Below are 71,734 nucleotides of genomic sequence, written 5' to 3' on the forward strand. Positions count from 1 at the left end.
AACTGGCTCTCATGAGGACCGCCACAGGAATGGAAGACCCAGAGTTACCTCTCCTGCAGAGGATAAGTTCATTAGAGTTACCAGCCTCAGAAATTGCAGCCCAAATAAATGCTTCACAGAGTTCAAGTAACAGACACATCTCAACATCAACTGTTCAGAGGAGACTGCGTGAATAAGGCCTTCATGGTCGAATTGCTGCAAAGAAACCACTACTAAAGGACACCAATAAAAATAAGAGACTTGCTTGTGCCAAGAAACATGAGCAATGGACATTAGACCAGTGGAAATTTGTGCTTTGGTCTGGAGTCCAAATTTGAGATTTTTGTTTCCATGGTCTCCGCATGTGTATTTCCAACCGTGAAGCATGGGGGAGGAGGTGTTATGGTGTGGGGGTGATTTGCTGGTGACACTGTCAGTGATTTATTTAGAATTCAAGGCACACTTAACCAACATGGCTACCACAGCATTCTGCAGCGATACACAATCCCATCTGGTTTGCGCTTAGTGGGACTATCATTTGTGTCTTCCGCATTTAACCCAACCCCTCTGAATAAGAGAGGTGCGTGGGGCTGCCTTAATCGACATCCACGTCTTCGGTGCCCAGGGAACAGTTAACTGCCTTGCTTAGGGGTAGAACGACAGATTTTTACCTTTGCTATTATTCTAATGAGCTCCTCCCCCAAACGGTCAAATTTGGTTGACCGGACCAAATCTCTACCAATCATAGACGTCTTATGTTTCACGTTTAGTATATTCGCTAGCTAGCAAAACATACTGTTGCTAGCAAGCTAAGGACACTGCACTGACTTGGCAGCTGTTTCATGGAAACTAGCTAATCCATTGTGATTGAATTATGTCAATACTAGCTACAGTTGTTCACTAGCTTGGAGGAAGTGTTTAGTGTTGTGTGCATTGCGCTTGTACACCATCCCATAGCCTACATTGCATATGAAGTGTGACTGGCTCATCCATGGATGTACAGAGAAAATGCCCGATTTGTTTCCACTTTTTTTTGTTTGCTCCCCCAGATAGGGGTTTGTGCATTCTGATTGGCTCATAGTCAAGTTGTTGGCCAGTGACAAACATCGCAATTCTACAAGAAGAATCATCACTACCAGGGTCAGCACGCAGCAAGTACCGCTTTTGTTCTAGCAAGAGAAAGAACAGCCTCCCACTGTGATAAGTACCTACTGCAGTGAGATTCTCTGTGTGTTTCATGCTTTACAGAGGGTCAAGGATCATACCCCCAAGGCATGCTAATCTCCCATGTTATTGGTAATGGTGAGACATTAGCATGTCTTGAGGGTGTGATCTTTGACCCTCTGTAACTTTCTCACTCATCATTATTCACGATTAATTCAGGATTATCTGTATTCATAGTAGCATCCACATTTAATGTAGAGGTGTTTAGAAACATTATATTCTTATCATAAAAGTGACTACAAAATGGCAATACATTATTTATCATTAATTTCTATTGGGCAAAAAATAATATGAAACATAACGTAACGTATTACATAACGTATTACAAGCTTAATATAGTCATTTTGTGCTAGGAATATGGGACCAAATACTAAACTTTTGGCTACTTTATTTATACACTTTTTTAGGGGTGTTAATATTTTTGACCACTAACTTTTTGAGATATATATATATATATTTTTTTTTAACAATCTCTTTCTCTGAGCAAATATTAGTATAAAATAATATAATTTTCCACGTTTTTTGAGCATACAATATAGAATTATGTATTTTATAAAGTCATTGCCCAGTGGGCAATGACTGTATATTACGTTGAACCAATGTGGAATAGACCTTTATCAAGGTTGTCAATAATTTCTTAATAATTTTGGGCTTTAAGTGACAAATCCGAACTGCCCACTTTTGCAAATCCGTGTGAATGTGGTGTCTTTTCCTATGATGTGACACAAATTATTTTCATCCTACATTTCGTTTCAGGGCTGGGTTTTATTTTAATGTTACCACCCACCAGCATGTCATTGTTTATAAATCCAAAAACGCTGCACAGTTATTCCTCTTTGCGACTGAGATGAGCCAAACAGCCTTGTGTCCACTTGGCTGCCTGAGCCACGGAGCAAATTAAAATAGTGTGTGCAAATTTATTTTTGCACCTCCACTTTTTTTTTTACCAGAACATTATCATAATCCATTGGATCATTTGTAAATGTTCACTTATTTAGCTAGTCAGTATAAAATATTCTCCCCTAAATCAATGTTTATGACAAATCCAGCTCCAGACCCAGCCATAGAGCCAGCTGGCTAATCTTTTGAATACAGTGTAGTTAAAAAAGCAACAGATAACATTAGCTAGATAATGTTAAGGTTAGAAAGATGGATAGGTAGCTAGATAGATAAGGTTAGAATGCTAGCTACACTGACAGCTGTCAGTTCCCTATTTGTTGGTGTTTATCAACTCCACATGGAAATTCACACACACAATTTGTATAAGTAGCCTTTGTCATTCTTCAGATGTGGAACTTAAACGTGCATTCTTCTCAAGGACAGAAAATCACATCAAAATAGTGGCGGTAACTTCCTGGGGGGGGGGGGGTTGTTCAAGACTTTTTCTAGTAGATGTTTTTTAAGACCCTTTTCTAACTGTGACCAGAAATCAAAGCCTTTGCTTTTTCCACATTTTTAGGATGGAAAATGGTTGAAAAACATATCTATGCCTTAATTTCCCCAAAATATAGACTCTTATATTTCATTTGACACCATTTGATATGCTCCTATGAACTTCACATGTTGGTGCTCATGGCTCCTTTTACATGGAAATGACCTTCACCATTACATATGATACATATGTCCAGCTGATGCAGCTTCTGGCTACTGTACCTGTGTCAGTGGGTCAGTGTTGCTATGGTGCTGCACATGGAGAATAAGGCCTTGCCCTCACCCAGCATCTCCAGTTTCCCTCTAATGGAACAGAGATGGGTAGATCGAGGGTGATTGAGAGATGGAGAGTGGAACAAGTGAAATGAGAGAGGGGGAGCTTACTTTACCTGTGCGAGGTCTTTGTTCCCTTGTAGAGTATTTGTGTGGGGTATTTGTGTCACTGTGTCTCTTGCCCTCTGGCACTCACACAGCAGTAGCTTCATGACTTCCTTTTGAATTTGTTTGCATCTGGTTTAGATTTATTTAAGCAACTGAATTGTATTTCTCCCAGATGGTTGGTTGGGATCCCCCCACCATGCTCTACAGCACTCTTTTACCCCACATGGTTTTAATGTGGATCACATAAGGACTTCTCTGCTTGCTATGCACCCAAATGGACACCAGTGTTTCTCTGCTAAGTGCGCAGGACAAGCAGCAAGCTCTTCATGTCCGCCACAGGTATGTGTGTTCTCTCCTCTCGTTTTGGGCATGTAACTATGCTGCCCTTTTTGGAATGTTGAAGACTTGCTGCTGAGTGCTTATCAATTAAAGGGATCTTATATAAATAAGAAATATTATAACAAATTATACCATAGTCTAATTCAAGAAAAAACTATTTTCCCAGGGCAGTAGGGAAGGAGTATACTAAAAATCATATCTGGCGTATTATCGAAAATGTATTGTGTTTAGTGTATTTTGGTTAATTCAGTGTTCAGTCTGTGTTCCCTGTGGTGACAATGACGGGGGTGTTCTCAGTCTCAGTAAACCTACCTCCCAGTGGGAGGCCAGTGATATGGAGTTGAGAGGCCTGTTGGAGTAGGCAAAAGAGGCCTGGGTTGTAAGCAGTGTCTCGTTCCTGTCAATATTTTATAGCAGAATGAAACAATAATGAGAATCCTCAAGCGATTGACTCGCTTTCAAATGTCTATACAGTTTGGCTTCTGTCCTCCACAGTGCACACTGTGTGAACCCAACCACACATTGGTGGGAACTCTCCATTTTGGAGCGTGTTTCTGAACTGAAGAATATTTTAAAATGTATACTATTGTCATTTCACAGACTGGTTTTCCTGGAATATAGGCCTAGTCTGAGAACCTCACTTACCCTGTCAGTCGAATACGTTGACATGTGTTGACAAACAGCCTTTGAGGTTTTTGGTAGAAAGCCATAGGATTGAATCCAATCCAGGGAATTCTATGTTTAAACTCCCATATCATATAGATTGCATAGCAACGTCTCTCTTGCTTGTAAAAATAGCCTGCCTCATTTCATGGGAGTAAAGATCCAGGTCAACAGACAAATAATCTCATGTCATTGCCATGTCCTTGACCAAAACCTTAATTCAATATAGCCTAACTCAGAGGCTTGACCTAACCAGTGCCTGGTCAGTTGGGGTTGTGGAGCTTTGATGCTGATCTGTTCTTGTGAAAGCTAATTTGTGGACATAGTGGTTGACCATAGCATACACCCAAGCCAAGGGCACCTTGGGCCAGGACAGTCATTAATGAGTTAATGCACTAAATACACACAAGTGGATTTCTACAGATTGGCTTTATTTACCTGATTGAAGGATAAGGAGAGGGCTACAAGAGTGCATTGTGGGGAATGGAGTTTTTACCCTGTTCGATATGCTGCTGTAGTATCTGACTTCATGATATCTGTGACTTAAGCCTTGTTCACACTGCAGGCCTCAATACTCAAATCAGTTTTGTTTTTCAAATATTTTTTGGACTAATGACCGTCCAAACAGCAAGTTACAAATGACTAAATCGGATTTATGTGTGTTCAGACAGCAGTCGTTTGCTGACAAGGCTACGCTGGTTGTCATAGTAACGGGGTGTGTGTGTGCAGTGGTGTAGACTGATTGGTGGTGCTTGTGCTTCCTATCATTCAGAAGTTATGTAGCAAGCTAAGGTGACAATGCCTGCTATGGACATTTCTCAGTTGCTTTGATGTTCACAATCATAGGGTAAGAACACTTTTAAAGCCTTAAAGAATAAGATAATCCAAATTTCAAAATGAGTCCTAGCTAGCTGTTTTGCTTTCTAGCACATTCACTAATTTGTTTGTAAACAATTAACAAGCTAATTAGCTACCACATGTTCTTTTCAAACTGTCAACAGAGTAGCTAGCAAGCAACAAGATATACCAACTAATAATCTAAAAAACACTTGAGGGCAAATAAATCCGATTTTGACCTTCAGACACATGGCCAGGAATCAGATTTGTATCTGACTTCAAACCACCTACAAAGGTGGTTTGAAATGTGACTTGAAATATCCGATTCCATGTGCTTTTTGTCTGTTCAGAATGCAGGAAAAAGAACAGATTTGAATTGGATACGCAAATAAATAGGATTTGAGTCACTTCAAAGTGCCAATGTGAACACGGCTAAAGAGTCCGACCTCACTGAATCTCATGTACGGGTTCACTGCATCTCATCTCGTCTCTTTTTATTAAGATCTGTTTCAAGACAATAACATCTTTCAATAAGTGTCCAGTATTATGGCTAACTGCTTTATTGTGACACCAGTAAAAAGGAGTGAGTTTGACAGAGTGCATTAGTTGTCCCCAGAGCCACTTAGTAGCCCCTGTAATTACCTCTGAACATGCTGGCTAATGAGATGTGACACACACCAGCCGGTGGCCCAGATGAGGAGGGAGACTGAACCAGAAATGCAGCCGTCGGCTTAGCCCAGCTTACTGTAGTCACTACAATTCCTGAACCCATTCCTGTACGTGAAAACCTAACGTTACCCGGAGACTGAAGCCCTGACTGAACTGTCAACAAAAGATTTGACGCTCTGGACATCCAACTGGGAGGGGTCAGGAATCTCTGGACAGAAGGCAGTTGTAGCCCAAAGTTGTGCTGTTACGTCAGGTCAGAGAGACTGTTTTAGAGACTGTGTCGTTGGCGGAGAGTCTTACTAGGGAGAGGAGGTTTTTTGGCTGTGTCTGGGCTGGCTAACAGGTCACCGTCCTCGGTATGTGTCAGCACGCGAAACGACAGCAGCTGAGTTGTCTCACCCTGAAGGAGCAGGTCTCAATCATAACCAGTGACAGAGTGATCGAGAAGCTTGAGATGTCCATCCTGTCAAGGGTCCGAGAGTGGGTGAGGATGAAAAGAGGCAGCAGGTACAGTACTGTATGTTGTTTTAAGGTACAGTACTGTATGTTGTTTACAGGTACAGTACTGTATGTTGTTTACAGGTACAGTACTGTATGTTGTTTACAGCACTGAGGTCTATTGAAGACTGCTCTTGACTGGCCCAAAACTTAGGCATTATATTCTAATATAACTCTAATCACTGTAACGATTTGTCTTGAGATGGACATTGGTTTGTGGTGAAGTGCTATTTTTCAGCTAATGTTCACTAAAGTTTGAATCAGATGCTGGGAAGTGTTTGATTGGTATGAGGAGAGCAGGTGGTTATTGTATTTCAGGTATTGGATTGAGTTGACAATGTTCTTACCACTCCAGACCCCATGCATACAGCAGGCTGTATGTAATATGCTGTGCCATATGGAGGTGGGAGTCATGCTTGGACTAAGCCATGATGTAGGTTAATAATGATGTGATGTCATAATAATCCCATAGTTTCCACCACCTCAGCACTATATTCTCCTGGTAGATAATCTCGTCCCCAGGCTAATAGCCCAAGAGTCTGGTGAACGACATTACTATCCTGGAGAGAGCATATGGAATCACTTGTTATTGTTTTTCTGTCTTTATCTGTAGTGGCATGAAAGGAAGCCTGAAGCCTTTCCTTTTAAGAAAGCAACAGAACTTCCTGGAGGAGTAACCAACCACAGCTGTTTTAGAAGCCAGTGGTGGCAGGGTGTGGACTGTGGAGTTCTACAGTATAGATGCAGATCCTAACCACAAACACATATGGGTGTGCTGTGGAGCCGAACTGCATTGGTGGAGAGAAGTTTGGTTCTGTATACCAACATGACAAGGTATTTCTACAGTCCATGTCATTGGTCTGGTGTAGGGCTGTGATGGTCATGGAATTTTGGATGACAGTAATTGGACAGCCAAATGACCACTTCACCGTAATAACTGTTTGAATAGGCAAAAAATTTGTGTGACTACACATTTTCTCCTCCCATCTGCTACTAACTGCATGTGCTGCCATAGAAATTGAATATATAGAACAGGCATCCCCAGTCATTTCAATGATGGCATGATGGGTGGACTGCTGTAAAATGTGTAAAATATGTGCTATGATTTGTTGATTCAACTCAACTGACATTACAAACAATACATTCCATTGCATGAGCCACATCAGTAACATAATTTTAATGAACATTCTACATTAACATGGAAATTATTGCATCACAATACCAGACAGCCATTGCGAGTGTACCCATGAGTTTACCAGTCAAATTACCAGGGTTAGAGGTTCCAAGCCCTTTCTTTTGATTATATTTATGTGTGCTGCTGCATTGTGGGGTGCGTTTTCTAGGCAACCGAAGACCCAGTTGCTTGTTTCTGCAAGGCGCAACAAAGCAAAGATGATTTAGTATGAAGATTTTTAGAAACTGCTTCTCCAACGGAAGTCCCCGATCACAGCTTTAGGCGATGTCATGGCGACGTTGGCTAGCTAAACTTGCGCTCAGAAACACGTCATTGGGACTAACAGTTGTCACGACGAACTGCGCATGTGCATGCCATCAAACGAAAGTCACTCCTTCGGTAAAGTTGTCTTTGGCTAAAAGAAAAACGTGTCAGTTTGTCATTTTCATAAAGTTGGAGTAATAACATGTTTAGCTACTTAAGACATTGGCTCGAATCTAGGTTGTGCCTTTAGAAATCGAGAAAATGAACAACTAGGGAATCATTTTTAGCTTATCTCATTGACTTCCCAAACCCTGGTCGAGTCTGCCAAGTCTGCTTTGCAGGAGTCCCCGGAAGTATCACGATGTTGGGCCTCTGGGTTTAGAAACTCTGAACAAATTTTCATAACATTTTTAAGAGTCCATGTTATGGCCGAAACTGACTCAATCGCATAAATTCGTGGCGGTCCCATCTTTAGTCAGCTGTTGTTGTTTTATTTACGGCTATGGCGGTTATTTTATTTTCATGATGGTCTTCATCCATACACGGTAATTGTGCCAGTTTGAGTGCCAGTCTGTTTGTGCTATCATGCCAACTCTTGTCATGCCATGTTTGGCTTGACAATGATAGCAGTTGTCATGTGTGCAAACAGATCTGAATGGGGCAGTACTCTGACCGTAACTGATCCTTTTGCTTTTTTCTATCTCATGGTATGTGTATATTTGTTGTCAAGTGGTGGTTGTTGTTGTTGGCTTTTAATGTTGTTTTATCCTGAATTTCCTCTGATATTAGTTTATGTTCCTAGACAGTCTGATCACGCACACACACATAGAGACTATGGGCTATAATGTGTTCTTCTCCTTCTAGGATGGAGACGTCTTGTCTGGAGTTGGCCTTGGAGGGGGAGAGGCAGTGTAAGGTGGGGAATTACCGTGCCGGGGTCTCCTTCTTTGAGTCGGCAATCCAGGTTGGCACAGAGGACCTCCAGATCCTCAGCGCCATCTACAGCCAGCTGGGCAACGCATACTTCCACCTGCAGGAGTACAGCAAGGCTCTAGAATACCACCGCCACGACCTCAACCTCACCAGGTACACAATACCGCCTCAACCTCACCAGGTACACAGCACCGCCACGACCTGACCAGGTACACAGCACCGCCACGACCTCACCAGGTACACAGCACCGCCTCGACCTCAATCTCACCAGGTACACTGCACCGCCACGACCTCAACCTCACCAGGTACACTGCACCGCCACGACCTCAACCTCACCAGGTATACAGCATCACCACGACCTCAACCTCACCAGGTACACAGCATCGCCACGACCTCAACCTCACCAGGTACACAGCATCGCCACGACCTCAACCTCACCAGGTACACAGCACCGCCACGACCTCAACCTCACCAGGTACACAGCACCACCACGACCTCAACCTCACCAGGTACACACACTTAGCAGGACCTCACACTGACCAGGTACACAGCACCACCATGACATCACAACACAGCTACAACCTCACTCTGACCAGGTGCACACTACTGCCATGACCTCACTCTGACCAGGTACACAGCACCGCCATGACCTCACTCTGACCAGGTACACACTACTGCCATGACCTCACTCTGACCAGGTGCACACTACCGCCATGACCTCACTCTGACCAGGTGCACACTACCGCCATGACCTCACTCTGACCAGGTACACAGCACTAGAGGTCGACCGATTATGCTTTTTCAACGCCGATACCGATTATTGGAGGACCAAATTACATTTGTAATAATGACAATTACAACAATACTGAATTAACACTTATTTTAACTTAATATATTACATCAATAAAATCAATTTAGCCTCAAATAAATAATGAAACATGTTCAATTTGGTTTAAAAAATGCAAAAACAAAGTGTTGGAGATGAAAGTAAAAGTGCAATATGTGCCATGTAAAAAAGCTAACGTTTAAGTTCCTTGCTCAGAACATGAGAACATATGAAAGCTGGTGGTTCCTTTTAACATGAGTCTTCAATATTCCCAGGTAAGAAGTTTTAGGTTGTAGTTATTATAGGAATTATAGGACTATTTCTCTCTATACCATTTGTATTTCATATACCTTTGACTAGTGGATGTTCTTATAGGCACTTTAGTATTGCCAGTGTAACAGTATAGCTTCCGTCCCTCTCCTCGCCCCTACCTGGGCTCGAACCAGAAACACATCGACAACAGCCACCCTCGAAGCATCGTTACCCATCGCTACACTCTGCAAGGGGAACAACTACTCCAAGTCTCAGAGCGAGTGACGTCACCGATTGAAACGCTATTAGCGCGCACCCCGCTAACTAGCTAGCCATTTCACATCGGTTACACTATGTACAATTCTGGCAAATTAATTACGGTCTTTGTTAGGAATAAATGGACTTCACACAGTTCGCAACGAGCCAGGCGGCCCAAACTGCTGCATATACCCTGACTGCTTGCACGGAACGCAAGAGAAGTGACACAATTTTCCTAATTATAAGAAATTCCTGTTAGCAGGCAATATTAACTAAATATGCAGGTTTAGAAATGTATACATGTGTATTGATTTTAAAGAAAGGCATTGATGTTTATGGTTAGGTGCAACGACAGTGCTAAATCATCACCCGTTTGGCGAAGTAGGCTGTGATTCGATGAGAAATTAACAGGCACTGCATCGATTATATGCAACGCAGGACACGCTAGATAAACTAGTAATATCATCAACCATGTGTAGTTAACTAGTGATTATGTGAAGATGTATTGTATTTTATAAGTTTAATGGTAGCTAGCAACTTACCTTGGCTTCTTGCTGCCCTCGCGTAACAGGTAGTCAGCCTGCCACGCAGGCTCCTCGTGGAGTGCAATGTAAGGCAGGTGGTTAGAGCGTTGGACTAGTAACCGGAAGGTTGCAAAAACGAATCCCCGAGCTGACAAGGTAAAAATCTGTCGTTCTGCCCCTGAACAAGGCAGTTAACCCACCATTCCTAGGCCGTCATTGAAAATAAGAATGTGTTCTTAACTGACTTGCCTAGTTAAATAAAGGTGTAAAAGAATATTTTTAAAATCGGCCAAATCGGTGTCCAAAAATAACGATTTCCGATTGTTATGAAAACTTGAAATCGACCCTAATTATTCGGCCATTCCGATTAATCGGTCGACCTCTACACAACACCGCCATGACCCTTAGAACCTAAGGTCTGCCCTAAGCCACTGCCTTTATTCAAGTGAAGACGTCATAAGACTAGGCAAGTATGACAACGAGAAGCTATGCTGCCCTTGAAAACTGTTCCAAGGCGAGGTTTGTTAAGCTCTTAAAGGTAAACGTCTGAAGAAATGAGAGCTGGGAGCTGGGGAAGTGGCATGGTACTGTAAATCGTTGACATGTCTAAGATTCTGTGTGGGGATGTGATTTCTCTCCAGAACCATTGGAGATGAACTTGGAGAAGCAAAAGCCAGTGGTAACCTTGGGAACACTTTGAAGGTTTTGGGAAGGTTTGATGAAGCAGTGGTCTGTTGCCAAAGACACTATGACATTACCAGAGGGATGTACGATAAGGTGAGTACAAGTAATATACTGTAATTGTAATGAGTAGTAGTCATCAACCCTGGTCCTGGAAAGCTAGAAGGTGTGCTGATCGTGGATCCAGCCCAACACTAAGACATCTGATTCAAACATTCAACCAAAACATCAAGACCTTGGTTAACTGAGATTTAGTGCTAGACTGGAACGAAAGCGTGAATACCCAGGACTCTCCAGGACTCGGGCTGGTGACCACTGGTGGTGGCCATAACAGGCAGCTTGGTCTCCCATAGCTGAATAGTTGGAGAACTAGAATAACTGAGGCATAGTTATGTGCTGATGTCTAGAATAGTTTGACGCCCGACCCCTGTGTTTGTGTGCTGGGTAATGTATTTTAAGTGTATAATTACAACGTTGGTTATATTGGTCTGTTCCTGTGTGGTGGTGCCTGTGTGTGCATGTAGGTTGGGCAGGCCCGAGCACTGTATAATTTTGGCAACGTTTACCATGCCAAGGGGAAAAGCATCTGCTGGACTGGAGCAGAGCCAGGAGAAATCCCTGAGGAGGCCAAGGTCGCTCTGAACAAAGCCACAGAGTTTTACGAGTGAGTTAATCTCGTTTCTAAAATTTAAAATGTGTCAATAGATAAATGTGACTTTTGTTAGAATTAAAAACGTAACACACTATCTATGATGGTGTCTGCTGAAAAATAAGTCAGACATTTTACATTAAATGACAGTCTGTGAATAAATAGACTTTTGTAAATGTGTTACCTTTTTATATATTTTGTGTGTGTTTCTGTTTACCATAGATTCAACCTTTCCATTGTGAAGGACTTGGGGGATCGGGCAGCACAGGGGCGGACCTATGGTAACCTAGGTAACACACACTATCTGCTCGGAAACTTCCAGCGAGCTGTGGTGGCCCATGGACAGGTACATACCCTAACTTAGTGGCAGCATAGAACCTGACTTGCATCCATAAACAGTCAAGGTAATAGATTATAACAGGATGCGTCCCAAATGGCGCCCTATTTACACTATATAGGCAATAGGGGGCCATTTGTGGCAAAGGGATGGACATCCCTGTGTAGATAATGTTGTATTGCATGATCTCTCCGTTATTATGTAGAGGGATTGAGAACCTGTAACCAATGACCAATCTGCTTCTTTAACTTATTGTTGTAGCGTCTCCTCATCGCTAAGGAGTTTGGGGACAGGGCGGCTGAGAGGAGGGCCTACTATAACCTAGGCAACGCTTACATCTTCCTGGACCAGTTTGAAGTGGCGGCTGAACATTACAAGTGAGTAGTAGATTACTAAACTCAGCGGCCCAGTGCTTTTTCAGACACGCCTGTCTAGTGCTCTCTAGTTGGTCCAGACTTGTTTGACAGATGTTCGCTAACTCTGGTGCAACTTTGGTGGAACGCATCCCTTCTTACTTCTGAGATGTTTGTTTTTGTTGTACATTGTCCCTGTCCAAATTAACTTGATAAACTTAATAAATAAACATGAGTGAGGGCAAGCAATCAGAAGAGAAGGAGTTCTAGTGAGGTGAAAATGATAAGGAAATATAGTGTTTTGGCAGTCTCTGCCCACAGTTACACAAGCAAGACTAGTTTTTGGTGGTGACCCCTTACTCACCCTCTGACCCTTGACCTGTCTGTGCCTCTGCCCTCCCCCTCTACCCAGGAAGACTCTGCAGCTGGCCATGGTGCTGAAGGATAAGGCTGTGGAGGCTCAGGCCTGTTATAGCCTGGGGAACACCTACACACTGCAGCAGGACTACCAGAGAGCCATCGACTACCACCTCAAACACCTTATCATCGCACAGGAGCTCAAGGACAGGTACACTATATATACAAAAGTATGTGGACACCCTTTCAAATTAGTGGTTTCGGCTATTTCAGCCACACCTGTTGCTGACAGGTGTATAAAATTGAGCATACAGCCATGCAATCTCCATAGACAGACAAACATTGGCAGTAGAATGGCCTTACTGAAGAGCTCTGTGACTTTCAACATGGCACCGTCATAGGGTGCCACCTTTCTAACAAGTCAGCTAGAGCTGCCCCGGTCAACTGTAAGTGCTGTTATTGTGAAGTGGAAATGTCTAGGAGCAACAACGGCTCAGCCGTGAAGTGGTAGTCCACACAAGTTCACAGAACGGGCCTGCTGAGTGCTGAAGAGCGTAAAAATCGTCTGTTCTGTTGCAACACTCACTACCGAGTTGCAAACTACCTCTGGAAGCAACGTCAGCACAAGAACTGTTCGTCTGGAGCTTCATGAAAGGGGTTTCTATGGCCGAGCAGCCGCACACAAGCCTAAGATCACCATGCACAATGCCAAATGTCGGCTGGAGTGGGGTAAAGCTCGCCGCCACGTTTGGTCATGTAGTGTCACACACACACACACACACACACACACACACACACACACACACACACACACACACACACACACACACACACACACACACAGAGTAATGCAAAAACATTCTAACCTGGAAAGTAAACATGTGCATTGAATTTATTTTTAAAGATAATGGTGAATATGTATCAGAGAGTTTAATTGAATTTGCTGTTGTGTGTGTGTGGATGGAGGGTTGGCCTGAATGGGGGTCCTGACTAGCTATTGATCCACAGGGCTAAAATGATACATCACAGTAATCAATGGAGGCCCACAGAGACACCCAGCTCCAGCATCAGATTACTGACACAAGTGATGACATCAGGAAAACAGCCCATGAAAAGGGATTCTACAGTCTATGGAATCAGCATGTGCATTCAATATGAGCTTGATTGTTACTTACTTACTTACTTACTTTATCATCTTTACCCTGGACACACATGCTTTGTTGAACATGCTCAATGTGATCACAGTAGTGAAGTGTTCTCTAAATTCATTGGGGCTCCTCTCTCTGTTTGTGCAGGGTTGGGGAGGGCAGAGCGTGCTGGAGTTTAGGAAATGCCCACACAGCCTTGGGGAATCATCAGAAGGCCATTCACTTTGCTGAGAAGCATCTGGAGATATCCAAAGAGGTGTCTATTTACTGCTACTGGTCAACTGTGTACTCCTCCCAATCTAATGCATGTTATCAGTACCTGTTATCTAGTCACAGCTCTTTCTGCTGCGCATCGGAGGAACTACATGGAAATAACCTGCTCATTATTATCCAATAAATCACAACTCTGCGAATTCCCTATGGATAAAATAACTGAGGGGAGGGGCGATGACAACAAAACCTCAACTCTATATGGGCACATTATTCCCTTGCTATGTTTAAGTTATGTTCTTATGTAGCTAGTTCTCCCTTTTCTCTTCTCATCCTGTATCTGGTCCAGACTGGAGACAAAAATGGTGAGGCAACAGCCAGGATGAATATGGCAGACCTGAAGTTAGTGCTGGGTCTGGGTCAGAACCCAAGCTCAAGCCTCAACACCAACAACAGCTCTGTTCTGACTGAGAACCACAGGAAGCAGGATACCTTACCAGGTAAGTCCCTACAGGCCTACCTACCTGTAACATTATTATTATTATAAACTATATTTATTGAGTTTAGTTTAAATAAAAATGGTCCTCTGTGGCTTAGTTGGTAGAGCATGGCGCTTGCAACATCGATTGTGGGTTTGATTCCTACTTTGGATAAAACCGTATGCTAAATGGCATTTATTATTATTAAAAATAACCATTATTCCATTTATACTCATTATTCTGAACCCTACACAAATCTGTAGTTCGGAGTCAGTCCAGGTGCAAGCCTGGCAAAGTGACACGAATGCCTGTTGATCCATATTGGAGAAATACCCACCTCTGATGTTTGTTTCAGGTGTGAAGTCAGAAGGAAGGAGTAACAGTATGGAGAACTTGGAGCATATAGGACTGGGCCCTGAGAAAACAACTGTAGAAGTGTGTACAAAAATATGTACAGTACACATGCATATTAACACTCACATAGGCTTAGGAGCAGAAATGTCTCTCATCAGTCATGTTACAATTGTATTGATTTATGTAAATGTTGATTTTATTGATTGGTTATATAGCAGCAGTGACATCTCAACTAAACTGCCAAGACACCACCTATCACCCCCTGCCCTCTGTGTTGTTTCATGTACCGTCTGCCATTACCACAGAACTGGGACGAAGATGTATTTAGGCCTTCTAACCCTAAATCCAGCATGGCCAAGGCCTCCTCCAAACTGTTCTTCATCAACCGGTTCAGAGGGAAGAAACACAAGAAACACAGCTCTCCTACCAGAGATGGGGTCCTCCAGGACACCAGCAACAAGCCCACGGCCCGAGAGATGGACACACATACGTCTGGAGGCAAGGTAGCTTTAACCATAGAGATATGTCTATACATAGAAATAATAGAATTGGTCTGGCTATTATTTTAAATTCTATTCCTATGGCTTCAACAGCCTACTGTGGTTTCACTACAGTAGATCCATAATGTGGTATATCCAGTCTATTGTTACATGCTCGCCTTAGTAATAGTCTTTCTGATGTTTGTCGTGACAGTCTTTTCTGGTTGTTTTAATGGGTGTTTTGTTGATCTTTTCTCCTGTAGATCGGATGTTCTGACACTCTGGGTGACGATGGCTTCTTCGACCTCCTCAGTCGTTTCCAGGGCAGCAGAATGGACGACCAAAGGTGCTCCTTATTGGACGGCGAGAGCCGTCTCTCCGATCCCTTCTCTCCCTGTACTACCCCGCCCGTAGCCATGAGGAAATGTGAGTTACCCCGGCCCCCCTCTGCATGCCACACCCACCAATGTTGCACTTGGTGACCTAAGTGTCATCCAATGCCTATCCATGCCTGTTCCTTATTCTCTTGTTTGGGGATAGGAGCTCATGCGCTGGTTATTTTACTCTGTTAGATTTTTGTGATTATGATAAATAAAACAGGTTTGGGAAAAAGGTTGCTTTGGAGAAGTGGATTTCAGGCTAAACTGAAACTACTTCCTTCCACTCATTCTATCCTCACCTCCCTTCCCTCTTCCACCTCTTGTAGCTACTTCCGCATGCGAGGCCAACCCGGAGCCTGGGCATTTCCTGGATCTGCAGGACAGCTCCCAGTGCAGTCAACTGGACGAGCAGAGAGCCAGCGTGGGCAACAGCCTCCCCGGTCTACGTCTCAGCACCTCCGATCAGTCCATCAGGCCCCACCCCATGCTCAGTCGCCTGATGACCAGTGCTGCCTCAGGCTGACGACGTCTTCTTTGACATGCTAGTCAAGTGCCAGGTAATCAAGACATAGCCTATTTTAGTTGGTTCTCTGACAATGAAGTTAGTATAAGCCTATATTTGCTTACATAATGAATTAGCACCTATTGTAAAGATGAATGGTAACTCATGTACCAAAGTTATTGAAAAAGACTACTGATACTGCTGATTTGAGATCACAATCCGGTCTGTCCCGATGTGCTTGTGTAGGGTTCAAGACTGAATGACCAGCGGTGTGAAGAACCCTCTCCCTCCACTAGAGGTCCTACTGTCCCAGCTGAGGACTTCTTTAGCCTTATCCTGCGCTCCCAGGCTAACCGGATGGACGAGCAGCGGGTCCCACCACCACCCCTAACTGACCAGCTTTAGTCTACTTCTACCTCTCCTCAGCTTCTCTCAGCCCAGAAACCAGCACACCGATGCATTCCTCTACCAAAGCCCTAACTGAAAATGGATCTACCCCCCAAACTACTCTAGAAATCATGGAGTCCTAATGTACAGACTTATTATTCTGGCAGAGATTTTACATACTTTTTTTGTTATGTTGACTGGGCTTCTTTCAGCCTTTCTCTGTGTGTGAATGACCCAGACAGTGCAATAAACTGACAATTTAACAGATTTTTCATAGTTAAACTTGTTTTGTATCATATATATATATAAGCTTATGTTGATGGAAGAGTTAAAAAATTGTACAGGCCCGCAATGTTTTCTACTTCCGGTGTATGCACACCTTGAGGAAATAAAGCCTCATTTTAACAAAAAATAAGTTGCATTTCCGTGTCCACTCCAATTCAACCCTTGCTCGTGATTAGATGCCAACTGCCCTTTGGGAATCCAACTAAAATGTTGCAATCTACTGGGCTTGGGAAAAATACATTTAGGGAATAGCAACTTTTTTGTGCTATTCATTTTATTAATGTTGCCATCCCATGTCTTTGAACAATTCATGTTTTGATATTTACAGTACATTCAAATAATCAACATTCATCAGTGCATATCATTGTGGTCATCAACTTTAGTACATTAACAGGCAACTTACACAGTGACAATTTATAACAGGTCTAACCTCATCCCCAGACTCAATTGCTACTGCATTAAGTTAGCTGGTGAATAAGATTAAAACAGGTCTAGAAGTACAGGACAATGTTTTGCTGGGCTAAACTGTACAGTAAAGTGCTGGTCATGGTTATGTGTAAGGTTTCTTACTAATCTCTGACTGATAAAAGGTCCACTATGGCTCAGAGTCTATTGATTCAGAGCTCAGCCTTTCTCGTGAGTCCTTGCATCTGGGGGGAAAACAAAACAATTGACAGGTTAGTTGAAAGTTACATTTGTTAATCTTTGGACTGAAAGAACATGTCACTTCACATAACCTGTATTGGTTCCTTTAAGGGTGAAGTCAATTATATTTCAAGTAAACTGATTTGGAAATTCAATTTACTTCCTGAATTGAAATGTAATTGACCCCCCAACCCTGGTTCTGCTGTGGTCCAGAATTCAAGACTCAGAACATAATATTTTAGAGGTAACCTCTGACAGCCTGTTATCAACCCTTAGTAAACTTTAGTAAAAAATTGGACCAGATACAATGCTATTTTACAGTAAACAAATTGACAGACTTTCAGCACACGTATAGGGAAGGACATTCAACAAGCAAAGCACTTACACAAATGATTGGCTGAGAGAAATTCATTAAAAAGATTGTGGGGACTGTTTTGTTAGATTTCAGTGCGGCTTTTGACATTGTTGATCATTGTCTGCTGCTGAAAAAAACGTATGGCTTTACACCCCTTGCTATATTGTGGATAAAGAGTTACCTGTAACAGAAAACAGAGGGTGTAATGGAAGCCTCTCCAACATAATCCAGGTAGAATCAGGAATTCCGCAGGGCAGCTGTCTAGGCCCATTATTTTTTTCAATCTTTACTACTGACATTCCACTGGCTTTGAGTAAAGCTAATGTGCCTATGTGGATGACTCAACAATATACACGTCAGAAACACTTAAAGAGCTGCAGTTAGTTTCAGAATGGGTGGAAATGAATAAGTTAGTCCTAAATATTTCAACAACTAAACGCATTGTATTTGGGACAAATCATTCATTAAACCCTAAACCTCAACTAAATCTTGTAATGAATAATTGTTGGAATTGAGCAAGTTGAGGTGACTAAACTGTTTGGAGTAACTGGATTGTAAACTGTCATGGTCAAAATATATTTTGACCATGACAGGCCATCATTGTAAATAAGAATTTATTCTTAACTGACCTGCCTAGTTAAACATTTTTTTTTTGTTAAACAGTAGCTAAAATGGGGAGAAGTCTGTCCATAATAAAGCACTGTTCTGCCTTCTTAACAACACTAGCAGGTTCTACAGGCCCTAGTTTTGTTGCACCTGGACGACTGGTCAGTCGTGTGGTTAGGTGCCACAAAGAGGGACTTACAATTGGCTCAGAACAGGGCAGCACGGCTGGCCCTTAAAAGTATACGGGGAGCTAAAAATGATATGCATGTCAATCTCTCATGGCTCAAAGTGGCGAGATCGACTTCATCACTACTTGTTTTTGTAAGAACTGTTGTCAAGCTGAATGCACCGAGCTGTCTGTTTCAACAACTAGCACACCCAAGTCCAGAACAGACTATGGGAGGCGCACAGTACTACATAGAGCCATGACTACATGGAACTCTATTCCACATCAGGTAACTGATGCAATCAGTATGTAAAAAATAAACAAAATAGATAAAAATATACCTTATGGAACAGCAGGGACTGTGAAGAGACAAACAAAGGTACAGACACGCATACAAGCGCTAGCACACGCACTCTACACACGTACATTGTAATATTGTTGTATGGTAGTATTATACATTTTGTATAGTAGATATGTAGTTGTGTAATAATGTTATCTGATGTAGTGTTTTATATGTAATGTAGTGCCGTTGATGTGCTTGGACCCTAGGACGAGTAGCTGCTGCCTTGGTAGCAACTAATGAGGATCCCTAATAAATACAAAATGCCACTAAGTCTGTCCTCACCTGGGGAAGCAGCAGGTGAAGGAGCCAGACTCCCCCTCTACCCGGTAGCGTCCTGAGGTGGGCAGATCTTTACACTCAGACATGAAACAATGCAGCTCCGACACTGGGCTCCCTTCCTGCTGCTGTTGCTGCAAAACAAAACGATAGGATTGTTCTGGTGAGGAAATGTTTTTACTCTGAATAGTATTGTAACAAAAAGCAAGTGAAATGTTATAATAACAGAAGTGCATATTTGACCATCAGATCTAAATATTAGGCATGGAAATCTGTTAAGGTAAGGGTTTAGTTTAGACATATGGTTAGCAAATCACCATCCAGAACTATTCAATATCTGCCGGCTGTACACTGCCTATAATGAAACTTAACCTTGATGGTGTCATAGGTATCAGTGATAAGGGTGATGAAGAGGCTGAGGATCATGTAGATGAAGAGCGAGACAAAGGTGTAGAGGTAGACTCTGCTGAACAGCCACACCAAGTAACTCTTCTGCTTCATGTACTTGAAGGTGGGATACATGTCATCTCCGTTGATCAGCGAGAACAGGCACTCTGATACTGTGTTCAGGGTCCGGAACTAACAGAACAAAACAGACAAGGTTATGGTAAAAACACCTTTAAAAAAAAATCCAGTTAAAGCCTCCTTTTGCTGTTAAAAACCCCTGGCACTTGTGTGGTTGAGTGATAACACTGCCAACAGGTTGTGGGTTCAACCCTCGTTTGATCTCCTACCTTCTCATGGTAGGGCCCGAGCACGATCCAGCCACAGAAACAGTACCCCAGGTAAATGATTCCGGCACAACCGATGAACCGAACCACATTTGGGAAAGCTGCTCTCAGGGTCAGGATGAGAATCTAGGAATAACCAATCACAATCCACAGATCAATGGAATTCACCCAGTATTCCACTTTAAAAAAACATAATGTCTTGTGTGAAGCATCAAGTGTTGAATTCAACACGAGTGTCCTACATTGTACTTCTTGAAGTATCCCATGTAGCGTATGACTCCGATCCAAACAAACATTGTGCCTGTTCCAAGAAAGATGCTGCAGACATCATAACTGGTGAGAATCTGAGAGAAAAGCATACAAATTAGACTAATAATATTTGTGTAATGTGTGAAGGCTAATGCGAATAACATGTCACACTCACCTTTGTCTGGATTTCTATTTTAAGAATGGAACCGATGATGGTGAGTGTATCACTGGCGATGATGAGGATATACCAGCCGTTCAGAAACTCCAGCCTATCGGACCATGGAACCTTCCCTTGACGGACTAGGCAGAAGTCTGTGTACTCCTGGAAAAATGAGACGGATACAGACAGCTTTACAGAAACCAGCCATTACACACAAAAACCCCTCACCTCACTCACCATTCACTGTTGACAATACTGCCCTGCAAAAGTGCAGTGCCTACGTAATTAGACAGACGGCAATTTCTGGTACTTCATGACATATTCTGATCGACTGGCTTGTTCTTGTGTCAAGGAACTAAATACCACATTAATCAGATAGTATACCTGGCCATAACAGATTAAAGCTTTTTTTACCAAATTCGTAGTTACTGCACTTTGCCTTTGTAGGGCAGAATAGTAGACTTACAAACTGTAGCCGTATCCCGTTGAGCACAGAGCGTGTGCAGAGGGCCAGAGAGGTGATGCACGTTACAATGATGAGACAGTCAAACAGCAGTGGGTAATAGATGTTCTTGGGAGCTGGGGAGAGAAAACTAAACTAGAACAACACTGCCAATGATTGGTTGAAAACAATTACTGCAGAACTCTGATTTATAAAACACACCCTTTCTTTCAAATACAGATGGCTCTAAAATGAAAGAGGAAAGGCTAATGATTATACACTGAACATACAGGCCCCGGTAACTTTCCAGTCTCTACATTCATTTATATCAACGTCATTGTCCAGGTCGACTTTTATTCTGCCACTGTGGGCTTGGTTGTTGAAGGTGATCTGTTAACCAGAGAAAGACACATGGTTTTTAAATCCGGAAGGAAAGGGTATGAGAGTTAATCTTTAACTGGCCAAGCCCTAGCTAGCATTCCAATCACACCTAATACTTTTCTCAAGTTTCAAATAATTAACTACCAACTTTGAAGAAAACAGTGGAACTCGAATGGATAAAAATTGATAAAAATGGGAACAAACTTCTAAATGCAGAGAACATTCCGTCATACTGGGAATATGTCTATAATCTACCTAGCCAATAAGTGAGGTGAGGTAGAGAAACAGCCTGGAGTCAGATGACATACCGTGACATCAAAGTCATAGCAGTTTGGCAGCTCTCTGTTTCTGACTGTTTGTAGGTTTATGGCCTTCAGAGTGAACTTGATCTTCACATTCAACAATCTGCAAGTCACAAAGATAAATACAGTATCCTAATCACTGACAAGTACAACAACCTACATTTAGGACAAAAACACGAGGGATCCAGTTATGAATATTATGTAATGTGTTTGTTTAAAGAGCCGTCACCCCACACCCATCTACTATAAGCAAAAAAACCTATGTTTTTGTTAAAAGTATACAGTGGATACAGTTCTATTACTTATGAGTATGCATTGTAAAATTCTAAGTTTAATATCACGGCCTGATACCTTTTGAAATGCACAACGAAATTCAACAGATCATCCTTGGTTGTGCTTCCCATGGGGAACACTGGAACAATCTCAAGGCATTCTGTTGTGGGGTAAATAACCAAAAGGTGACTTTTAAAAACATTTCAGCAATAAATAAAAAAAATCTGAATTTAAAAAGATTTATCAAAACCTCCTCAGTCCAAATCATAACGTTCTGTTCAGACCATTCTGATAAAGTGATTAAAGCATGTCGAACATCTTAGACTTTCCTGGCTACCAAAACTCCTTGCTCTGGCCAAATGATACACCCATGGCCGTTAGTTTCTTCTCCGCATTGAGTCTGGATTGGAATGCCTCTCCAACGATTTCAAGAATGGAAATCCATTCTAGACCGTCTGATTGGTCCCAGAACACACGTGTGTAAAGCAGCGCTTTGAAAATGTGTCATTGGCTTTGATACTCTGATTGGTTAGAGATGATCCAATTGATGATTACTTTGTACAACACCGCTCATTTTGATGTCACCACAAACAACTTCAATAATGGCAGTCTCAGACTGACGTATGTAGCGAACAATAGAGCAGTGGAAGAATTCAGTTTGAGTCGTCAGGCAACTCTTACACACCACTGAAAGCTAAACTGCAAATTACATATAGTATACAGCGACCATTAGCCTACCAGTTTCAATCTGTGCGTCTATATCAAAGGTCTCATTGGCTGGTGAAATGCTTCCGTTCCTGTAGAACTCTTGGCACAGAGACAGAGGGGAATAGGTGTCCCCCTTCTTCTCATAGGCATGGTTACCAACGGTGATATTTCGCAGACGGGAATACTACAATTAGGACATAAAACAATGACAACTGTAACATTAAAAAGTAAGCAATCACATACTGTATTTACTCAAAAGATGTTTGACAAGGGATGACATGAATACTGCACAATTTTAACACTTGCCCCCCAATCCCCCCTTCCTTGATACATGTGTAAATACTGGACTATAAATTGTGCCTTCCTGTATTATACTTATGCGAAAAATGTTTATTCTATACTACTGAGCCATTTACTTTATGTTCATATTCAAATGTTGTATTTCTTATTGTTGTTGCATTGTGGAGAAGGAACCTGCAAGTAAGCATTTCGTTGGACGGTGTATACCATGTGTATCCTGTACATACGAATAGTACAACTTGAAAATGTTGGTGAACTATCAAGCTATGACAGAACAGAAGTTGGAGGCTAAACACAAATAAAAATAGACAGACATTGGGTAGGTATTTCATTGGAATCATGCTCCATAAACACTACCTTTACACAGCAATAAGCCATAAAAAATGAAAGGAGCTAGGTACTGTACAAAGTCCTCTAAGAGGACAGAACTATACAAGCTACTTTACCTATAAAACTCAACCAATGATTGACCGTAATGTGACAAAACAAAGGAGTAAACCATTGTGCTGCTTGACAATCACATGCCATTATGTCACTGTCAACTGTTCCTGAGGATGCAAAATATTGTTATCTAGGTGGTGGGACTAGGGGGAATACACCTGGTAAACAGTATTTTGAGTTTTCGGGACACAGAGTCTCACAGGATGATGAGGGAATGGTCAGAACTAGCTTCTGATTTCCAGCCAACAAAAACCGGTTAACATCTCACAGGTTTGACCTACTGTCCTCAATTAGAAACAAAAAGCAATACAGAGGAGATATCCCTGTATATCATTAATTTCCAATCACAGTTTATGTTTGATAGAATGTGATAGCAGCTGTTGACTGTCCTTACCTTATCGACTATGTAAGAGATGTGTTCATACACCTCATCCTGCCTGTACACAGCATAAGAGTCCCCACGGCCATCCACGTAATCTTTGAGGAAGAGATGCTTGAATGTCATGAGGTTCTCCTCTTTGAAGGTTACCACCATCTGATTGCTCAGTCCAAAAGACACCAACTGGGAAGAGAAGTTATTAATGACACACAGAGGATGCATTCCAACAAAATGCCATATATAGTGGCTTCCATCACTATGTATGAAAAAGTTGGTGACCACTGTCAATGAGTACTGGGATATGGCATACATCTGGTATAGTTGGGATGGTTTAAAACTATGACACTGCTTATTCGTGTGATCAGGATATGGCTGTGTCTGTCTCTATTTATTTATTTATTTCTATGTTGGGTCTTTTTAGGTTTGGATATGGAATAGTTCAGAACTAAACAACTAAAAAGTACCCCGTCTCTGTTGACTGTTCGCTCATTGGTCAGTACCTGGATGGTAATGATGGCGATCTTGATGATCTGGAGCATCAGTTTCCATGGTTTCCGTCCACGGGCTTTGTATTTCTCACAGGGGTTCATGAAGAAGTACTTGATCTTCCTCCTGAGGTTGTCCGCTGTCTCCTTGTCCTGATGCTGCTGTTCGTCTGCCCAGGCAGCATGCCCATTTGGCTCGTACACAGAGCTGTACAAACCACCTGAGTGCTCCATCTCTAAAGGAAATAGAAACAATACGTGTTTAATCATAGAAATATAATCTATTCCCATTCTAGTTCTTCTATTTCTGTGTTCAACAGTGTTCACTTTTACACAATTGATAGCCTAACTCTAGACTATTCACAAATCCTTTCCAAACATGCTGTGGGATAAGAACCTGCTCACCAGGCAAATGGTTTACTTTATCTTGATAAATAGCCTAACTTAAATGGTGTGCAGTGTATCCGTTCCTCATTCTTGGTGACACTGACACCTGTAATTGTGTTGGACTAGTTTGCACACCCAGGTGAGCAAATAGAACAAGGACACCTTGCAGAAATGATGTGGCACTGGCAAGATGGGCATTTTACGAATAGGCATTCAGTTTGTTCAACACGGTATGTGCGTTGCCTTTACTGGTAGCATATCATCATGACATTGTTTCGCTCTCTGTACATTCGTTCTGCGTTTGTCATCATTCATTCATTCGGAAAGTAAGTTAGCGGAAGACAATGAGAGAATGGATCAGGTTCGCTCGCTTTCTTACCTGAGCTTTGACCCGAGCAGTGCTGAATAACAAACCGCATCTCACATTCTGACACATGATCACTTTCCACCATTTCGCTCAACAACACAAAAACAGCACACTAAGCATGCAGCATAGTGGGGGACAAGCTAAAAAGTATGCTACCCAACGTGCCCAACTGGACCCGTCCCGAGCACACTTGACTGGGATCAATCATTTGAGAAATGGTCCTGATAGGCTCCTTACCATCTACTTTTGGTTGCTGGCTAATTGGCTGTTATTGATGTCAGTTGATGAATGGTCAGTCACATTTGCGATCCAAAATGTATCCAAAAATGAGTCCCCAGTCCACTTGAGATGGGATACAGTAGTAACCAGTATATCCGATGATTAGACAGTTTATTTCATCAGACAATTATCTCAACATTATCCAATTTTAATTGTATATTCAAGTATTGCTGTAGCCTGGATAAATATGATTAATATTTTCCATGTGAAGAATAATATCCTGAGCTGTCCCGTCCTGACAATAATAGTCCATAAAAAAATCATAATGAGTCATGTCCCAATTGTCAATATAATCACGAGTCCCAGAATTAAAAGTGCGAGTGAGCAACAGGTGTCTTTTGCGGGTAGTGTGGTAAAATAGGCGTGGCCAAGTGGGAGGCTTCATTTCACGTGGCCGCTACTGGCTGTTCAACCTGTCCATCAGCTATTTTGCTCAAGTAACTACTAGCAACCAAACTGATGCAGGAAACTTGTTCTTGAAGCTGAACAGCGAAAGTTGGGGATTTATTTTGGTTGCTGAGAATGAGGGAAACCCGAAATTAATGTACGGTAAACATAAGGGAGGCCTTTGTGCATATTTGAACATGTATATTAACATCTAGCTAGCTACATAGCTAACAAGATTAACAGCAACATTTAGCAGTCAGACGAATACAGGGCTGGCTATCTCGAATAATGTTGTAGCTAATGTTAGCCAGCTAGAATTAGCTGTAGCTGGCGTTAGCTAACTAGCCAGCCAGAGACCCAACCAGTTAGCTAATTCCACCAACTCGTTTACACACTTTATAATTCCTATCCTATCATCATTGTTTTTTTCTAAACACAGTTTAGTTTCGCCTTGTGTCTTCACTGTCTCTAACAATAGAAGAGTAGCGAGTATTTGCCACCGGATGTCGCCACAGCACATGTTTTGGCTATCCGGCTCTGTAAACTGGCCTAAAAATCACAGTGAACAAGCCTCACTCCATTTCCATAGATGTTTATTTTTAGATTAGACACATCTAATTTATAGACAAAAGAGAGTAGGTGTAGACGGCTGTTTGATACACCACAGTAACTCTCAATATCTTAATGCTCCACAGCAAATATCTCTGTGATTAGGCTTAACTGCAGAGATGTCCACAAAGAGACCCAAGAGCACAGCCACTACCAGTAAGGGGAAAGGTATGTATGATCCCTTCAGTACATCTGACTTTTTTGTATCATACTTCACCTGTCATGTTTATTTTCCTAATTTTAATGATACTAATGCAAATATAAATGAAAAGTAAAATAAAAGTACATCAAGTATGACAATTCACATTTTCTGCTGTTTTGAATCAATGTAGACAAAAAGGCTGATGAGTCGTCTGCAGGAAGTGTTGCAGGGTCTGGTAAGATTTATTTGATGCATTATATAACTATTTAATCAAAAATGTTCCTGAATATTCCTGGCTCTTTTGCTGTATATCAAACTTATGATACTGCAATGGCTATAACTTAGATATAGAACATTAAGTGTAAACTACCCCAGCATGAGTTCAGTGAATTCCCTGGGTTTTTGGCTGCTCCAGAAATGTAGACCGCTGACACTGTTCCTCTGCTGATTTCCATGAAATTCCATAAACCATTAGCAACCTGAACTCTGCTTTCTGAATAGGCCGGCAATGAGTCCCTAACAAGGTTTGGGAGTAACTGATTACATGTAATCGGTTACATGTAATCTTTTTTTTTTTTTTTTTTTTAACTGTAACTGTAATCAGTTATGTTACCAGCAAAAATATTGTAATCAGATTACATTAAAATACATTATGACTGTTTTCTCAATGACATTTAATTCAACATTGAAAAATGCTGCAAGTTTAAGTTTGTTCCAACTGAGCAAGTCTGACCACAAGTCAGAAACCACTATGTTGACACCAAAAGTATTTGATGGACCCGTTTCGTTTTCTAACGCCTCTTAATGGGTAAGTAATCTAAACGTAACTTTAAGTGATCAGATTCCGTTACTGAGTAAAATTTTGGACAGGTAACAAGTAACTGTTAAGGATTACATTAGAAATTAACCTACCCAATCCTGGTCCCTAACACAAAGGGTCATGTGAAAACTATTTTCCTTAATTACTGCAGCCTCTGCCATAGTAGAATATGACTATAGCCTTACAACTTAGTCCTAAGGCACTAATTCCCCTCTTGTGAACAATCAGGTCTGTCTGATTAACACCTGCATGATCTACATCTGGCCTCTCATCAGATTACCATCGTAGCAGAAAGAATGTGTTCTTTCAACACTAATGTGTTCCTGTTCCACAACAAACAAGACAGAAAACAACATCTTTCGGCAAACTACCCTCCTGATTGAATGACAAGCCTGTATTTGATTGCTTCCATCTGTGTAAGAGGGGCTGGTTCTCTACGGTGCATGTTCACTCAGACAGGGACAGAAGATGCCAGAGGAAGCCTAAGGCCTGAGCCTATTTGACTCTTTAAAACGGTGATGTAATGAGCATGATATATTAATCAGCACTGTCTCTTTGTGGGAGGAAACCTGTATACCCTATGCATGCTTTTCATGTGAGCGTGGGTGTACTGTTGCAAACTCTGTGGACATACACATAACCGTTGGTATATTTCTCTACAACTCAATCTCATACCTTCATTGTCAGAGGGAGAGCTGCTTTCATGTGTTTCAGTGCCACCCCTGCAAACATGCTTTTGGTCTTCCATCTCAATTTTAAGTCTTATCAAATGCCGGCCAGACCAGCAGAAGGAAAGGGTAACTTTTTACTTTAAATTAGGTCATCGGCTATCATGTAAAGGGAACATGATAGTAGCATTATGCACTTGGGAGGGTCATCTCAGTTGATGCAGTATGAAACAGCCCTATTGAATGTAATGTGTTGGAGAATAGTTGGAGCTATATGCTTGGTCTATCTTCTGTCATTTAAAGAGATGTCTTAGACAAACTCCAATACATGTAGTGGATTTAAAATGTGTGGTGTTGGTGGTAACAATATGATTCACAAACACTTTATATGGATTTTACCTTCAAAGGGGGATGGCACCTGTTTTTCATACGTTACATTTAACCTCTCATCATCACTCAAGCATAACATATTTTCCATAAGTACCACATGGCATGTTTAACACATCACCCACTGCAAATGAATGGTGTGAGTTTCCACTACAATAATTTGGCATGGGTGCTGGTGGTCTGAATACAAAGGGAAGACACACCTAGTTGGGAAGTGGTTACTTAAGTTGTACTTCAGCATTCTCTGGGTCTCCTCAGCCTCAACCCTGTGGAAAGGCTTTGATGCAGGCCACAGGTGAGATGAGAGCTATAATTATGCAAAGCCCTGTTTACTATAGCATGCAATGCACTGTAAGCCTGTGTTTATGTCCAAGATAAGTTTATTTTAGTAAGTATACAAGAGAAGCTTCCTAGCCTGTTAACCAAAAGGCTTCAAAGTGGATACTGTCGTGCTCTGGTGTTATACACATGGCGTTACTGGAATCATGTTGTTGTTCTGATTGTTTGTAGGCTGGTGATGATGTTTGTTTTATCATACCTTTTTACAATCAGATAAAACACAATTAAGAACAGTGCTGTACGTTTTTGTATTTGATATTTTCTTGTTATTGCAACTGGGAATTGGAGGTACTCTATTGGGTAGGCCACAGCACAGCAAAATGTATTGCAACAGAAAACAGAAGTATGTGTTCTTATTGGACAAATTCCCTGAACAGTCTGAACCTTGTCCCCCTCACATCAAGGTCATCCTAATGACATCTTGCCCTTGACGTTGACCTCGGCTACCCAGGAGCTGTTTGGGTGTCGCTGTGACGAGGACGTCACGGGGGACAACCCCTACAAGATCCTGAGGAAAGAGGACATCGTGCAGGACATGAGGATGAGGGCAGCTGTGTCTGATTTCAGCCCCGTGAAGCAGCTGGTGCTGGTAGGCTAATCTCTATGTCGTTGTTATTGTTGTCATCCAGAGGAAGCATACAGGCAATCCCGTGTGGCTCAGTTGGTAGAGCGTGGCGCTTGCAATGCCAGGGTTGTGCGTTTGATTCCAACGGGGGACCAGTATGAAAATATATGAACTCACTACTGTAAGTCGCTCTGGATAAGAGTGTCTGCTAAATTACTAAAATGTCATATCCTCCCAACCAATATGATGGTTGATTCACAGGCCTCATGTTTAGGTTGAGTGGTCTGGGGGAAAAACACTGCCTCAGTTCCTAGCCTGGTCCCATATCTGTTTATGCTGTCTTTAACCATAACAAAACGGTCACATCGCCTCTGTTTTGGTAAAAAAGCTGACGGATGGGCCTGGAGAAATGTAACCACTCTTAGATTAATAGATGCAAGGACTGACCCTCCATAATATCAAAATTATTGTTTTATCCATGCTATTACATTTACAATGTTTACAAACATTGGGGGAAAACAAGCTTATATTTTGGTTTCTCATGGAGTGTGACAGTTGAACTAAGCTCATGAGGCATTTCTAAGTTATATTCTTCAAGAATCAGTGGATTGGCATTTTTCCTATTTTGTTGCCTTTACAACCTGTAATAATTTTTTTTTGGGGGGGGTTGTAACATTTGATTTACACAACATGGCTACCACTTTGAAGATGCAAAATATATATTTTTTGTTAAACAAACAAGAAATAAGACAAAAAAACTGAAAACTGGAGCGTGTATAACTATTCACCCCCCCAAAGTCAATACTTTGTAGAGCCACCTTTTGCAGCAATTACAGCTGCAAGTCTCTTGGTGTATGTCTCTATAAGCTTGGCACATCTAGTCACTGGGATTTTTGCCCATTCTTCAAGGCAAAACTGCTCCAACTCCTTCAAGTTGAATGGGTTCCGCTGGTGTACAGCAATCTTTAAGTCATACCACAGATTCTCAATTAGATTGAGGTCTGGGCTTTGACTAGGCCATTCCAAGACATTTAAATGTTTCCCCTTAAACCACTCGAGTGTTGCTTTAGCAGTATGCTTAGGGTCATTGTCCTGCTGGAAGGTGAACCTCTGTCCCAGTCTCAAATCTCGAGAAGACTGAAACAGGTTTCCCGCAAGAATTTCCCTGTAATTAGCTCCATCCATCATTCCTTCAATTCTGACCAGTTTCCCAGTCCCTGCCGATGAAATACATCCCCACAGCATGATGCTGCCACCACCATGCTTCACTGTGGGGATGGTGTTCTCGGGTGATGAGAGATGTTGGGTTTGCGCCAGACATAGCATTTTCCTTGATGGCAAAAAGGTACATTTTAGTGTCATCTGACCAGTGTACCTTCTTCCATATGTTTGGGGAGTCTCCAACATGCCTTTTGGCGAACATCAAACGTGCTTGCTTATTTTTTTCTTTAAGCAATGGCTTTTTTTCTGGACACTCTTCTGTAAAGCCCAGCTCTGTGGAGTGTTCGGCTAAAAGTGGTTCTATGGACAGGTACTCCAATCTCCGCTGTGGAGCTTTGCAGCTCCTTCAGGGTTATCTTTGGTCTCTTTGTTGCCTCTCTAATTAATGCCCTCTTTGCCTGGTCCATGAGGTTTGGTGGGCGGCCCTCTCTTGTCAGGTTTGTTGTGGTGCCATATTCTTTCCATTTTTTAGTAATGGATTTAATGGTGCTCCGTGGGATGTTCAAAGTTTCTGATAATTTTTTATAACCATACCTTGATCTGTACTTCTCCACAACTTTGTCCCTGACCTGTTTGGAGAGCTCCTTGATCTTCATGGTGCCGCTTGCTTGGTGGTGCCGCTTGCTTGGTGGTGCCGCTTGCTTGGTGGTGCCGCTTGCTTAGTGGTGTTGCAGACTCTGGGGCCTTTCTGATCAGGTGTATATATACTGAGATCATGTGACACTTAGATTGCATACAGGTGGACTTTATTTAACTAATTATGTGACTTCTGAAGGTAATTGGTTGCACTAGATCTTATTTAGGGGCTTCATAGCAAAGGGGGTGAATACATATGCACGCACCACGTTTCTGTAGTATTTTTTTTGATTTTGTTTTTAACAAGTAATTCTTTTCATTTCACTTCACCAATTTGGACTATTTTGTGTATGTCCATTACATGAAATTCAAATAAAAATCAATTTAAATTACAGGTTGTAATGCAACAAAATTGGAAAAACGCCAAGGGGGATGAATACAATTGCAAGGCACTGTATATATTTATATAATTTATAAGTCCAAAAATAGACTACAGACTACAGATTGCCCCTTTAAGTCTCTCAAAAGTGTGCAAGTTTGAGCATATTTTTTTCCCTCGCAAACATCCTTTCTGAGTTTAAGTAATCATCAAGTATTTCAAAATAATCTGTAATCTGATTACAATATTTTAGCTGGTAACATAAGGGATTACAGTTACCGTTTTTTTGCAATGCCTTTACATGAAACGGATTACATGTCATCCGTTACTCCCCAACCCTGATCATCAAATATCACTCCGCTGTGTGGGGTAGTGCTGTTTCCATGGTGACGTGTGGGTGGTTGTTTGTCCTCTCTAAGACCTTGAGACAACAATTCAGGTTCTCACTGACGAAGACCCCCCAGCCCTTATAAATGATCTACTGGTTCATGTTTCACTCACAATGGCACTCATTTTAAAGGTTAAGAGTAAAAAAATCTGGTTTTGAAAATATATCACTGTTTTAGTCAAATTGTACTTACATGTTATGCCAACCTGCTAGTCTCTGTGTGTGCAGTGCACTGTGCTCTCAATGCCCTCTCTCTTATGTGATACAACAGGACTACCCTGAAGATGAGCTCCTCCTGGTCTACGACAGAGACTTCATCTACGGATCCAGCTTCTACCTGGTTCTAACAGCAGATGCCAAGGATAGGCACCTAAAGGTGAGTCCATTTACCACCATTATTCTGCTCTTCAGAAGAAGAAAAAAACATTTTAAAAACAGTACTATGTGACATACTAGGAGAAAAACGCCCTTTACTACTGTATATGAATGATAAAGTGATTATAAAATAAGTAAAGAAAGTAATGATTCAAATTCAAAACATCTAAAGAAGAATATCATTCATGTCTTCAATATAATCCCTATTACTCATTACAGTGTTCTCTGTATGTCTGGCCCATGTAGCCTGTAGTGGCTTTGGGAGTTGAGGTAGCTTTGGAGCGGGAGCCGTCGGAGGTGTTTGCAGCTCAGAAAACCTCTGAACCCCAGCCCTGGATCTCTCTGGGCAGCGAACAGGAGATAGAGGAAGAGTCTGTCACTGACTCCAGACCCAGGGTAAAACACCGGAACAACATTTAGGGCCCTAAAAATATAATTAAAATATCAAAACAGAAAATAGAATTGTCACTAAATGATTGTTCTGAATGAATTAGATAATGATCTAATAGCTAAGTTCTCTCTCCACTCATTCTTCTTTCTCCTCCTCCGTCTCAGTTGAAGTATAGGATCTCCAGGGTGCGGAGGGAGTTTGGGGCACCGATCTTCTTCTCTGACCGTAATGCCATGGAGACCAAGGATGGCTTCCTTGAATGTACCCCCTACCAGGACAAGAACTTCAGCCTCAAGCAGATGGAGAGACACACTGGGGTGCAGACTATCCCCAACCTCAAGAGCTCCAGCACCCAAACACAATGGTAGGTCATGTTGTAACTAGAGCCAGGTAGAACAGGGGAAGAAAATAGACCATGGTACAGTCCTGTAGCTACTAGTCCACATTGGCAGTACCTAACAATGTCAGATGTGTTGTAATGATTCATCACTTTTTTTATGAATCATTACAATGAATCATCAAATGCTTTATCATTTTAGAATGACTATACCCTGTACTGAAATATGATCTGAATTAAACATTGAAGCAAAAGTTTGCCTACTTTATCCATTATTGTTCTATTCCATAGGACATATCCAAGGAGTATGTGCACGCAGTACGAACCCAGAGAGTTCAGCAAGGAGGAGAAAGAGAACTGCCTCCAATCTGAGAATCTGAAGAATTTTGTCAACTCGGTGGCCTCCAGGTAAGGGATCATTTAAATGATGGATACGATCGAGTGTCTGGGACTCAAGGGGAGCGTTTTAATGCATGGAATGACTGAAAGCCAACCAGAGTTATACATTATAGTGCAGCCTTGAGGCCTTGAGGAATCCACTCTCATACATTATGAAAGCCAAGGCCTGATCAAGATATGCACAAAGTAACTTATGGAGACTTAACTTTTCTTCTGGCAATTCTCCATGGTTTATGCTGATGTATGTTTTCTGCTCATTATCTAAGCTCTAATGTTTTTTTTTTAAAGTCAAACTAAAATAACATTTTATTGACTAGTACTCGATAAAGTCCTATCCTATCTGTATACCATCAATCTATTACATGACCTACTGTGTTCTACATTCCATCCTGTTCTGTACATCAGACTAGTCTGGTTACCAGTCTTTTTAGCTAACTTTCCACTCCTTGCCAGTCCTGAGTATTTGGCAAATGACAGGAGTGACAAGGAGTGGAATGTAATAGCTGAGCAGAGACAGGATCCAGGCTAACATAACATTTTTTTTTCTGAGAAGGAGAGATGAGAGTATTACTTAAACTATATATATATATATAGTTTATCTTTTGTTAGTCAGCACCTCACCTGACGGCCGAGATATACTGTAGATGGGTTAGCTGACAATGTCACAAAAATTGTTTTATACTATACAGCAGTAACTCGCCTAGCCACGCTATGGCTGCCTGCATGTGGGTGCTAACAAGCTAGCAAGCATGCTAGGTAGTGCTAAGTATCAACAGCCATTGTCAGCCAATCCAGTAGGGGTTGGAAGCTATGGTGAGCTTCGATTGGTTACTTGCGCCGTGATATCGCTGTAGATTTGCATAAAGTTCAGCTTTTCCCAATTTTAGTCCCGCCTTGTTCAGCTCCCTCGCCCATGCTCGCATCGCCCAACTGTCCCCCCGCCCACTCTGCTTCTCACAGCTTTCCTTCCATTGAAAATGAATGGGAAGCCGCTGTTTCACCGCGCGATGCCGTCTCGAGTGTATATGCCCTGTAAAGATGTGTGTGTTCTTTATTAAATGAACTTCCCAGGTTTGAGATAGCCATCCAGCAGAATGAAATCATGGATGTGTTCTTTGACGACTGGAAGGCCCTGAGTGAGGAGGACAGTGGCTACGGACGGAAGGCTGACCCACACCTGAAGGAGTACCAGTCCTTCACTGACCTGCACTTCAGCAAGGACAAGACCATCAGCAACATCAACTGGCACCCCACCATCAACGGTAAGGGACAGGAACATCATAGAAATAGAGTTACTAGAATGGGCGTCCAGTTCAATTCAATGAGGCTTTAATGGGTTGGCCGGTGGAAGTACAGCAGGAAGCGTCCTCATTAACCAGGAGGTAGTAATCATATTAATATGAGGAACATGGACACGGGGTCGAGACAAGGGGAACAGTACAGGTGCCTACTGTATTGAAGGGTCTGCAGTGTGAGTGTGGTTATGAATGATTGTTACTGTGGCCCGAAAAAAGATCAGTGCAATCATTTACATTTAGCAGACAGACAGTGATATACAGGGGTGACTGTCTGTCAAAATGAAGGAACAGTAATGTTCCGCCACTGAACAGAACATACAGAATACTTATCATCATCAGTTACTGTATGGGTGTTACAATCAAATCAAAGTTTATTGGTCGTTTAAACAGATTTGCAGATGTTATCAGGTGCAGTGAAATGCTTGTGTTTCTACTAGCTCCAACAGTGCAGTAATACCTAGCAATACAATAACAATACACGCATAATCCAAAAAAATGAAAACATGTATTATATAGGAGGAGCCATGACTACAATACAGTATATACTTATAAAGTGGTTGAAAGAGTATGTAAACATTATTAAAGTGACCAGTGTTCAATGACTCTATGTCACAGGAGGTCTGTGGCACCTTGATTGGGGAGGATGGGCTTGTGGTAATGGCTGGAGCGGAATGGTATCAAATACATGTGTATGGTTTTGACAGTGGTTATATGTGGTTGTGGTAGTTTCTGTATGGTTCTGTAACGTTGTGACAGTGTTTATCAGAATCACCTTTAAGTACATTTACATATGCCCGTAATTCGAGCTGGCGAAATAGTGCTAAACAGAAGGTACAGACAGAAGGTACAGACAGAAGATACAGACAGAATGTATAGAAAACATCCACATACAGATGGGTATACAGACACAATCCGTATTACACATAGTAAGAAAGAATACGTGGTTGTGTTTAGGTGTGATAGCGGTGGCTGTGACAGAGAGGCTGTCCTTCGAGGACAGGATCAATGGCTCCACTAAGCTGCTCCTAAACCCCTCCCTCATTCTCTTCTGGAGCTTCTCTGATCCCATCAACCCACAGGTATGGTATGGCAAAGTCTTCTCTTTCATTTCATCCTCTTCTACCTCTCTCTCTCTCTCTGGATAAATCCTCACTGACAGCTTACAAGCAATATTTCTCTTCTCACCCTTGACTCACGTCAGATCTGTTTGAGATGAGTTCTCCTAAAAAGAGAATGGCTTTAGAAGTTGCTTTGAACTGTCATTCAAAGCCTTTGTTTGGTTAAGTTGAAGTAAGAGCCTCTTAATTAATTACAATTGAGTTGAACAGTTGAATTTACCCAAGGATAATAGAGCCATTATAAAGTACTGTATATGAGCTGGTTTAGGGATTAAAAAAAATACTGCAATACATTTTCAGCAGATAAAATAAACACATTTGTTAGGAATATACCAAATTCAGCTCTGCACTTGTTAGGAATATACCAAATTCAGCTCTGCACTTGTTAGGAATAGACCAAATTCAGCTCTGCACTTGTTAGGAATATACCAAATTCAGCTTTGCACTTGTTAGGAATAGACCAAATTCAGCTCTGCACTTGTTAGGAATAGATCAAATTCAGCTTTGCACTTGTTAGGAATAGACCAAATTCAGCTCTGCACTTGTTAGGAATAGACCAAATTCAGCTTTGCAATTGTTAGCAATAGACCAAATTCAGCTTTGCAATTGTTAGGAATATACCAAATTCAGCTTTGCACTTGTTAGGAATAGACCAAATTCAGCTTTGCACTTGTTAGGAATAGACCAAATTCAGCTCTGCACTTGTTAGGAATAGACCAAATTTAGTGCTGCACTTGAACATAATGTAGCCTAACTCATTGTTTTGCATTACAAAGCTGTTACTCTGTTATTTTTTGTTTGTTTTATGTTCAGTGAAATGGAATCATTTGCACATGGGATTAGCCAAGGCCATGGATTTAAAATGCTGAGTGTATTGAATGACTAGAATAAATAAATACATTCGATGGCAAGGGACCCTAGTACTTGAAAGTCTCTCTCTGCTTTGAAATGTAATGCCTCAGCCCACTGTAACGCTGTGGGTTTCTCTTTTTCTGCTGTTTGCAGTTGCTGTTGGAGTGCCCAGACGACGTCTTCTCCTTTGAGTTCTGTCCTTCCGACCCAAATATTATTGTTGGTGGCTGCATGAACGGCCAGGTTCTGACTCCGTCTCTCTCTCTCTTTCTCTCTTTCTCTCTTTCTCTCTCTCTCGCTCCCTCCATCTCTTTACTGCTAAGTTAACATCTTTCTATTGCCCTCTTTGGTGCTGCTGACCAAATGTTTCTCTCTTGATGTTAATACTCTTCTCAACTACGTTCTCTCTCTCTCGTCATCTCAGGTTGTATTATGGAATATGGGATATATCCACCCACGTATTTCCCTCTCTCTCTCCCTTCCCTTTCCCTGCTCCCTCTCCCTCATCCTCTCTCCCTTTCCCTCTCTCCCTCCTTCTATCCCTCCCTTCCTCCCTACCTATCTACCTACCTCCCTGTCTCTGTTTCAGTGCCCACTAACTGTCAGCACTGTGGATTTTTTCTTATGAGGCTGTATTATATAACCATCTCAGGAGTAGATTTCATTTCCCATGTCCTCCTCCGTCCCAGGCCTCACTGGCCTCACTGGCCTCACTGGCTTCATTTCAAGGGAATCTGATAAAACAGATAAATAGCTGTTTATAGAAGGTGCAGCTTTCTTTTCGTTCTCTCCTTTTCGTTCTCTCCTCTTTGGCCATTATCCTCCATTGTTTTCTCCGTGGTTTTCTTTCATGAAATGTGTCATATTAAACTGAAGCATTAATAATACGTTAAAATGAGAGGGTTTTATGAGAGGAGGTGAAGGTGTAGTTGTTGATCCACCCTGAGTAATACACTTATTTGTGTTGTTGTCATCTCAGGTTGTGTTATGGGATATATCCACCCACGTAGAACAATTACAGGGCACACGCACCAGTGGTGGAAAGAACATAGCAGCAAACACCAACGCTTTAGTAAGTACTAATCAACATTCTGTCCTGATCACACTGACTCAATCCCAATGGCATGCTTCTGCAGATGAGGTCATTGCAAGTCTATGAGGGGTCCCAATTCTGGTTCATAATATTATCTTCAATTTAGATGCCCAGTTCTAGGCTAAGTTTTAAAGTTAAAGCCCTGTGACGCAGTGAGATGATGACACATTGGCTTGCCGGGTTTCTCTTCATCCTCAGCCTTTAATTAAAGGGGAATGCAGCGGTCCTGATGGTCCTTTTCAAGCCAACCCTGGCGATCACAGCAAGCCAGACCTAACCCATATACTTAGTCAGCTTAGCCCCACAAACCTCAACTCTGTCCAGGTCAGACCTAACCAAAGCCTGTTACAAGGGCAACATTACTACAACATTATAGACCATCTCTGACCTAACCTAACCATATACCGTGGCAAAAGCAGCCTTAACTAGTAAGCAGAAAACCTGGAACCCCAAAGCTGTTGCCTGCCACATCCATCCCATTTCCAATGGGGTGGGACGATTCCAGTATTGCGATATTCATTAGTATCGTAGCAAGGAAACAAAACATGAAGCGGATTTCACTTCTTTATGAAACAAACATGGAAACAAATATCATTATGTTGTCATCCAGAGTCACATGTATTTATTTTCCAACCTGTAGCACACAATATTTTACAGCAGGTTTTTAAAGAACAAAAGAGTTTGGTCAACTTCATGTTTTCATGTTTGCAGTGGAAAAATATTGCGATACTGTTATCGTCACAGCCCTAATATCCAACCTTCATTAGTCTCTATCTCAGTTTATTCTTTGTTTATTACCTGGTACAATATGATAGCAGCTGCATCCATCTTCCTTCCCTCCATTCACTGTCCCTGTTCACTCCAGAGTCAACATCCAGTATCCAGAGTCAACGACACCAACACACACCACACTCCAGTTGTTGCCTAACCCCTCTATGCCCCTGATAGTCTCTATGTCTTTCATGTCCAATAACACACACACACACACACACACACACACACACACACACACACACACACACACACACACACACACACACACACACACACACAGCTGACATAACACACATCTGATTACAGCTATGTGTTTTCAGAACAAACAATGGCAGTTCTATCAGCTAAAGATGTCCTTTACTAGCACCTGTTACTGCCTTGTAAACCCCTGTATGGTTTTAAGGGAACGTGTGTATGTCCTAACCTGCCATATTCACACCTTTTGTAGAGACAGGCTGTGTCCCAAATGGCACCCTATCCCCTACATAGTGCCCTACTTTTGACCAGAGCCCTATTGTCCCCGGTCAAAAGTAGTGCGCTACAGTATATAGGGAAAAGGGTGCCATAACCCAGTAGACATGCACAAACAGTAACATATACAGCACTCTCCAAGCATGCAGCTGTACTGCTAAGTCTACATCTCTTTCCGATCAGCCAGTGATCTCAGTCTTAATGAGAAACAGAGCCAACGACAGCGGTGGCCAAAGTGCAAAGTGAAATCACATGCACTGCTCTAGGTCCTAAACCATTTAGAGCAAAAAAACAAAAATCCTTCTGTATATAATATAAACCACATTCTGGTCTTAATTTCCAGTGTTAGCAAAGCAACTAACTGTATATTATTTGAATTCTGTCTTTAGTAGAATAGAAAGGACAATTCTGGGACAATAAAGTATTTCACTCTGTATCCTCCATAGTGCTATTATGGTATGGAACCTGTTGATTGACCTGACAGTGCTTATGCCACCCTGCTGTTTGCTGTTTGCTGTATTGTGTGACTAAAACCCTGCTTTTTGCTGTAATCCCTGTGTGTTTGTCACCCCAGCAGGGCTTTGAAGACAAGCGGGAGAATGAGACCCCTGTGGTGCGTTACTGTGCTGTCTCAGGCATAGAGAATGGCCACAAAGCACCCATTACAGACATCCAGTGGCTGCCAGGAACCTTTGAGGTACAGAGTTACTGTAGGGGGATGAAGGGAAGAACTGTAGGGGGATGAGAGGAGGAACTGTAGGAGGATGAGGGGAAGAACTGTAGGAGGATGAGGGGAGGAACTGTAGGAGGATGAGGGGAGGAACTGTAGGAGGATGAGGGGAGGAACTGTAGGAGGATGAGGGGAGGAACTGTAGGGGGATGAGGGGAGTTACTTTAGGGGGATGAGGGGAGGAACTGTAGCCCCGACGTCATTACATACCCCAGTTTGGGAATACCTACTGTAGGGGGATGATAGCGGGGTGAGGGTAGGCTGATGCCTTATGAAGAGAGCAATTTGAGGGATACTTTTGAATCATTATGAATTGTTTGTCTTTTGACTAAACTTTAAAGCAGTGATATTCAAACTTTTTCAGTGGGAACCCCAGTTTCTTATCCAGAATTTCTGGGGGACCCCACCCCTCCCCAAATCTAGAAACAGAATGTTAAAGGCCCAGTGCAGTCAAAAATAGATTTTCCTGTGATTTATATATATTTCCACACTGAGGTTGGAATAATATTGTGAAAATTATGATAATGCCCTTTTAGTGGGGTGGCAGGTAGCCTAGTGGTTAGAGCGTTGGACTAGTAACCGAAAGGTTGCAAGATCGAATCCCCGAGCCGACAAGGTAAAAATGTGTCGTTCTGCCCCTGAACAAGGCAGTGTTCCTAGGCTGTCATTGAAAATAAGAATTTGTTCTTAACTGACTTGCCTAGTTAAATAAAGGTAAAATAAATTTTAAAAATAAAGTGTACGGGCTGTCTGAAAAAAACACCTGAAAGTCCTAGCAAAATTCTTGCTTAAGAAATTGCTCTTTGTAAAGAAGCTACAGTATTTTAGTTTTATTTTTGATCATTTTAATTGAAAACAATTATAGTGAGGTACTTCATTGTTAGTTACCCAGAAATTATTCGATATTCAGATAAAATGGCTGCATTGGACCTTTAAAATCAATACATTTATATTTTTCAATCAACAAAAAAACTTTAATTAATAAAATTTTCATTGCTCTTCTCAAATTACCTTTCCCCAAAACTTTTATATATTGGCCCATACAATATTCTGTACCCTTAATTTTTTGTTCAAAATTATTTCATTTTGGCGACACCACTGCAATTGTCTCAACCCGACTTTGAATACCACTGACTTAAAGTGATAGTTCGGGATTTTGGCAATGACACCCTTTATCTACTTCCCCAGAGTTAGATGAACTTGTGAATATTTCTCTCCATCCAGTATGAAGGAAGTTAGAGGTGGTTGCAAAAATCCTGAACTATCCCTTTAAGATGCTTTATTAGCTAATTATTTGATTGTGATTTCTTACCATGGGAAAATACTAATGTGATTTGTGCTTGTCTATTTGACTTTTCTGTTTTTGTCCAAATGAATCATTCTTGAAAGTTTTGGTCTCAACACACCCGGCTCCCAGCACAAATGTTTTACCCCTTTTTTCACCCCAAATTCATGGTATCCAATTGGTAGTTACAGTCTTGTATCATCACTGCAACTTCCGTATGGACTCGGGAGAGGCGAAGGTCGAGAGCCGTGTGTCCTCCGAAACACAACCCAACCAAGCCGCACTGCTTCTTGACACAATGCCCACTTAACCCGGAAGCCAGCCGCACCAATGTGTCGGCGGAAACACTGTAGTGTCAGCGTGCACTGTGCCTGGCCCGCCACAGGAGTCGCTAGTGCGCAATGGGACAAGGACATCCCTGCCGGCCAAACCCTCCCCTAACCCAGATGACTCTGGGCCAATTGTACGCCGCCCCATGGGTCTCCCAGTCGCGGCCGGCTGCGACAGAGCCTGGACTCAAACCTAGAATCTCTAGTGGCGCAGCTAGCACTGCGATGCATTCCCTTGACCACTGCAGCACTCGGGAGGCCCCACCTTATGAGATCTAAAGTAAATACACTTAACTAAGTACCAACCTACCAGGGTTCAGTGAGAACTACTCAACTGACAGTTTTAAGCCTTCACACCTAATTTACACACTGATATTCAAACACTTACATTAAAAGGGTTAGCTAGGTCCTCTTATCACACTAATGATTTCTGAGTCTAATTTTGATATGATGACCCTGTTTAATTTACGATCCAATCTGACTTAAAAGCACTTTGACCGTTACACAATACATTTTAGCAGGATCTGAGATAGATGATCAGTGAAAGTAGTCACAGTAGAGAAGGTCTATAGGAATAGCTTTATAGGAGTGGTCAAGGGTGAATGTCACAACAGGCTTTTAGACATAATTGCTATGGTCCATCTACGTCAGGAAGCACCATAGAGATCATCTCTATGTCAGGGATCCTGTCAACACAAGCCTCCCTAACAGGTCAGAGCAGGTAATAGTAGGTAACACGTATCTTCAAGTGACTTGTCGTGATGCCTATATAGTGCTGTCTTAGTAATAATATCACTACAAGCCTTTCACACTAGCCTGGGTGCCAGTGTAATATTGAGCATGACAATTCCAGAAGGAGTTGGCAAGAGAGCAGAAACAGACTTGACACCCAGGCTACATTCACATGGTTTTATTAAAGAGGTGGATAGTAATGAAGTTATCCCTTCCTCAATCTCCTTGTATGCTCTGCGTTTGAAGTGAGTGAACATTCATTGGTTATACCATCTAATAAAGTGTGTCTTTTGTCTTATGTCTAAAGAAGCGTGTGGGTGGTGCAACGCTTCGTTACAATCCACGGACAGTCGTTGGTTTAAGTGAAACCATGCAATTATCAAAGTGTCCCCAGGGAGCCAAACCTGGAAAACCATAGAGGGAGGGATAGCATTATTCTAGGACTAAAATACAGCTGCACAATGGTCTATGCTCCCAAGTGCTCCCTTTTATTAGGACAAGGTTTCGACCCTAAATGGGATATCATTACTCACCGTGACAAGGACTGAAAAGCCTACCTGTGGTGTAGTAGATATTCATTCATTTTCTCTCTTTCATTCTGATAAGGTCTCTAGAATGGGGGTACCGATGGAGAACAGGAATGGAATATGTGTTCAGATCGTCACCTGCGCCCCTGATTGGTACAAAGTGACATTAATATTAAATGACTGACTAAATGCAATCGTTTTATTTATTTTTTTAAATATTGAATGAAAAACAATACAATTATAATTTAGATGCCTCTTTGTTGGTGTTTTTGTTTGTTTCTTTTGTTTTCCCTGTGTTTGTCTCTCCCTACCAGTTGTGTGATGTTCTGGGATATTCGTGCTCCGAGGGTACTCCAGACCATGGCCGACCAGCGGAAACAGAAGGTGGAGGAGAAACCCCTGGAGAATCCTCACGGTGTTCCCAACACCTTCAAACACCTCGACCTCACATGGAAACCACTCATCAGGGTACAGCATATATCATACTGTACCATTACTGATTTATAACAGACCCCTTGGTTAATTGGTAACACTCCTGGTATGACCCCAGAGACCAGGGTTCAGTCTCCACTTCAACCCTTTATCTACACTTTAATTTTCCCCTACACTTCTAATCTGTTGGAATTACACACAGAAAATATGAAGGGAGAGTGGTGTTCCTAGTGTTGCCTATTTTTGGAATGTACTGTGTGTTTGACAGTTCTCTAAAGGCATTAGATAGATGTCAAAGCTATCGTCTTGTCATGTGTCAGGTTTCCCTGCCTAAGATTGATACCAGCGGGGAATACAGCCCTTTGAAAATCAGCCTGCGAGACAACACCTGTGACAACCATACAGGTAGCAACGCAGGTGAGTATTTACCTTCCCTCTTCCTCTACCTTTTTTCTCTCTCCTTCTCCTTCAGGCATTGATGCAGGTGAGCATCTCCCTTCCCTCTGTTTATTTCTCTTGCTGTCACTTTCTTTTCCTATTTTCATCCTCCCTTTTTTCTAACCCCTTCAAGCAACACAGATGAGCAGAACACTAAACAGTAAGCCAAAACAACATCTGTCTTCAAATCAAGAATCTTAGGAGATAAAGATATAAGAGACTAGTTACTCTTTGTAATGGACCCGCAGGGCACACACTGTCTGTGGAGTGTGTGATGTGTTTGTCAGTGTGTCTGTACATTGCGTTCGACATGCTTGTGTATGTGTGTGTGTGCCACTGTCTCAGATTCTACTTTGGATCAGTGAGTTCCATGATCAGTGGGGCATGTCCGTCTGTCCCTTCACCACCCCCCCTCACCCATCTCACCCCTCTCGCCTCTGGTTTCATACTGTTTTATTAAACGATCGGTCCCAGACCTAGACAAGGCTCTCATAGTCAGGGGGCATTAACCTTGTTGACTGTCAGCTGTTTGCAATATGCTGCTGAGCCCCTGGGGCCAAAAGATGTTACTGTGTCTCGGGTGGTACATCAAGAAGAAAACCTGCCTTTGTCTTGCTGCTTTAAGATCTGCCTTTATACACACAGCTTTCATAATGGTTATGGAATGAATTCATTTTCAGTTACTGAACCTAAAAAGTGCTGAATTTTGGGGCGTTTTTTGGGCATGTCGTGGGCTGTTTCGATATGATCTATGTAATGAATAGGGTCAGCTGTCTTGAGTTAAGGTGGGTAGCGGCTTTGTCTGTTAGAGAATGGAAGGTCAGGTAACTAACATAGAGAGTCTTGATTGGAAGGTGTTACCTGTCCTGTCTTAAAGACTCCTCCCTACGATCCTCCAACCCAATAGGAACACTAGGTTTAGATTATAGAAGGTGGTGATCTTCGTGTCATCAATGACGCTATGATGATCAATGTCATCAGTCATCACTGGAACGTTTGTTAGTGTAACCCAATTTGATCTTAATCACAGTTATAATGAGTAGCCTACATCTCCTATAACTAATAGTGTGTAGTGATCAGACAGATATACCCTAGAGATAGCTAATATAATATGGCGATAAAGGGCTGTGAACACGCTGTCCAGTCCTGCACTATCACTGCAGACAGTGGGGCTTTTGTCATTGAAATGGCTGCTCCTTACCTTCTCCCTCTCCTGCTGGTGGTGGTCAGATGACTGAGCTGGTACCAAGCCTTACAGAGCCACAGCCCCACGTGCTCTCCGGTCAACTGCCCTGCCTGTTTCACTCACAGAGTAACAGTCATTAAAGAGCTACAAAAGGCTATCTGGAATAAATGCCCTAACTATGATGTTTAACTGCATAACAACACTGCTCACTCTGTGCTTCCCCCTATTAACCCCTGACAGACAGGGCCCACCTGAATGCAGAGAGGTCAGAGGTTGCTCCAGAATACGCCCTGCTCAGAGTGCCTTCAGCCAAACAACTCAAACCGCTGGAGGACATCTGCACCCAGTTATACGCAGGGACCGAGGTAACGTAGCCTTTCTTCTCCATAGCTATTCTATGGATGGATGGATGGAAGGGAGTTCCAAGGGGGAACTATTATCAAGTAACTGAAAAGTACATACTACTAGAGGTGGAATGTGTTTCATTGATGAGTTATGGAGTTAATACTTTTCATGAAGAACTCAATTCAAGTCACAGGTCACTTCATACTGTATGCCAACTGTAAACTATCCATCCTGGGGCTTAGTTACACTAAGGTAAAACTCAGCTACAACTTGTTCTTTCTACCACATTTTGCCCTCAGGACGGAGAGCTTGTGTACACAGACTGGAAGTTGGAGAAGGACAACGACTCTGGACGACTGTTCAGTAAGATCATCATAAATGAGACTTTATCTATAATATCATTTAAACTATACTCTTACAGTTAACACGTCCGTTGGTTCACAGCCAAGGAAAATACATAATCTCCTAAACCTCTAGAGCTCTGAGTAATCTGGGAGATTGGTTGCTTGTTTCATATATCTTAAGTATCATGAATGTAACTGCTCTACAGATTCCATGGAGACTCAAACAATGCCTTCAGGATCTCCTATTCTCCTCCTAATCATAGTTTGTTTAAGCACAAGAGATTTGAGGCAGTCAAGAAACAAAACAAGGCATTTACTGTCTGGGAAATAGATTTAATATCATGGCTGCTAGACTACAATAGTATCACTACTAAAGTATTGAGCCATTCAGCAATTTATGACCAATTACAGGAGATTAAACTTGGTTCCCTCATCTCGTTTTGGCAGGGCACAGGAATGTGATTACTTAATAATAAACTGTGTCTCATGTCACAACAGTGTCAGGGTAGACAAAGGTTATTTGCTTGTACATTAATGGTAAATTGCTCCCTATAAAGCACGTTCCTCATGTTAGTTAATGGTAAGGGGGAAATGGTTCCCAAGGGAAATGACATTATTATACTATAATATGTGCTCCCAGTGGTCAGTAGACTGTTTATTTAGCTTTAACGTTATTACTGTATCCCAATAGGAAGATACTGGTCCTTGGACATGGCACCACTGTTGATTCAAATCTTGATGAAACATTCAGACACAGACACACATACCTACCTCAGACTCATTTTCCATGTGTGTCACGACTTCTGCCGAAGTCGATGCCTCTCCTTGTTCGGGCGGTGTTCGGCGGTCGACGTCACCGGTCTTCTAGCCATCGCCGATCCATTTTTAATTTTCCATTTGTTTTGTCTCGTTTTCCCACACACCTGGTTTTCATCTCCCAATTACTGGTCATGTATTTAACCCTCTGTTTCCCCCATGTCTTTGTGTGTGATTGTTTATTGTTCATGTCAGTACGTTTCCGTCTGGTTTTGTCCGGGTGCTGTTTTCACCCGTGTTTTGTGGCAACCGTTATTGTTCGCATATTGGTACTGTTACTTGTGCTATTTTCTTGAGTAAAGTGCGTTGTTCACTCATCTCTGCTCTCCTGCGCCTGACTTCATGCACCAGCTACACCCACCGCCTGACAATGTGGCCCATCTCCTATGTGGTTGAACTGGGGTAATCCCTCTCTCAATTCAATTTCAATTCAATTTAAGGGCTTCATTAGCATGGGAAACAGATGTTTACATTGCCAAAGCAAGTGAAATAGATAATAAACAAAAGTGAAATAAACAGTAAAAGATTAACAGTAAACATTACACTCACAAAAGTTCCAAAAGAATAAAGACATTTCAAATGTCATATTATGTCTATATACAGTGTTGTAATGATGTGCAAATAGTTAAAGTACAAAAGGGAAAATAAATAAATAAAAATATAGGTTCTATTTACAATGGTGTCTGTTCTTCACTGGTTTTCCTTTTCTTGTGCCAACAGGTATTCTCTTGAGAGCCAGGTCTGCCTTCAGCGGCCTTTCTCAATAGCAAGGCTATGCTCACTGAGTCTGTATATAGTCAAATATTTCCTTAATTTTGGGTCAGTCACAGTGGTCAGGTATTCTGCCACTGTGTACTCTCTGTTTAGGGCCAAATGGCATTCTAGTTTTCTCTTTTTTTTTTGTAAATTCTTTCCAATGTGTCAAGTAATTATCTTTTTGTTTTCTCATGATTTGGTTCTGTCTAATTGTGTTGCTGTCCTGGGGCTCTGTGGGGTCTGTTTGTGTTTGTGAACAGAGCCCCAGGATCAGCATACTTAGGGGCCTCTTCTCCAGGTTCATTTCTCTGTAGGTAATGGCTTTGTTGTGGAAGGTTTGGGAATTGCTTCCTTTTAGGTGGTTGTAGAATTTGTCTCTCTTCTGAATTTTGATAATTAGCGGGTATCGGCCTAATTCTGCTCTGCATGCATTATTTGGTGTTTTACATTATACATGGAGGATATTTTTGCAGAATTCTGCATGCAGTCTCAATTTGGTGTTTGTCCCATTTTGTGAATTCTTGGTTGGTGAGCGTACCCCAGACCTCACAACCATAAAGGGCAATGGGTTCTATAACTAATTCAAGTATTTTTAGACAGATCCTAATTGGTATGTTGAATTTTATGTTCCTTTTGATTGCATAGAAGGCTCTTCTTGCCTTGTCGCTCAGATCGTTCACAGCTTTGTGGACGTTACCTGTGATGCTGATTTTTAGGCTGAGGTATGTATAGTTTTTTGTGAGCTCTAGGGCAATGGTGTCTAGATGGAAGTTGTATTTGTGGTCCTGGCAACTGGACCTTTTTTGGAACACCATTATTTTTGTCTAACTGAGATATACTGTCAGGGCCCAGGTCTGGCAGAATCTGTGCAGAAGATCTAGGTGCTGCTGTAGGCCCTCATTGGTTGGGGACAGAAGAACCAGATCATCAGCAAACAGTAGACATTTGACTTCAGATTCTAGTAGGGTGAGGCCGGGTGCTGCAGATTGTTCTAGTGCCCTCGCCAATTCGTTGATATGTATGTTGAAGAGGGTGGGCTTAAGCTGCTCCCCCGTGTCACCGCCCGGCCCTGTTGAAAGAAATGTATGTGTTTTTTGCCAATTTTAACTGCACACTCTCTCTCTCTGTCTCTCTCTCTGTTTCTGTCTACTTCTCTCTGTTTTTCAGGTGCCAAGCCCTCTCATCGGTTTATAATCCATGATGGGCAGGTGAACACTGTTCGTCGGTCTCCCTTCTTTAAAGACATCATTCTGACCGTGGGAGGATGGACCTTTGCCATCTGGAAGGAGGGCGTCATGGTAACAACAATAACAACATTTGGTCAAACACAGACTCATTAAGATAATTTGGTATCACTTAACTTAAACCCTGCAGGTATAATGCATTCTAACTTGTTGTAAGTATATATGAGCCTTTATAAGGTTATATGATAAGGCTTATAAAATGTTTTTAAGCATTTGAACTTGTTGTGATCTACGACCTTTCAGAACGGCCCCATCATCCAGTCATCGTGTTCTCAGAAGAAGTGCACTGTGGGATACTGGTCCCAGTCACGTCCAGCTGTGCTCTTCATCGGTAAGGAGGATGGGAACATCGATGTGTGGGACCTTCTGGAGAAGACCCATGAGCCCTCCCAGACCCAGAACATCACTGCCACCCAGATCACATGCATCAAACCCTGGATCGTCTCCTGTGAGTCGCCGCTGATCTTGGTGCTGCCAGCATGGTCCCAGATCTGTTTGTGCTGTCTTGCCAACTCTTATGGTCATTGTGGCAGTAGGATTGACAAGACAGCACAAACAGATCTGGAACCAGGCTATGTTGCTAATGCTGCTGCTGCTGCTGGATCCCTGCATTTATTTATTGTTGGATTCAGAAAGTTCTGTATTAATCTGATTCACTTTTTGTTTGTTGTACAAACAGCAAAGCAGCATCTCCTGGCTGTGTCTGATTACCTGGGCACTCTGCATATTCTGGAGATCCCATGGACACTTCGCAGCCCCTCCAGCAATGAGGTTTGTACTGGAGGTGGCCTCTAGGACAACAGGATGGATTCAATTTTACCATCTGTGTTTTTTTATCTCCAATGCGTTTGATATAACTCTACCATCCTCCGTCTGCGTGCATGTGTGTGTGGTGTGTGTGTGTAGAAGCTGAGCATGAGTAAGTACTTTGAGAAGGAGGTGGACAGGCTGGTGTACTTTGAGAAGAGGAGGGAGATGAGAGCCAAGGAGAAGAAAGACTCCGAGGCAGAGGAGCTGAGAAAGAAGATGGTGAGATGCAGTATATAGAGATGATTATTAACTGATGGAAAACATTATCTGTGTATAATGTCACATGGTCAGAACAGATTCAAACTGGTTCTAAAGTTTTGCCATTTTTAGCTCATACGTTTAAAGCCAGAGCATCGAATATTGCCTGCTTAAAGTTGGGCTGTCTGCACATTAAAAAAAAAATATATATATATTTTCCCAAAATCATTTAAGACAGCCATGACATAACAGATTGCTAACAGATTGCTTGATGCATAATGTGTGTGTACTCCTGAGTACCTGTTTCTAAGTTATTCTCAACGTCTTGAGCCAGAAGGTGACAATCAGCTACATACTGTAAGTCTTGCAAACGGATTTAATTGACCCAAAGTTACAGTTGAAGTCGGTTGGAGTCATTAAAACTTGTTTTTCAACCACTTCTTGTTAACAAACTATCGTTTTGGCAAGTCGGTTAGGACATCTACTTTGTGCATGACACAAGTAATTTTTCCAACAATTGTTTACAGACAGAGTATTTCACTTATAATTCACTGTATCAGTGAAGTTTACATACACTAAGAAGTTTACATACACTAAGTTGTCTGTGCCTTTAAACTGCTTGGAAAATTACAGAACATGATGTCATGGCTTTAGAAACTTCTGATAGGCTAATTGACATAATTTCAGTCAATCGGAGGTGTATGTGGATGTATTACAAGGCCTACCTTCAAACTCAGTGCCTCTTTGCTTGACATCATGGGAAAATCAAAATAAATCAGCCAAGACCTCAGAAAAAAAATTGTAGACCTCCACAAGTCTAGTTCATTCTTGGGAGCAATTTCCAAACAACTGAAGGTACCACGTTCATCTGTACAAACAATAGCACGCAAGTATAAACACCATGGGACCACGCAGCCGTCATACCGCTCAGGAAAGAGACGCGTTCTGTCTCCTAGAGATGAACGTACTTTGGTGCGAAAGTGCAAATCAATCCCAGAACAACAGCAAAGGACCTTGTGAAGATGCTGGAGGAAACAGGTACAAAAGTATCTATATCCACAGTAAAACGAGTCCTATATCGGCATAACCTGAAAGGCCGCTCAGAAAGGAAGAAGCCACTGCTCCAAAACCGCCATAAGAAAGCCAGACTACAGTTTGCAACTGCACATGGGGACAAAGATCGTACTTTTTGGAGAAATGTCCTCTGGTCTGATGAAACAAAAATTGAACTGTTTGGCCATAATGACCATCATTATGTTTGGAGGAAAAAGGGGAAGGCTTGCAAACCGAAGAACACCATCCCAACCGTGAAGCACAGGGGTTGCAGCATCATGTTGTGGGGGTGCTTTGCTGCAGGAGGGAATGGTGCACTTCACAAAATAGATGGCATCATGAGGATGGAAAATGATGTGGATATACTGAAGCAACATCTCAAGACATCAGTCAGGAAGTTGAAGCTTGGTCGCAAATGGGTCTTCCAAATGGATCAATTTTGCCACAACTTCCAAAGTTGTAGCAAAATTGCTTAAGGACAACAAAGTCAACGTATTGGCCATCACAAAGCCCTGACCTCAACCCTATAGAAAATGTGTGTGCAGAACTGAAAAAGCGTGTGCGAGCAAGGCCTACAAACCTGACTCAGTTACACCAGCTCTGTCAGGAGGAATGGGCCAAAATTCATCCAACTTATTGTGGGAAGCTTGTGGAAGGCTACCTGAAACGTTTGACACAAGTTAAACAATTTAAAGGAAAGCTACACTCAATTAGTATTTTGTATGTAAACTTCTGACCCACTGGGAATGTGATGAAAGAAATAAAAGCTGAAATAAATCACTCTACTATTATTCTGACATTTCACATTCTTAAAATAAAGTGGTGATCCTAACTGACCTAAGACAGGGAATTTTTACTTGGATTAAATGTCAGGAATTGTGAAATGTATTTGGCTAAGGTGTATGTAAACTTCCAACTTCAACTGTAGATGAGCTCAGTCCAATTCTGCAAAGTCAAGTGTGTGAGAGGAGCGGGAATCTGTTCACTCTCATGACTAATTCATAGCTTGGTATTTGATTCTTAGCAGCAGAGAGCAGGAGAGGTGTACAGTCTGTAATATTCACATCCACTCCATAATGGTCTATCAGAGGGAGATGTCTGGACAGCGGTTATCAAACCTTTCAGGCCAAGGAAAGCATTCCTTGCCAAACTAGTTAACTGGTTTATCAAACATTTCAGGCTAAGGAAAGCACTCCTTGCAAAACTAGCTAACTGGTTTCACATAACCATTAGACCCATTATCTGATGCTTGAGTGGGCAACTTATGGCTGTGACTTCAACCAAGGTTACTGGGAAAAATACGTATACTTCCCCTTGTGTCCCCCTGAAAGAACACCTTGCCAGTTTGGTTCTAGTTGTTGTAGTTGCTGTTGTTGAGCAAACTTTGAGTTTGTTTAATTCACCTTTAATTCACTCAGTCTTTAAATGCTCTCATTCTCATTAAACAGTATTTAGTCTGTAACCATTTAAGATCATTCTAAATCATCAGATTTAAATTATCTTTGCCACCCACCATGGAATGTCTACTCCCAATCTAAACTATACACCATCTACATATAAGGGAAAATTACAGTGATTATGATTGAAACACGGTTTTATATCTTTGTGCAACAATGATAGCGCATTTGTCCCAGAGCTCATGTATATTTATTCTGTCTTTCTTCCCAAACAGACAGAACAAAATTACTGTTATGGGACAAATTAAAGTTTAGAATAAATCCCCTAACCCGCTGGCTTATGTCAAGATGATCGAAGACTATCTTAAGGCTAGTGAATACATTTATTTTCAAGTAAACAACCAACATTCAATTCAGACATGTCTCCCAACCTATTATTTTGCACTCATTTGGAGAGAAACACACAAATTAAATTCCATCCAGACCAAATACTTTTACGAGTAGGCTACAAAGAAGCAGACCTCAAGAATTTAAAACCAAACACGGTGATTACTGTTTTCAGAAATGTGTGTGTGTTTAGATTTTCTCCCGTCTGGCCCTGATAAGACAGAAATTCAAAATGGCCATTATATATAAAAAAAACATTCACTTTGTTATCCTCTCACTTTCTCACACCACATGCTGAATTGTTGTACTTGCTAGTCCTGGCCTGTTGCTAGGGAGACCACAAACTCTGATGTTTTGAATGAGGTTAGGTTTAACCATAGAAGGATATTATGAAAGACAATACAATGGGTTGGTTGACCTTCTTTATATAACTGATCTTTGCATTTCCCTGACAAGGTAGAGTAATTACTGATCACAGAGATAGTAATCTGATAGAGTTCTACATTTTCTCTATGATGGAAAACTATCAACAGCTGGGAATCTGTCTCTGTGAGGTTGTTGTGAGAGGTCTCACAATTGGTCTGAAGGGTTGAAATAAATTGAACAACATATGATTTTGGTTGTTATTAATTTCTCTTTTCCAAGATGAACCAAAAGCATGTTTCCTTGGTCTGTCCCCCTCCCAGGAACCCATCATACCAGAGAAGCAGGTGGAGCAGATCTTGGAGGAGGCCATGAAGGAGTATGAGGACTACCTGTCCTTGGAGACGGTCATCCTGAAGGAAATGGGGCTGCTGCCAGACACAAACAAGGTTGACATCTGACATCTTAACCCTAATCCACTGTTCAGTCTGACACCTGATATCACACCTTGTGTGACCAGCAGGGTTGCGGTCAATTCCATTTCAGTTTACTTCTTGGAATTGACCCCAACCCTGGTGTCCAGTGTTCAGGCTGATGTCTGATGCTCCCTGAAACCAGTGGCCTACCACACAACTCATTTAACACAGTACTACAAAGTGTCTATTCAATTGAAAATGGAATTGTTACACTTTTTATTTTCTATGTACAGTATTAAAAGCTGGATTTGGTTTTAGTAAATTGTTCAGAAAACTGTATGCCTCTTGTTTTGCTTGTGGGTACATGTAGTGAATGGAGAGATTCCTCAGAGTTAATGAGTGAGTTTTTCACAAACACAAGTCAGCTGTTTTTTGTTATGATATTTGTGTTTCTTTATGTAATATGTATTTGTTGTTCTGTATGTGTGTCTATAGGTTTGTTCAATGTTGTGTTAAGTGTATGTGTCACGTCCGTCGTTAAATGAAGACCAAGGTGCAGCGTGGTAGGCGTACATTTTCTTTAATATTAAATGTTCCACCAAAAAACAATAAACAACTCAACGAACGTAAAGCTAGGAGTGCAAACCATGCAACACACAAAGACAAGATCCCACAACAGAAGGTGGGAGAAAGGGCTGCCTAAGTATGATCCCCAATCAGAGACAACGATAGACAGCTGCCTCTGATTGGGAACCATACTCGGCCAACAAAGAAATATAAACATAGATTTCCCACCCTAGTCACACCCTGACCTACCAAATAGGGGGAAAAAAGGATCTCTAAGGTCAGGGCGTGACCGTATGTAAGTTGTTTTGTCTGAAACATTGTTCTCCCTGCTGCTGTTGGACCAGGTCTCTCGTGAAAAATAAATTTAATCTCAATGAGAAAAACCTGTATAAATAAGTGTTAAATAAAATAAAAAATATATAAACATATATACATATTTGTCTGTGTGAACTCTGGTTACTGTGTAATGCCTGCCATCCTCCCTGGTTCATCATTGGTTCCCCAGAGCCCCTGATAATGAAATACATTGTGAGTACCCAAGGATTTGAACTCGGCAGGAAATCATTTCACAGGTCTTTGGTTTCATGGTTCTGCTCTCATATGAAGTATTGATTACTCCATGTCCGCCTGATATTGATTAAACAGTATTGATCCACACTGCAGCAGCAGCACTCAGCAGATACTCTCAGCACTACGGTAGAGATTATAATTAGCATGTCCATTGTACTGTTACTAATCGCCATGAAAGGATATATAGCCGCTCTACTCGTGATCATTACGGCAAGGTTATTTTGAGAGTAGCTTGAATTATTTTGACAATTTACCTCAACAGTTGAATTTCAAACATCGCACATTCCAGATAACAATTGTTTCAAAAATATTTGGAACTACCAGAGTTTACCCTCTGCAGAGGCTGGGTTTGAGATTGACAGTGATGAGTTAAGGGTTGAATAGAGTGAATTTGGTCTGGGTTGTTATGGGGGCACCTAGGCTTGCTCTTCCCTGGGGGAGTCTGAAAGGAGAGGGACAGGGTCCATTAGAGGTCGAGAGTGGGTAAACAGCTCCATAGTCACCAGTGACAGCCGGTGGTGGTTACCATGAAAGAGATTGGTGGAGGGTAGGGAGAGAGGATAAGAGGGAGGGATGAGGGGAGGGAGGATAGTGCATAATGCAGAGGCAGCTGCCTGTTGCCAGGTTGTCACGCCGTGGGTCAGATGCCAACGTAAGAGAAATACACAGAGTATGAGAGAAAACATGGAGAACACCAAGGGAAAACGTGGAGAGAGGGATGAATGAAAGAGGTACTGGTTAAGAGGAGAAGAAAGTATGAGATATATAGAGATAAAGAATGAGAGGTGAAGTAGAAAAGTAAGAGAGAGAGAGGGTAGTGGGTTAGCGTCAGTGGGGAAGTCTGAATGCGAGTGTGAAAGGGTGCGAGAGAGCGAGACCGAGCGATAGAGAGGGAGAGAAAGAAGAGAGCACACACTGGGCCTCTGAGCGGAAATGAGATGCTGCAGTGTCGGACAGATTAAACGCCACACGGGTGACTTCACTCTCTCCATGACTCACTCACATGGACCTGTCAGAGAGAGGAGGGGTGAGGGGCATAGGGGGGTATGAGGGGGGACAGAGGCAGGCGTCCATATGGCCCCCAGGAACCAAGGGCAGGGTGACAAAGGACCCCCCCATCTCCCTTCCCCTCTGTCCCCTCCTCCTTAACGCTCTCTGGGACCTGATCTGACTGGAACACCCCTCTTGCCCCCTGGAGCCACTTGTTCACTCCACACTCCCAGGCTGGCTATGGAATGTGCTCAAACATGTCATCTCTGTGATTTATAAGACAGTTATAATCAATTATAATGCAGTTATAACACTATCACAAAATAGTTCTGAAGCCCGTGAGGGCATATTTGACTACGCATAATATAAAAGCATAAATGGGTTGGTGATTGTAGTCTTAGAAAGTATGCACTGTTAAAGCGCAAACCCTCTCTACAGTCACACAGAAAATATGGGGCGGCAGGTAGCCTAGAGTGTTGGGCCAGTAATGCTGGTTCGAATCCCTGAACCGACTAGGTGAAAAATCTGCCGATGCCCCCTTGAGCAAGGCATTTAACCCTAATTGCTCCTGTAAGTTGTGCTGGATAAGAGTGTCTGCTTATTGACTCAAATGTAAATGTAATGCTGCTGTAGGCTTTTATCAAGACGGTCTCACAGATCAGCAAACGGCAACTCCAGAACTCCACCACTACCCCTTTAGGAGGAGGCTATTCATGTTGTCAGATCTTCGTCAGTTGATTTCTTCATCTAAGAGATTTCCCAAACATAAAAAGAGGAGATCTTTAGCTGTGGGACGTCTGACTACGGCGGGATGCCTAGTGTAGCCTGGGCTGGAATGGGCTGCATTCCTATTTTATCACTGCTAGCCACTGCTTGAGATTTATCCTCCAAATCCTGGGAAACAATGGAAGCAGGTGCTGGGCAGGAGGCCTGTAAATCTGGCCTGTATAATTAAGCCATTGGCTGGGCATTGTGCTGGCCTGGCCCTAGCTGCTAGCTGCTCAGTGGGGGTGTGTGGGGGTGCGAGGGAAGGGTTAGGGGGTGGGGGTGGGGTGCACAGGGAGGTCTAAATCTCTCTGTGAGGGGGCACTCCACACATTTCACACATGTTCATCTGAGCTCTTAGGCACAGCTGCAGGGGCTAAAGAGTGTTTTCTGGAGCTCACACACATGACACAAACACTCTCCCGCCCGCACGCACACACAAACACACACCCGCGTTTATCTTCACACACACATACACTCACGTAATGCGTTTATCTGCTTGGAGTGGATGCAAACACTAAAACGGCAGCGTGAGATGTCACATGACATGAAGGCAAATATGAGCATATGACTGCAGAGTCAGAAGGAGGCCGCTGTGCTGCTCTGGGAAGGAGGACAGCAGGAGGTAACATAATGCCAGTGTTGCTATGGACATGTTATCCTCGAGAGATTCTAATTTCTCACACTGCTACAGGGACTGTATGATATCAAGTGCTATGGTTGGATTCAAGAGGCCTAATCTTGGTTAGGATTATACTGGGCGGTGGACATGAAGCTAGGGTTAGGGTTAGAGTTAGGATCGGGGTTGAGACCAGGGTTAAGGTTATACTGGGAGGTGAACAACATCCTGTTTTAACCCTCAACCCTAACCCTAGCTTCCACATCCCGGTTCAACCCTAACCGTAGCTTCCACATCCCGGTTCAACCCTAACCCTAACTTCCACATCCCGGTTCAACCCTAACCCTAACTTCCACATCCCAGTTCAACCCTAACCCTAGCTTCCACATCCCGGTTCAACCCTAACCGTAGCTTCCACATCCCGGTTCAACCCTAACCGTAGCTTCCACATCCCGGTTCAACCCTAACCCTAGCTTCCACATCCCGGTTCAACCCTAACCCTATCTTCCACATCCCGGTTCAACCCTAACCCTATCTTCCACATCCCGGTTCAACCCTAACCCTAGCTTCCACATCCCGGTTCAACCCTAACCCTAACTTCCACATCCCGGTTCAACCCTAACCGTAGCTTCCACATCCAGGTTCAACCCTAACCCTAACTTCCACATCCCGGTTCAACCCTAACCCTAACTTTCACATCCCGGTTCAACCCTAACCCTAACTTCCACATCCCGGTTCAACCCTAACCCTAACTTCCACATCCCGGTTCAACCCTAACCGTAGCTTCCACATCCAGGTTCAACCCTAACCCTAACTTCCACATCCCGGTTCAACCCTAACCCTAACTTTCACATCCCGGTTCAACCCTAACCCTAACTTCCACATCCCGGTTCAACCCTAACCCTAACTTCCACATCCCGGTTCAACCCTAACCGTAGCTTCCACATCCCGGTTCAACCCTAACCCTAACTTCCACATCCCGGTTCAACCCTAACCCTAACTTCCACATCCCGGTTCAACCCTAACCGTAGCTTCCACATCCCGGTTCAACCCTAACCCTAACTTCCACATCCCGGTTGAACCCTAACCCTAACTTCCACATCCCGGTTCAACCCTAACCCTAGCTTCCACATCCCGGTTCAACCCTAACCCTAACTTCCACATCCCGGTTCAACCCTAACCGTAGCTTCCACATCCCGGTTCAACCCTAACCCTAACTTCCACATCCCGGTTGAACCCTAACCCTAACTTCCACATCCCGGTTCAACCCTAACCCTTACTTCCACATCCCGGTTCAACCCTAACCGTAGCTTCCACATCCCGGTTCAACCCTAACCCTAACTTCCACATCCCGGTTCAACCCTAGCTTCCACATCCCGGTTCAACCCTAACCCTAGCTTCCACATCCCGGTTCAACCCTAACCGTAGCTTCCACATCCCGGTTCAACCCTAACCCTAGCTTCCACATCCCGGTTCAACTCTAACCCTAACTTCAACATCCCAGTTCAATCCTAACCCTATCTTCCACATCCCGGTTCAATCCTAACCGTAGCTTCCACATCCCGGTTCAACCCTAACCCTAACTTCCACATCCCGGTTCAACCCTAACCGTAGCTTCCACATCCCGGTTCAACCCTAACCCTAACTTCCACATCCCGGTTCAACCCTAACCCTAGCTTCCACATCCCGGTTCAACCCTAACCGTAGCTTCCACATCCCAGTTCAACTCTAACCCTAACTTCCACATCCCGGTTCAACCCTAACCCTAGCTTCCACATCCCGGTTCAACCCTAACCCTATCTTCCACATCCCGGTTGAACCCTAACCCTAGCATCAACCAATACTGGTTACACCCAGTAGTAACAACACTGTAATGTAAAGTGTTTTAAATGGCTCTATTCAATCCATATCGTGGAAGTTCAGCATTACAGTGTGAACTAAAGGCAATGTTCCCGCGTTAGCAAAGTCTGCACTCATGGTTAACACTGCATATGTCGGCTCAATCTGAAATTACCTTTACATTTCTGTTGTGCAATCATAAATACTTGCGATCCAGATTGAATAGAGCCCTAACACTTTAGCCTATTTTACAGACTGATTGTGAATTTGCTGCTTCATAACAAATGTGGCCACACACCTAAATCGTTCAGGTTTTCTTTAAAGTCCCCTCAGGGGTGGGGGGTGAATTTCATTAGTTGACCTTTGACCCCATAACAGATCAGGTAGCCAGGGTATTGGAAATGGAATGTTACCTCTTGACTCCTATAATTTTCTCAATTGAAAGCTATGTTGAGTTTTGACCCAAGTCTAGTCTAGGCCTATTCTCTCTACCAAAAAGCTGAAGTCTGAGGGACATACCACAACTTGGCAATGGGAGGTATCTGAAGGTGTGTGTGTGTCTGTGTCTGTGTCTGTGTGTCAGGTGTTTGAAACTGCATATCAACATCCCTTCAAACATTTTTTAGTTTTAGAATGATCTCAGAACACTCTCCAATTCTCCAATGACCTACGGGGGGATTCTAGAATGAGTGACACCAACCTCTAAGCCACCACCCCCATCTATGCCGAGGAACAGGAAGCAGTCACGACAGTCTTGCCTTACAGTCCCAGTGCACTCTGGGTAGCCTGAGCTGAGATGATTTAAGTAGAACTCTGAGAGGAGACTGGGCGGTGACATCATGGCAATCTGGAATACCAATGATATCCCTTCGCTTCTTCCTCTGAGGATATAATCATCACCACAACCAAGTCCTGTATCAATAAAACCAAAGGCAAATGTAGGAGAAAAGATTGAAGGTTGGTTTTGGATTGAAAGTGGATGCTAGTTGAGATCTGTCACCTGCAAATAGAAGGAGCCACAATCTCAAATGAGAGACCGACGCAGCTGTTAAAACTCACCTTTCACTTTTCTGTCTCTCATCCCCGCCGAAGCCAACCCAGGACCTCATCCTGAAATTGCACTCTCCTGAAGATGGGAGAGAGGGAGTGAGAGAAAGAGAGGGAGAGCAGGTGAGAGAGCAAGAAAGACGGGGATTGAGCGAGAGAGAGCGAGAGAGAAAGAGAGAGGAGAGAAAAAGAAAGAGGGAGGGAGGAGGGAGAGTGAGTGAGAGAGCGAGAAAGAGGTGGATTGAGAGAGAGAGAGAGAGAGAGAGAGAGGAGGGATTAGTTTAGACTGAGAGAGAAGGGGAGGCAAGGGGAGAGGAGTTACACTATATACACTACCGTTCAAAAGTTTGGGGTCACTTAGAAATGTCCTTGTTTTTGAAAGAAAAAGAATGAAAGAATACCTAGGATAGGATAAAGTAATCCTTCTAACCCCCCCCCACCCTTAAAAGAGTTAGATGCACTATTGTAAAGTGGTTGTTCCACTGGATATCATAAGGTGAATGCACCAATTTGTAAGTCGCTCTGGATAAGAGCGTCTGCTAAATGACTTAAATGTAAAAGCAAATTTTTTTGTCCACTAAAATAACATCAAATTGATCAAAAATACAGTGTAGACATTGTTAATGTTGTAAATGACTATTGTAGCTGGAAACAGCTGATTTGTTATGGAATATCAACATAGGCGTACATAGGCCCATTATCAGCAACCATCACTCCTGTGTTCCAATGGCATGTTGTGTTAGCTAATCCAAGTTTATCATATTAAAAGGCTAATTGATAATTAGAAAACCCTTTTGCAATTATGTTAACACAGCTGAAAACTGTTGTGCTGATTTAAGAAGCAATAAAACTGTCCTTTAGACTAGTTGAGTATCTGGAGCATCAGCATTTGTGGGTTCGATTACAGGCTCAAAATGGCCAGAAACAAAGAACTTTCTTCTGAAACTCATCAGTTTATTCTTGTTTTGAGAAATGAAGGCTATTCCATGCGAGAAATTGCCAAGAAACTGAAGATCTCGTACAACTCTGTGTACTACTCCCTTCATAGAACAGAGCAAACTGGCTCTAACCAGAATAGAAAGAGGAGTGGGAGGCCCCGGTGGACAACTGAGCAAGAGGACAAGTACATTAGAGTGTCTAGTTTGAGAAAAAGACACCTCACAAGTCCTCAACTGGCAGCTTCATTAAATAGTACCCGCAAAACACCAGTCTCAACGTCAACAGTGAAGAGGCGATTCCGGGATGCTGGCCTCCTTGGCAGGGTTGCAAAGAAAAAGCCATATCTCAGACTGGCCAATAAAAATAAAAGATTAAGATGGGCAAAAGAACACAGACACTGGACAGAGGAACTCTGCCTAGAAGGCCAGCACCCCAGCGTCACTAGTATATCAGTCTATCACCCCTCCATGAGTAAAAGAGACTCCTTTACTGAACTAAACCCCAGTCATTCTCCCAGCATGTTGCATTACCCCTACCTACAGTGCACTCGGAAAGTATTCAGACCCCTTCCCTTTTTTCACATTTTGTTAGGTTACAACCTTATTCTAAAATTGATTAAATAAACGTTTTTTCTCATCAATCTACACACAATACCCCATAATGACAAAGTGAAAACACAAATAACTTATTTACATAAGTATTCAGACCCGTTGCTATGAGACTTGAAATTGAGCTCAGATTTCCCGAAAGGAGGGCGGGGGAGGGCCTTGTATGCATCCCGGAAGTTGGGGTAACAGTGGTACTACAGACGATATGTTGATAGAACTTTGGCAGCCTTTTCCTCAAATTTGCTTTGTTAAAATCCCCAGCTTCAATAAATGCAGCCTCAAGATATATGGTTTCCAGTTTGCATAAAGTTCAGTGAAGTTCTTTGAGGGCCGTCATGGTATCGGCTTGAGGGGGGATATACATGGCCATGACTATAACCGAAAAAAACTATCTTGAGAGATAATTCGGTCGGCCTTTGATTGGGATATGTTCCGGGTAGCTTCAGAGAATAACATCAACATATATACTGACACGGTGACTGAGTTTATCAGGAAGTGTGTAGGCGATGTTGTACCCACTGTGACTATTAAAACCTACCCTAACCAGAAACCGTGGATACATGGCAGCATTCGCACAAAACTGAAAGCATGAACCACTGCATTTAACCATGGCAAGGTGACTGGGATTATGGTTGAATACAAACAGTGTAGTTATTCCCTCCGCAAGACAATCAAACAGGCAAAGCATCAGTATAGAGACAAAGTGGAGTCGCATATATAGCAGGGTCTATAGACAATCAAGGACTACAAAAGGAAAATCAGCCACGTCGCGGACACCAACGTCTTGCTTCCGAATAAGCTAAACACCTTCGTCGTCCGCTTTCAGGATAACACAGTGCCACCGACGCAGCCCGCTATCAAGGACTGTGGGATCTCCTTCTCCATGGCCGACGTGAGCAAGACATTTAAGGGTGTTAACCCTCGTAAGGCTGCCAGCCCAGACAGCGTCCCTAGCCGCGTCCTTAGAGCATGCGCAGACCAGCTGTCTGGTGTGTTTATGGACTTATTCAATCTCTCCCTATCCCAGTCTGCTGTCCCCACATGCTTCAAGATGTCCACCGTTGTTCCTGTTCACAAGAATGCAAAGGTAACTGAAATAAATGACTTTCGCCCCGTAGCATCATGAAGTGCTTTGAGAGACTAGTCAAGGATCATATCATCTCTGTCACCCTAGACACCTTACCTGTCACCCTAGACACACTTCAATTTCCTTACCGCCCCAATAGATCCACAGATGATACAATCGCCATCACACTGCACACTGCCCTATACCATCTGGACAAGAGGAATACCTATGTAAGAATGCTGTTCATTGAATATAGCTCAGCATTCAACACCATAGTACACTCCAAGCTCATCATCAAGCTCGAGGCCCTGGGTCTGAACCCCGGCCTGTGCAACTGGGTCCTGGACTTCCTGACGGGCCACCCCCAGGTGGTGAAGGTAGGAAACAACACCTCCACTTCGCTGATCCTCATCACTGGGGCCCCACAAGGGTGCGTGCTTTGCCCCCTCCTGTACTCCCTGTTCACCCATGACTGCATGACCAAGTTTGCAGATGACACAACACTAGTTGGCTTGATTACCAACAATGACAAGACAGCCTATAGGGAGGAGGTGAGGGTCCTGGGAGTGTGGTTCCAGGAAAATAACCTCTCACTCAACATCAACAAAACAAAAGAGATGATCCTGGACTTCAGGAAACAGCAGAGGTAGCATCCATCCACATTGACGGGACCGCAGTGGAGAAGCTGGAAAGCTTCAAGTTCCTCGGCGTACACATCACTGATAAACTGAAATGGTCCACCCACAGAAACAGTGTGGTGAAGAAGGTGTAACAGCGCCTCTTCAACCTAAGGAGGCTGAAGAAATTTGGCCTGGCACCTAAAACCCTCACAGACTTTTACAGATGCACAATTGAGAGCATCCTATCAGGCTTTATCACCGTTTGGTATGGCAACTGCACCGCCCGCAAACGCAGGGCTCTCCAGAGGTTGATGCTGTCTGCCCAACGCATCACCGGGGGCAAACTACCTGCCTTCCAGGACACCTACAGCACCTGATGTCACAGGAAGGCCAAAAAGATAATCAAGGACAACAACCACAACAACCACTGCCTGTTCAACCCGCTATCATCCAGAAGGCGGGGTCAATACAGGTGCATCGAAGCTGGGACAGAGAGACTGAAAAACAGCTTCTATCTCAAGACCATCAGACTGTGAAATAGCCATCACTAGCACATAGAGGCTGCAGCCTCTATACATAGACTTGAAATCACTGGCTACTTTAATAAACAGAACACTAGTCACCTTAATAATGTTTACATACCTTGCTTTACTCATCTCATATGTATATACTGCATTCTATACTATTCTACTGTATCTTAGTCTATGACGTTGCTCGTCCATATATTTATATATTCTTAATTACATTCCTTTACTTAGATTTGTGTGTATTGGGTATATGTTGTGAAATTGTTAGATATTACTTCACTGTCGGAGCTAGAAACACAAGCATTTCGGTACACCTGCAATTACGTCTGCTAAACATGTGTATGTGACCAATTAAATTAGATTTGATTTGAGGTGCATCCTGTTTTCATTGATCATCCTTGAGATGTTTCTTCAACTTGATTTATGTCCAACTGTGGTAAATTCAATTGATTGGATATGATTTGGAAATGCACACACCTGTCCATATAAGGTCCCACAGTTGACAGTGCATGTCAAAACAAAAACCAAGCCATGAGGTCGAAGGAATTGTCCGTAGAGCCCTGAGACAGGATTGTGTCAAGGCACAGATCTGGGCAAGGGTACCAAAAAATTTATTCAGCAATGAAGGTCACCAAGAACACAGTGGCCTCCATCATTCTCAAATGGAAGTGTCAGGACCCGGTGCGAGAAACAGTCACTAATAATTGGCAGAACCCAGAAGATGAGGCAGACACAGCAGTACTAGAGATGGTGGTTTAATAAAAAATAGATATCTTCCAAAATACAAAAGAAAATCCACAAAGTGGTAAAAACAGCAAGGGAAAAAACAAACCTCAAAAGACCAATCCAAAAATACACGAGAACAAAACCAGAGAACCTCTGGAAAATCCAACAAGAGAAAAATGTTCACAAAGGCTGGGGCTGGGTGCTAACATACAAACACTGAGCAAGGAACTAAGGAACACACAGGGTTTAAATACTAACAAGGGAATGACTTACAGGTGCAAACAATAATCAGGGCAAGAAAAACAAAAGGTACAAAAAAGGTGCAAGGGGGACATCTAGTGAACAAAACCAAACAGTCCTGGCCAAAACCTGACAGAATCCCCCCCCTAGGAACGGCTCCTGACGTTCCTACCAGCCTTCTCAGGGTGGAGGACCCTGAACTGACGAATGAGGTCAGGGTCCAGTATGTCCTTGGCAGGAACCCAGGAGCGCTCCTCGGGACCGTAGCCTTCCCAGTCCACCAGATACTGCCAGGACCGCTGCACCCGGCGGGAATCCAGTATCCGGTGGACGGTATAAGCCGACTGGCCTCCGATGACACGGGGCGGAGGGGGAGGTCTGCCTGTCGGGATAAGGGGAGAAAAAACAACAGGTTTTAATAAAGAAATGTGAAATGTGGGATTGATTTTAAGGGATCTGGGTAAGTGCAGGCGAAAAGTAACGGGATTGACTCTCCTGGCAATCTTAAAGGGACCGATGAATCTCTGGGACAGCTTGCGAGACTCCACCCTTAGCGGTAAGTATTTTGTTGAGAGCCATACTCTCTGGCCGGGGTACAGGGTAGGACCGGGACGGCGACGTCTGTTGGCTTGTCGCTGGTACTGCTGTGAGGAACGCAGAAGATTAAGACGGGCCTTCTTCCACGTAAGCCGACAGCGTCTGATGAACCTCGAGGCTGAAGGCACTCTGACTTCTGCCTCCTGGTCCGGGAACAATAGCGGAGCATAGCCAAACTGACACTCATGCGGAGACATACCAGTGGAGGAGGAGCACAAGGTGTTGTGCGCGTACTCGGCCCAAACAATGAAGGATGACCATGTGGACGGGTTGTTGGAAACCATACATCTGAGGGTGGTTTCCAGCTCCTGATTCATCCTCTCAGTTTGGCCGTTGGACTCCGGATGGTACCCTGAAGATAAACTGGCCGTGGCCCCTATGAGTTGGCAGAAGGCCTTCCAAAACCTTGAGGCGAACTGGGGACCTCTGTCGGAAACCATATCTTGCGGGATACCAAAGACTCGGAACACATGGTTAATCACCAACTCAGCTGTTTCCTTGGCAGAAGGTAACTTAGTCAAGGGAACGAACCTGGCCGCCTTAGAAAACCTGTCGATGATGACTAGGATAGTGGTATTACCATGGGACGGAGGAAGGCCAGTAATAAAGTCCAATGAGATATGGGACCAGGGTCGGTGGGGAATAGATAGAGGGTGAAGGAGTCCTTGAGGGCGGAGGTGAGAAGATTTTCCCTGGCAGCACACGGAACAGGCCTTGACGAAAGTGGCAACGTCTTCTTTTATGGTGGGCCACCAGAACTTACGCTGGATGAACTCCAAGGTGCGACCTACGCCCGGGTGACAGGTGAGGCGAGAGGAGTGCCCCCACAGAAGGACTTGGGACCTTGCTGCCTTGGGAACAAACAACCGATTAGCAGGACCTCCTCCAGGGCCCGGTTCGATGGCTTGGGCTTGTTTCACGGTATCCTCCACTTGCCATGAGATCGGAGCCACGATCTTAGCGGCCGGAAGGACAGTCATGTCAGTATCTTCTCGAATGGCAGGAGAGTAGATTCGTGACAAGGCGTCCGGTTTGAGATTCTTCGACCCGGGTCTATAGGTGAGAATAAACTGGAATCGGCTGAAGAAAAGAGACCATCGAGCTTGTCTGGAGTTCAACCGCTTCGCCTGCTGGATATACTCCAGATTTTTGTGGTCCGTAAGCACTTGAAACGGTTGAGAAGCCCCCTCGAGCCAGTGTCTCCATTCCTTCAATGCCATCTTAACCGCTAGGAGCTCACGATCCCCCACATCGTAATTCCTCTCGGCCGGGGTAAGCCGGTGAGAGAAGAAGGCGCAAGGATGAAGCCTCTTGTCTTCACCCCTCTGAGACAGGACAGCTCCAACACCAACCTCTGATGCGTCTACCTCCACCACAAAAGGTTCATCCGCCGTCGGTAGTGTCAGGATGGGAGCAGAGAGGATGCGCTGCTTGAGTCCTTGGAAGGCCGTCTCAGCTTCTCTTCCCCACAGAAACCTTGTGTTGCCACCCTTGGTTAACGCTGAGAGAGGGGCTGCCACCGAGCTGAAGTTCTTGATGAACTTGCGGTAGAAGTTAGTGAAGCCCAGGAAACGCTGAACTTCCTTAACGGACTTGGGGTTGGGCCAATCTGCTACCGCCCCTACCTTCTTGGGATCCATCTGGACTCGACTGGGTTCCACTACAAATCCCAGGAATTGTACTCGAGAGGAATGGAATTCACACTTTTCAGGCTTAACGTACAAATGGCTGTCTAGAAGGCGTTTGAGCACTTGTCTGACATGCTTAGTGTGTTCTTGAAGGGAGCTCGAAAAGATGAGGATGTCATCCAAGTAAACAAACACGAAAATGTTAAGCATATCCCTAAGCACATCGTTTATGAGCGCTTGGAACACAGCCGGGGCGTTGGTCAGGCCGAAGGGCATCACCAAGTATTCGTAGTGACCAGTAGGCGTGTTGAAAGCGGTCTTCCACTCGTCACCGGGTTTGATCCGCACAAGATGGTATGCGTTCCGCAGGTCAAGCTTAGTGAAGACCACTGCTTCCTGGAGCAGCTCAAAGGCTGTGGCCATAAGGGGTAGCGGGTAGCGGTTACGGACGGTTATGGCATTAAGTCCCCGGTAGTCGATGCAAGGACGTAATCCCCCGTCTTTTTTGGCCACAAAGAAAAACCCTGCTCCCGCCGGCGAGGTAGATGGACGCATGAGGCCTGCTGCCAGAGAGTCCTTGATGTAGGTATCCATAGCAGCTCGTTCGGGAGGAGATAGGGAAAAGATCCGACCCCTGGGGGGGCAGGTGCCCGGAAACAGGTCGATGGGGCAATCGTAAGGTCTATGGGGTGGTAGTTTGGTGGCCCTCTGTTTGCTAAATACCGGTTTGAGGTCATGGTAACACTCGGGAACTCGGGACAGGTCGATGGATTCTAGAGACTCGGGAGGGGAACTCGGGGAACTTGGGAAGATACAAGTGGCTTGGCACGTAGGACCCCACTGCTTGATAGTGCCCACAGACCAGTCGATGTGAGGGTTATGGCTGTGAAGCCAGGGGTATCCAAGGACGAGAGGGAACTCGGAACACGAGGTCAGATGAAAGTTCATCACTTCCTGGTGTTGGGAAACTGAAAGTCGCAAGGGGGTAGTGACACGAGTGACAAGTCCAGATCCCAAAGGGCTTCCATCCAACGTAGTAACCGTTATGGGGTCACTTAGAGGTTCAGAGGGAACGCCATTTTCCTTCGCCCAGACACCATCCATGAAGTTACCTGCGGCTCCAGAGTCTACCAAGGCTTGAAGGGGAAGCTCGTGGTTGTCCCAGGAAAGGGTAACTGGAATGAGCAGGCGGGAGTTGGATGGATGGGAGGAGGTTATGTTTCCCGTTACAGTCCTCCCAGGCCTGCACGGGAGAGTGCGTCTTCCCTGGAGCCCGGGACACGTGGAGAGGAAATGGCCCGGTTTGCCGCAATATAGACAGCATCGCTCCCTCATCCGGCGGTCTCTCTCAGCCTGGGAGATGCGTCCAACCTGCATGGGTTCCGGTGGAGTCAGCGAGGATAAAGGTGGAGACTCGGAGCTGGGACCGATAGGAGCTAGGGTGAGAGATCTACGGTTGAGCTCTCTCTCTCTCAGACGCTGGTCTATGCGTGAAGCCAACTTGATCAGGGACTCGAGGTTGTCTGGTGGTTCCCGAGTGGCCAGTTCATCTTGGATGGTGTCGGAAAGACCCTTCAAAAAGCACACTGTGAGCGCCTCGTCGTTCCAGCCACTCGCTGCTGCCACCGTGTGGAACTGGATGGCATAGTCCGTCACGCTGCGCCGACCTTGGCGGAGAGTCAGGAGCTGTTTGGCTGAGTCAGGACCGCTGGTAGGACCTTGAAACACTCGCTTGAATTCTTCAGCAAAGGTAGAGTAGCTGGCACAGCAGGGACTTTGGGCATCCCACACAGCAGTAGCCCAGGCTAGGGCTTTTTCCGACAGCATGGTGATGATGTATGCTATCTTGGACCGGTCGGTGGGAAACGACGAGGGTTGCAGCTCGAAGGAGAGAGAACATTGGGTGAAAAACCCCTTACAAACACTCGGATCGCCTGAGAACCGTTGGGGAGGCGGCAGACGAGGTTCAGCCAGGGGGTTAACTGCCACGGGCACTTGAATCTGATTGACTGGAGCAGAAGCGGTTGCAGGAGAAAGTTGATCAGAAATCTGCTTTATGGAAGTCATCATCTCCGACAGAAGTTGAGAATGTCCAGCCAGTAAGGCCTCTTGCTGAACCAGAGCAGCTTCGTGACGTTGGACAGTCCCCTCGTGGTGGGACAGCATGGGGAAAAAGTCCTGGGTACTGGCTGCCTCTGGGTTCATATTAATGGCTCAGTGTTTCTGTCAGGACCCGGTGCGAGAAACAGTCACTAATAATTGGCAGAACCCAGAAGATGAGGCAGACACAGCAGTACTAGAGATGGTGGTTTAATAAAAAATAGATATCTTCCAAAATACAAAAGAAAATCCACAAAGTGGTAAAAACAGCAAGGGAAAAAACAAACCTCAAAAGACCAATCCAAAAATACACGAGAACAAAACCAGAGAACCTCTGGAAAATCCAACAAGAGAAAAATGTTCACAAAGGCTGGGGCTGGGTGCTAACATACAAACACTGAGCAAGGAACTAAGGAACACACAGGGTTTAAATACTAACAAGGGAATGACTTACAGGTGCAAACAATAATCAGGGGAAGAAAAACAAAAGGTACAAAAAAGGTGCAAGGGGGACATCTAGTGAACAAAACCAAACAGTCCTGGCCAAAACCTGACAGGAAGAAGTTTAGAACCACCAAGACTCTTCCTAGAGCTTCCTGCCGGCCAAACTGAGCAATCGGGGGAGAAGGCCCTTAGTCAGGGAGGTGACCAAGAACCCGATGGTCACTCTGACAGAGCTCCAGAGTTCCTCTGTAAAGATGGGAGAACCTTCCAGAAGGACAACCATCTCTGCAGCACTCCACCAATCAGGTCTTTATGGTAGAGTGGCCAGACGGAAGCCACTCCCCAGTAAAAGGCACATGACAGCCCGCTTGGAGTTTACCAAAAGGCACCTAAAGGAGTCTCAGACCATGAGAAACAAGATTCTCTGGTCTGATGAAACCAAGATTGAACTCTTTGGCCTGAATGCCAAGCGTCACATCTGGAGGTAACATGGCACCATCCCTACGGTGAAGCATCGTGGTTGCAGCATCATGCTGTGGGGTTGTTTTTCAGAGGCAGGGACTGGGAGACTAGTCAGGATTGAGGGAAAGACAAATGGAGCAAAGTACAGAGAGATCCTTGATGAAAACCTGCTCCAGAGCGCTCAGGACCTCAGACTGGGGTGAAAATTCACTTTCCAACAGGACAACAACCCTAAGCACACAGTCAAGACAACGCAGGAGTAGCTTCGGGACAAGTCTCTGAATGTCCTTGAGTGGCCAAGCCAGAGCCCGGACTTGAACCTAACCGAACATCTCTGGAGAGACCTGAAAATAGCTGTGCAGCGACACTCCCCAGCCAACATGTCAGAGCTTGAAATGATCTGCAGAGAAGAATGGGAGAAACACCCCAAATACAGGTGTGCCAAGCTTGTAGCGTCATACCCAAGAAGAATCTCGGCTTTAATCGCTGCCAAAGATGCTTCAACAAAGTAATGTGTAAAGGATCTGAATACTTATATAACTGTGATATTTCAGTATTACATTTTTGTATAAATTTGCACTTTTTTTTTTTGCTTTGTCATTATGTGTGTGTGTCACGCCCTGACCGTAGATTGCTTTGTATGTTTCTATTTTTAGTTTGGTCAGGGTGTGATGTGGGTGGGTATTCTATGTTGTAGGTCTAGGTTTTCTATTTGTATGTGTTTGGCCTGGTATGGTTCTCAATCAGAGGCAGCTGTCTATCGTTGTCTCTGATTGAGAGCCATACTTAGGTAGCCTGTTTTCCCACTTTTGTTTATGGGTGGTTATTTTCTGGTTAGTGTTTGTTGCAGCTGTTAGAACTGTTCGTTGGTCGTTTTGTTGTTTTTGTTCATGTATTCATCTTGATTAAAAGTAATTATGGAAACGTACCACACTGCACTTTGGTCCTCCTCTCTTTCTCCAGACGACAATCGTTACAGAACCACCCACCAACAAGGGACCAAGCAGCGTGGTGGAATGGACTCCTGGACATGGGAGGAAATCTTGGACGGCAAAGGACCATGGGCACAGCCGGGAGAGTATCGCCGTCCGAAAAAGGAGCTGGAGGCAGCTAAGGCGGAGCAGCGACGCTATGAGGAGTTGGCTCGAGGAAAAGTGCACGAGGGGCAGCCCCAGAACTTTTTTTGGGGGGGAACACGGGGAGATTGGCGGACTCAGGTAGGAGACCTGAGCCAACTCCCCGTGCTTACCGTGGCGAGAGAGTGACTGGGCAGGCACCGTGTTATGCGGGGAAGCGCAAAGTGTCCCCAGTGTGCACGCATAGCCCGGTGCGCTACATCGTAGCTCCTCGAATCGGTCGGGCTAGAGTGGGCATCGAGACAGGAGGGATGATGCCGGCTCAGCGCATCTGGTCTCCAGTGCGTCTCCTCGGCCCGGGGTATACTGCACCAGCCCTACGCACGGTGGCCCCAGTTCGCCAGCACACCCCAGTGCGGCCTGTTCCAACTCCCCGCACTTGCCGGGCTACAGGTGGGATCCAGCCAGGGAGAGTGGTGCTAGCTCTGCGCTCGAGACCGCCAGTGCGCCTCCACGGTCCAGTGCATCCGGTGCCTCGGCCAAGGACAAGGCCTCCTGCATGTCTCCCCAGCCTGGTGAGTTCTGTGCATGTGCTAAGCTCTAACCCTCCTGCATGTCTCCCCAGCCTGGTGAGTCCTGTGCCTTCTCCCAGAGCCAGGCCTCCTGTGTGAATCTCCAATCCAGTGATGATCCATGGCACGAAGCCTCCAGTGATGATCCATGGCACGAAGCCTCCTGTGACGATCCATGGCAAGAAGCCTCCTGTGATGATCCATGGCACGAAGCCTCCAGTGATGATCCATGGCACGAAGCCTCCTGTGATGATCCATGGCAAGAAGCCTCCAGTGATGATCCATGGCAAGAAACCTCCTGTGATGATCCATGGCATGAAGCCTCCAGTGATGATCCATGGCATGAAGCCTCCAGTGATGATCCATGGCACGAAGCCTCCAGTGATGATCCATGGCACGAAGCCTCCAGTGATGATCCATGGCACGAAGCCTCCAGTGAGGATCCATGGCACGAAGCCTCCAGTAAGGATCCATGGCACGAAGCCTCCAGTGAGGATCAATGGCACAAAACCTCCAGTGAGGAGTTATGGCACGAGGTTCCCAACGAAGGACGTCAGTCCGGAGCCTCCAGTGACGCCCTCTAGTCCGGAGCCTCCAGCATCGCTCTCTAGTCCGGAGCCTCCAGCGTCGCCCTCTAGTCCTGAGCCTCCAACGTCGCCCTCTAGTCCGGAGCCTCCAGCGTCGCCCTCTAGTCCGGAGCCTCCAGCGACGCTCTCTAGTCCGGAGTCTCTCTCCTGTCCGGAGCAGCCAGAGTCTCCCTCCTGTCCAGAGCAGCCAGAGTCTCCCTCCTGTCCGGGGCCCGCTGCGAGGTTCCCCGGTCCGGGGTCGGCGGTAAGGGTCCCCGCTCCAGAGGTCGGCGGTAAGGGTCCCCGCTCCAGAGGCGCCACCTAAGTGGGCCAAGACTAAAGTGGAGCGGGTCCACGTCCCGCACCAGAGCCGCCACCGCAGTGAAATGCCCACCCAGACCCTCCCCTATTGGTTCAGGTTTTGTGGCCGGAGTCCGCACCTTTGGGGGGGGGATACTGTCACGCCCTGACCGTAGATTGCTTTGTATGTTTCTATTTTTAGTTTGGTCAGGGTATGATGTGGGTGGGTATTCTATGTTGTAGGTCTAGGTTTCCTATTTGTATGTGTTTGGCCTGGTATGGTTCTCAATCAGAGGCAGCTGTCTATCGTTGTCTCTGATTGAGAGCCATACTTAGGTAGCCTGTTTTCCCACTTTTGTTT

General features: G+C 43.7%; 2 protein-coding genes and 1 pseudogene across 5 annotated transcripts; 2 read left to right on the forward strand and 1 right to left on the reverse strand.

Moving 5' to 3' along the window:
- Window positions 1-3,243: 3,243 nt before the first annotated feature.
- On the forward strand, window positions 3,244-16,712 carry LOC139541491 (G-protein-signaling modulator 2-like; annotated as a pseudogene).
- Window positions 16,713-16,835: 123 nt separating this feature from the next.
- Window positions 16,836-25,176, reverse strand: mcoln3b (mucolipin TRP cation channel 3b). 2 transcript variants are annotated; one of them, XM_071346181.1, is made up of 14 exons: window positions 25,087-25,176; window positions 24,111-24,331; window positions 23,626-23,793; window positions 22,521-22,674; window positions 21,861-21,942; window positions 21,516-21,612; window positions 21,117-21,216; window positions 20,851-20,963; window positions 20,400-20,546; window positions 20,218-20,319; window positions 19,979-20,101; window positions 19,617-19,823; window positions 19,251-19,378; window positions 16,836-17,503 (listed from the first exon to the last, which is right to left on the reverse strand). In XM_071346181.1, exons 2-14 carry the CDS (start codon window positions 24,327-24,329, stop codon window positions 17,449-17,451), a joined length of 1,695 nt encoding a protein of 564 aa, XP_071202282.1. In that variant the 5' UTR covers window positions 24,330-24,331; window positions 25,087-25,176; the 3' UTR covers window positions 16,836-17,448. The 2 variants fall into 2 exon arrangements, with proteins under 2 accessions (XP_071202282.1, XP_071202280.1); XM_071346179.1 differs by lacking the exon at window positions 25,087-25,176 and adding an exon at window positions 24,862-25,071.
- A 402-nt stretch (window positions 25,177-25,578) lies between these two features.
- On the forward strand, window positions 25,579-53,508 carry dnai3 (dynein axonemal intermediate chain 3). Of its 3 annotated transcripts, none has more exons than XM_071346182.1 (24): window positions 25,579-25,672; window positions 26,211-26,292; window positions 26,457-26,501; window positions 28,885-29,069; window positions 31,881-31,985; window positions 32,231-32,380; window positions 32,540-32,739; window positions 33,004-33,120; window positions 34,183-34,373; window positions 35,364-35,488; window positions 36,533-36,622; window positions 37,359-37,451; window positions 39,292-39,414; window positions 42,400-42,473; window positions 42,635-42,788; window positions 43,073-43,169; window positions 43,324-43,350; window positions 44,617-44,741; window positions 45,021-45,084; window positions 47,805-47,935; window positions 48,125-48,329; window positions 48,561-48,652; window positions 48,788-48,910; window positions 52,413-53,508. In XM_071346182.1, the coding sequence occupies exons 2-24, from the start codon at window positions 26,244-26,246 to the stop codon at window positions 52,548-52,550; spliced, it is 2,703 nt and encodes a 900-aa protein (XP_071202283.1). In that variant the 5' UTR covers window positions 25,579-25,672; window positions 26,211-26,243; the 3' UTR covers window positions 52,551-53,508. The 3 variants fall into 3 exon arrangements, with proteins under 3 accessions (XP_071202283.1, XP_071202284.1, XP_071202285.1); XM_071346183.1 differs by having other exon boundaries at window positions 39,295-39,414; XM_071346184.1 differs by lacking the exon at window positions 43,324-43,350.
- Window positions 53,509-71,734: the final 18,226 nt, after the last annotated feature.

Source organism: Salvelinus alpinus, chromosome 16 (assembly GCF_045679555.1).
Source record: "Salvelinus alpinus chromosome 16, SLU_Salpinus.1, whole genome shotgun sequence".
NCBI classification, from domain to species: Eukaryota; Metazoa; Chordata; class Actinopteri; order Salmoniformes; family Salmonidae; genus Salvelinus; species Salvelinus alpinus.

What these genes read in the sequence shown, in the direction of transcription:
- dnai3 (XM_071346182.1), top strand. Translation starts at nt 26,244, where the DNA reads ATGTCCACAAAGAGACCCAAGAGCACAGCCACTACCAGTAAGGGGAAA. An exon ending in CTGATCCCATCAACCCACAG is followed by an intron (nt 35,489 to 36,532) that starts GTATGGTATGGC and finishes TGCTGTTTGCAG; the next exon opens with TTGCTGTTGGAGTGCCCAGA. An exon ending in GTCACCTGCGCCCCTGATTG is followed by an intron (nt 42,474 to 42,634) that starts GTACAAAGTGAC and finishes TCTCCCTACCAG; the next exon opens with TTGTGTGATGTTCTGGGATA.
- mcoln3b (XM_071346179.1), bottom strand. Translation starts at nt 24,934, where the DNA reads ATGGTGGAAAGTGATCATGTGTCAGAATGTGAGATGCGGTTTGTTATT. An exon ending in TCGGGCCCTACCATGAGAAG is followed by an intron (nt 19,824 to 19,978) that starts GTAGGAGATCAA and finishes TTGTTCTGTTAG; the next exon opens with TTCCGGACCCTGAACACAGT. An exon ending in ATACCTATGACACCATCAAG is followed by an intron (nt 19,379 to 19,616) that starts GTTAAGTTTCAT and finishes TTTGTTTTGCAG; the next exon opens with CAACAGCAGCAGGAAGGGAG.